The sequence below is a fragment of the Leptinotarsa decemlineata genome, unplaced genomic scaffold (assembly GCF_025532065.1).
Source record: "Leptinotarsa decemlineata unplaced genomic scaffold, Ldec_3_MD MMD2_P_RNA_scaffold_4, whole genome shotgun sequence".
Lineage (NCBI taxonomy): Eukaryota > Metazoa > Arthropoda > Insecta > Coleoptera > Chrysomelidae > Leptinotarsa > Leptinotarsa decemlineata.
In genome coordinates this window covers 5,747,181-5,819,269 of record NW_027412531.1, presented here as the reverse complement: position 1 = coordinate 5,819,269, position 72,089 = coordinate 5,747,181, and the positions used below count along the sequence as shown (strand labels likewise).

The following is a 72,089-nucleotide window of genomic DNA, read 5'->3' as shown; positions in this document are numbered from 1 at the left end:
TCTTGAATTTCAAAATCAAATCAAAATCTGGATCATTTTTATCTAAAATTATTCTCTGAATACGAAAAGTGATATGAGTAAGCCGAGTAACAGCTCTTTTATACCTGGAATCGGAATTGGGACCCTCAAAATCATTAATCAGTGTCTGCAATGAATTCAAAGTCGACTCAATTTCAATTTTTTCTTCATTGAAATCATAATCAGGATTCGAAAAAGTTCCTGATTGTAACTCTTTTATTAACAAACGACTCAATATTTTTCGTTTTTCATCTTGTTTCCGGCTGAAATAACTCCACGTGTTTTTAATTCATAATTCAATTAATTCAAGAGTGAATGACTTGCCTTAAAGTTAGACTCCATTTTGAATTACCTACGTTTGAATTTTCTAATTGAAATATAAAACTTATTTACTACAAACTATTCGATTTGGCGATGCCGCAAAATAACTTCTGAAATAAAAATAAATCTAGATTTGTCAGAAACCCGGCAAAAACTGAAGTCAGGTTATCGCAAATATACCTATCGGCGATAGCCCCAAAAAACACCAAACAATAAAAACGTTCTCGCTAGAAATGACTACCAGAAATTTCACCGCACGATATCATAATTTAATTTATTTCGTAGTAAAATTCCAAAGATTGATATTTTGTTCAATCTGTGACCAATTTAATAATTATCAAAGACCTTATTAATTTCCTACCATTACTTATTAGAAACCAAACACCAAGAAAATGTAATGAAAAATAATAATGAAAGTGTTAATTTGAATTTTTTTCTGAAAATGAGGAAGAAAAAACGGAGCCCCACGTTGGGCGCCATTTATATGTAACAGTAAACTATTGATAAGTCAATAATCCGCTGTACATTTATTTGCAAACGGCAGCTTTTGGCCGGAGAGCACTATGGGTTCGTTAAAAGATTATTTTCATCAAATTCAAATCAACATTGAAGTGGACGCCACCCAACTTTGTTGAATCACAGGTAGTAACCATTTATAAAGCTGGGAAATTAAATGTGGATAATTGATGGGAACGTATTTTTGTGGAGTTTGGTTGTTAAGTAATAGCATGAATAGTAAACAACTGAAATAAATACAAGTATATTAAAATTATATGAAACAAAAGGCTTCTGTGATATGGAAATCGAAGATATTTTTGTGGAAGACTGAGAACTCAATTTTGCAAGATTATATCACATCATAATTGAAAAATGCTTACCCATAGTACTATGCGTCAGCTCACAACATTATAGCATCATAATCATGATTTCTCATAGAGATTTATATGTAGCACTTCCCCTATATTTTTTTATTTTATCTTATTATTTTATTGGTCCACTTCACATAACAGTAAAATGGAGGTAGAACACTATCTAGCTGGACACCACCAAGGACGTTTTTCCCATAATTGAAGAAGAGGGAAAGATCAGAAAGTTCTGTACTTATAGCCTCTAGCCAAGTTGGACGTAATAGCATATGCGACAGCAAAGTGATTAGATTCACTCTTTTCAACATAAACTACTTATTCGCCTGATGTCATCCTACAACCCTAAAATTGAATTTTAGTTAAAGCAAACCTAACATAAAAATATATCCAGAGTATTCTCTAATTTCTGGGGCTTCTCAAAGACTTACCTCTGAAGAGGGTAGGCAATGGTGTATCTATCAAAAACCGGGAGCCTCGTGGTTTAATTAAGCAAAAAACTGGAATTTCTAGGGCTAGTTTACAAAATAGTCAGAATATTATTCTACACAACTCAGGAAGGGCAGTTATGAACTTCAACAGGAAGAAGAATTCAAATCCAAAAACTGTGCCCCTTCACAACCACCTTGGCACAGCTGCCTTCACAGGAAAAAATATCGAACTGAAGCCTTATCCTTCAAAAGAATCGTGCCTGGTTTACCCAATCGAATTGAATACACTTCCGTTATCGGACAAATGGAAGGTGAGATATTTAAAATTCCGCATTAATTGAGAGCTGGCAACTAACCATACACAAAAGTGTTCGAATGGTGTCCTGTATGAGCGGACTTCTCTTGGATTCATTTCGAAAATTATAGAAAATTAAAGTAAGACAAACTAAACGCTACACTATGACCGTATAGATTTGTTGCATCTCAATATGTAATGAATGTGGAAGGTTCATTGGGATTATAATTTGGTCAAAATTTATTATTTGCTATATGTTTCCTTTCACAACACTGACTAATTCCACCTCGTATACCTTTTTGAGAGAAATGAATCATATCAATGTCAGTTAGTAATTCCAATTCAATATTCGTATACTTCAACATAGCATCCCAAGATGATTCAGGTGCAGTGTGATAATGTGCCGGATCTAAGTTATAAATCTCTAAACTTGTGGTGTGAAAGTTTTCAAAAATATCACATAATAGCAATACATTCGACTTCAAATACAAATCAGAGTATTCACCCAAATTCTGACAGTCGAATAAATTCCACACATTTCTAGTCCTATCATAATTATTTTCTGATATATGGTCGAGCTTTCGAGAATGTTTATTCCCTTTATCAAGACATCTACAATAAATTGATAACATTGAATCAAAATCGTAAAACAATAGATAAAAAGTACTTACTAACTTGAGGTTATAGTAAAAAGTCGAAAATTTCACTGAAAAACACAAACTTAATCCTTTTCATTATGTAGAAAAGTGTCACACATTAAATTTTTATGGTTTAAAGAAAAAATATATATAAAACTTATTCAGAAGTAACATTTAGAGGATTTGAAATTTTAAATTTTATTTTAACGGCCATGCATGGCACTTACTAGTGGCGTGGTAGCAACTAGAAAGAAAGGAAACAGGAAACATTTGCAAATTGATAATTGACATTATGACATTTGAAGTTTAAAATTCAAAAATTGACAGTATAACCAAAACAGGATTACCAAAAGGCACACCAACAACAATGTTGACACTAGCAGTTTCAAAAAGTATCTGAAATATGGATACAGTGCTGCCAAGTACTCATAAAAGAAGTGAATAACAAGACTCAGCACTGCTTCCAAACTCACACACCATCTGTTACTTTGGGAACCTGGAGGAATCAGTTCCAATTTCAAGATGTAATTATAAATATTACTGAGGTTGTTAATCTCAGTCTTTTTGTTCATGTTGTTTGTATTCCTTTTGATAAAGAACATTTCTTTAAACAGCCGTTTCTGTAAGTTACTTTCAATACACAATACTCTAACTTCGGTGTAATTCATTGTGTGTTTTGCGTTGATGACATGTTCAACCAATGCACAGGTAGCACTTCCTTGAGTGCTATGTCCGATTAAAAAACTCCTTTATCTATATCAAGACACTCGATTACCTTCGTATTTATAGATATATATATATATATATATATATATATATATATATATATATATATATATATATATATATATATATATATATATATATATATTTTTCTTTTGTTTGTGGGATGACATCAACTTTCTTTTTATTCCTATACAATTCTTTTATGAATAAATGACAATCATAACCACTTAAATTGTGGAAAATAATAGGTACAAAATTAGGGATTTTGAAATTCAAATTACATTTTGAATGAGCGGCATGTGATCTTTTCTTTCCTGTGACATGACAATGATCTCTAACTTTGACTTCACCATCAATAAATGGTTTATTACATATACCACAAGTTCTGACTGCAGCAAATTGTTCCTCTTCTTCGAGGGTTTGTGCATTCATTGCTATAGGGTATCTGAGGTGATTTTCATATATCTTTTTCGAATCATCTTCAATGCTACTCACAAATTTCTGAGCTGCATCTACTCCCCTACATGTAACAAATTTTGACAAATCATAATTATATGAACATTTTATCAAATAAGCAAATGAATATGGAACATATTTGAATGTTTTAATCGTGGATGAACTTTCGGGATTTGGCTCATTCACGTGAATCGGTTCAAGTACAGCATATACTACAAATGGCCCCCTCATTTGTCTCTCAAAATTTTCAAACATTAATTTATTTTCCGCAACCATCATACCATATTCATCGATCTTGAAGTTGGTGGTTGGTGTTGTAGTACTAACGAGATTACAATAATTCATCTTATGACGTAAAAGCAATCTCTCGCTGGAAAAATATATCAAACATCCATCACAAAAATATTTTTTGTGTTCATGAGCTGATAGTTGACTAGAAACTAATCTTGAAAGATCTTTGATCCAACAATAGTGACTATTACCGGAGTCATCAGTTATAAGTAACAAATTGACATGTCTTCGGAGTCTTCTCTGTGAGTATCGCAATGGACCCATCACATCATACTTTATTTTACCCTTGTCAAATTCACTCTCTAAACTTCAAACATTAATTGAAATATCATTCCTATCTTCGAATTTTTCATTACTCTTATTATCAACTTTAACCGAAAAATCCATACCTGTGACATCGAAAACATTGGAAAAATGTGGATATTACGTTACTTTGGACACTCTACCATTTGCAGGATATAATGCTGATGTTATAGCCCAAGCAAAACAGTGTTGATCTTCGTTACGAACATTCACGACAGCTTTCCTCCATTCAATGCATTCGGGCAGCTTCACAATGAACGTCCTCCCAGTGGACTGTATTTATTAATGTTGACCTCGAGAAACATTATTTTTTCACAAGTCCAACCTAAATTACACAAAAATAAATATTACTATTCAATCTCATTGAACTTTACAAAAAATAAATACCTGAGTCACGTTCCTGGAATTCAGTCTTTTGAGCCACAATTACATCACGGAATCGATCAAAAACGGCATTCAGATCAGAAGATTGGTCCCCTATTTTATTTTAGGAATTAAATGACTTCGTGTCCCTCCAATCTCGAGTCTGAAGAATATAATTCCCAAAAACTTTCATATTCACCTTGATGCTTTTATGGATCCTGATGACCGATTCCAGTAATTCAATGACCTTCTGCTTAATCTCATTGAAAAATGACATGACACAAAAAATCTCATATGAAAAAAAAAATCTGAACGTTCCATGCACCAGACACTTCAAGGTCACATCTCCTTGATGTGAGGCAATTGAAACGTCATAGTGCTGGGGGGAGGCCCAGAAACGGCTGTAATCTGATACTTATGAAAGATACAATGTTGAAAATTTGGAGATTCTGGCATATACCGATGCAGATTGGGGTGGTGACCAACTGGACAAAAAAAGCATCAACAGCTGTGCTGTATTTTATAATGAAAATTCAGTGTCGTGGTTCTCAAAAAAAACAAAATGTTGTGGAACAGTCAAGTTATGAGGCTGAATACTTGGCCAGTGCAGCAGCTACTTCAGAACTACTGTATTTGCAAGATATTTGTGCAGACTTCGGGATGAAAAACATAAAAACTGTTTTAATGATAGACAATCAGAGTGCTTTACATTCAAACCAAAGTTTTGAGACTAGTAAAAGATCAAAACATATCGATATTAAAGCTCACTTAATAAAAGATATCGTGGCAAAAGGATTAATAACTATGTCATATATCAGTACAAATGATAATGTTGCAGATATTTTTACAAGAAGAAGAAGACAATGAAGAAAAGTTCATTTATTTTAGAAAAATGTTAAACATAGACAATACTTGAAAAGATTTTTGAAAATAAACCATTGCATTTAAATTTTTTTTGAGTATTTGAATTGAAGGGGATGTTGAACTTAATAAAATCTGTTATTTTGTTTTCTGTGTTCTGTGCCAAAGAACTGGCAACAATGTTTTACTTTCCTGTGCTGTCAAAATATGAGAATGAAAAAAGGCGCTTATGCGTTCATCAATTTATGTACAAAAAGCATGTTTTTCAATCTGCCCCAGTTTTCTTCCTAAAGTATAGTAATTAAAATAATAATTCAAGAACCCAAAATTTATTCCAAATATTGTAAGTAGGATTGAACAGTTATCAGCGGTTTAAAACAATTATACACAGATAATTCTCAGATAATTCACACAGATAAATATAACGCACAATTTCCCATATTCCTATCAGTTTCATGATATTCGTCTCAAATTGTTTCAAGTATCATACAAAAGCAAACTTGAGTAGACACCTAATTCTCAGAAATTCAAACAAATAATTTAAGAATTACGTGAGAAAAATCCCAAACTTGCTTCAATTTCCTGATATTCTTATCAAATTTGTTTCAATTATCGCTAAACACATAAACTGGAGTGGGAACACATATTTCTCAAATTATGCACACAAGTAATCCACAAATTGCGAAATTTCACTTCAAAGTTGTGATATTCGCCTCAAATTCATTTCTAATATCGTAGAAACGTTCTTTTAGAATAGAATTATTTATTTCAGTTCGGACTTCCATTGTCTAATAATATAGATTAATTTGACAACCGAGTTATCACCCGAAGACGATTGTGGATACTAATAATCGAAACGTCGTAACATAACATGGTTTGAAATCTTTTAATTTTTATAATAATATTTTTAATTTTCAGCTTTTATTAATATTTCAATTTTTATTTGTTTGGTTGTTGCTTGTATGATATTTCTTTGTGATTGCAGTTTTTTTGTTCAATAAAATTGTTATTTTCGGTTAATCTTTTTATTTTGTTCAGGGTTGTCAAATCAATTTATATTATTAGACAATGGAAGTCCGAACTGATGAAATATGTTTTTTTTCCGTTAACCAGCTATCGCACTCCTACGAACGACAACCCTCAGAAGGTCGAAACTTGTGCGAGCTAAAAACTAATAAGGTCTTACTTTTCAACGTGTGATTCCTAACACGAGTTGGAAGATAGCAAGTGAAAATCGAGCATTCAGCCTGGAGCTTGAACCATCGACTCACACATCGGCCGATTGACTGAGTGAACAAAGCACCCACGTCGAACCGCTCGGCTACCAACCCGGCTATGTCTCACATAATATACACAATTACCCAAAATATAACAAAATATTCAAAATTCCCATCATTTTTATCATAATCTTCTCAAATGTGTTTCAGTTATTATGAAAAAACATATAATCACTTTATTCTTAAATTATCCACACAAATAAACCAAGAATTACTAAATTGTACTTTAAAGTTGTGATATTCACCTCAAATTCACGTCACGTCGACTATCGAATAGTACACAACGGATGAACACCTGGAAAAACAACACAACTCATATATATATATATATATATATATATATATATATATATATATATATATATATATATATATATATATATATATATATATATATATATGTATATGTATATATATATATATATATATATATATATATATATATATATATATATGAAAAATATTAAATAAATAAATAAAATAATAATAATAAATAAAATAAATAAAAATATTAAATATCCCGAATTTTCATCGATTTTGTAATAGTATCAAATTTGTTTCAAAAACTTTGAAACACAAAAACAAAACAAGAATCATCTGTTCCCTTGGGTGGGGCTACCTATCGGGCGCGTCCCCAGGTGGCGGACGGGAACGGTCAGGGGACTGGAGGTCCTATCCGGGAAGCCATTGTGGCCTAACGGACGGGGTTGACGGACTCCTGGTCAGTGGCAGAAATAAGTAGTTAGATGATATGGCTGTCCTGAAGAAGAAGTCGATGAGGTTAAGCTACGCGTTTACCTCACTGACTATTAGGGCAACAATAAAAGAAACAGAGGGTACCTCTGAAAACCCTACGTCCTTGGAAGTTGAACCACCTGAAGTGGATATTGACCCCAAGGCCACCATGGGTCCCGAAAAGGAAGTCGAAGCATCTGACCGATGACATTCGATGACCTGACGGAGGAGGCACCCAAAAACAGCGAGGCCACCTCCCCCTTAGCAGGGGAGCAGATGGACCTCTAAAGGTAACTTTGTATCCAACAACTGTCTCATGGGCAAGGACGTTGGAAAAAAAGTAAAAATAATACAATGCAACCTCCAACACAAAAAGGCGGCAACGGCAATACTATGTCGCCACCTTGATGTATTGGAGGAGGCAATAGCTTTGATCCAGGGGCCCTGGATAATAAAGACCAAAATTACTGGTTTCAGTAGTTTAACTGGTCAAATTTTCAGCTTACCAAGCAACCAGCAACCTAGGACGGCTGCCTACGTTCCTAGGAAACACAGAGCGTTTCCGATGGCACAATTCAGCACCTCAGATCTCACTGCGGTCAAAGTTAAATGTCCAGTTGGGAAAGGCAAATATATGGCGTTGATAATCGCATCGGTGTACCTCCCTTCAGATGCAGTCACCCTACCACCGACCAGAGAAATGGAGGTACTAGTGGACCACTGCCTCAACCAGAGAGTGGAGCTCATATTGGGTTGCGACTCAAACTCTCACCACGTGAGCTGGGGCAGCAAGGATATCAACGCCCGAGATAAGTCACTATTTGAATATATAATACAATCTTGAAAAGAGGCACGGAGCCAACATTTATTAATGCCCGTAGCCAAACGTTAATAGATATCACGCTCACGACAGCCGAAATATCAAACAAAATCCAAGACTGGCAAGTCTCGGACCATATCTCTATGTCAGACCACCGCTGGCTGACCTATACGGTAAGCCAGGATCTCAGGATTACAGTAAAATCCCGTGACCCGAAGAGGACGGATGTAGCTCTCTACAATCGACTCTCAAGAGGAGCTCTGCGGGAAACAGAGGTCCTGACTCCTGGCAACAATGAAGAACTGGAAAGGTACACAGTATCTATCCACAACAAAATAGACACTGCCTATAAGGAATCCTGTCCAATGAGGATGGTTCAAACGCATGGCACAACCAACACATGGTGGTGCCCTAAATTGGAACACCTCAAGAGGACAGCGAGAACGACCTTCAACAAGGCAAAGCGTACAAGAAGAGGACTAGGTTATATATCAAGCCAACCTCAGAGAGTTCAAAAAAGTCTGCAGACGAATACAAAGAGAAGCCTGGAGAGCCTATTGTGAGGCAGTCGAAGACTTTCCACTAGCTTCAAGGCTACAGAAGGCACTCTCAAATGACCACCATAAGACTATCGGCATCCTGACGAGGAAAAATGGCGACAAAGCCGCCAACCTCCAGGAGAGTGCTGAGATTCTTATGTAAACTCACTTCCCAGGTTCTGTCTTTCCTGGAACGGCGAACTGGACGGATATACCAATAACACCCTCACCTTAACAAAAATGGATTCTACACAATTGCATACGCAGATGACATAGTTTTCTTGCAGACCGGCAAATTTGTAAACACACTGTGCGATAGAGCGCAGGATGGGCTCAAATTGATAGAAACATGGTGTAAGGACACTCACTGTCGATCAACCCCAAGAGGACTGAGATGGTCTTTTTCACCAGGAAAAGAAGTTTAACGGGCTTAAAACCTCCCGAAATCTTCAAAAGCCAACTAAACTTCTCTGAAGAGGTGAAATCACTTTCAAGAATAATTTTTTTTTTTTTTTATATTAATAGCGATTTATCTGGAAGTATACCCCAATTTGAACTGTACTTTAGTTTAATCACATTGGTATACGATATGTTAGAGTTTCTCAATCTACTAGACGATAAAGAGGAGATAGAGACGGAGGAATATGAGCACTTTCAGGAGTATTTTGGAAGAGAGGGGAATGACTCATGCAATGGTATGTTAGCAATTATTCACTTCAATATCAGAAGTATCAACAAAAATTTCGATGAACTGCTAGTCTATTTAGAAAAAACTCATAATCATATAGATGTCATAATATTGTCAGAGACGTGGAATGTAGAGACCTTAAACGATTATACTATATCGGGATATTCGATATACTACAATAATTCCAAAGAAAACCAAAACGATGGTGTTATTGTGTATGTTAGGGAATACATTGACTCAATCGTGTCAGCAATAAATTTAACGGAAACGAACTTGCTCATATTGACTCTAACCACGCATAACCTCAGCATAGGGATAACAGCGTCTTATAGATTACCGTCAATCGACACTTTCACTTATCTGGAAGACTTACAAAACCATTTCTCAACCACTAAAAAAAACGATATAGATATTTTTGTAGGTGATATTAATATAAATTTATTAGATGGTCTCTCAAACAATGTTCATACATACGTAAATGTATTGTGTGAACACGGGTATTTCTCTCTTATCAATAAACCAACGAGGGTTAGTCAGGAATCTAAAAGCATTGTTGATCATATATTTTTAAGGACAAGAATATCAAACATTGAGGCACATCCCGTCATTTTTCAATCGGATATCACTGATCATTACCCAATTTACCTGGGGCTTACCAAGACTGATTGTGTAAACCTTAATCATGAAAAAAAAAACAAAACAGCAGAATAAAAAAATTAATTACTTCATTTTAAACAATCAATTGAATGAAGAAAACTGGAGTGGTATTCTAACCAACACTGATACTCAGTTAGCATATAACAATTTTCTACATAAACTTGAATCATATATTGAAGTCTCAGCATATAATTGCAATGTAACTAAGAATCGTGACCATAAATTAAAACCTTGGATAACCAACGGCTTAATCACTTCAATCCGGAAAAGAGATTCACTTAAGAAAAAATTATTACATAAGCCATCAGTGCAAAGTTGTAATGAATACAAAGCTTATAGAAATAAACTAAACAAATTGATCAAACAAACAAAGAACGATTATTATAACGGAAAACTGAATTCCAGTAAAGAAAACTGCAAAAAAACTTGGGAAATAATAAATGAAATAACAAACAGAAATAGAAATAAATCTTCTCTCTTCAACTATAGTATTAAAAATAAAGACGGTGAACGGATAACTGAGCTAAACAAAAAAATAAATGCAGTCAATGAGTACTTTGTGAACATAGGATCAGAAATGGCTCGACGAATAAAAAAAATGGAATCGCTACCCCCTACTTTTTTGAAAGATAAATATATACAATCCACCATGTTTCTCAAGCCGGTAACAAAAAACGAACTTATTGAGGTAATATATAAACTTAAATTAAATTGTTCACCTGGATTAGATGGCATCTCCTCGAGTACTATAAAAAAGATACATCTGCATCTGCTAACACCCCTAGTGCATATTATAAATTTAGTATACAAAAATGGCAAACTACCGTCCCAATGGAAAGAATCATTTGTAATTCCTATATTCAAAACCGGTGCACATGATGATCTTGGTAACTACAGGCCCATTTCCATAATAAATAACTTTGCAAAAATATTTGAAATAACTTTGAAAAAACGTATGATGGAATTTTTCCGTGAAAATCAAGTTATTACAGACAGGCAGTTCGGTTTTATCGAAAAATCAAATACTGAATGTGCAGTAATTGATCTAATGAGTAAAGTTGTGGGAGCCTTGGATCGATCAGAAAAGTGCTTAACCATTTTCCTCGATCTCGCCAAGGCCTTCGACACTGTATCTCATGCCAAGCTCTTAGACAAATTATATAACTACGGGATTCGTGGTCCAACGTTACTTTTAATAAAAGACTATCTCTCACACAGAATGCAAAAAGTAAAAATTGACAACCATTTGAGCAGCTCTAGAGAAGTCACAATAGGAGTTCCTCAGGGAACAGTATTAGGTCCATTACTTTTCCTTGTATATATTAACAGTATCAGTAAGATCAACAATTTTAACGAACATCTTATCTCGTATGCAGACGATACAGCTATTGTAATTGTAGGCGACTCTTGGGATAATGTGTTCCTTAAATCTGAAAAGGTTCTCCAAGACATACAAACATGGCTTAATTTCAATCTACTGACCTTAAACATAAAAAAGACAAAATATGTAACATTTACTTTATTACATAGAGATCAACCAGTTAATAATACAATCAGTATACATCAAAAGGACTGTAATACGAATGATTGTTCCTGCCCTAATATAGAAAGGACTCAAAATATAAAATACTTAGGTGTGATGGTGGATCAACATTTAAGATGGGAGGTACATGCCAATTACATGATCAGACGACTCAGGATACTGATGAGACAATTCTACGCCCTCCGTGATATTCTAGATAAAAAAAATTTATTAATGATTTATAACTCCCTTGCCGAATCGGTATTAAGATATTGTATCACCGTTTGGGGAGGAATGTTTGACAACGTTCTTAGCCGACTTCAAACAACCCAGAATACTGTCCTAAAAATATTATTCAAGAAACCTAAAATTTTCTCAACAGAAAAATTGTATCAAGAAAATGGATTAATGAATACCCGTAGTTTATATATTTATAACTGTCTCCTATGGATGCATTCAAATAAACATAACTTTACTTTCACTAAAATATATAACAATGAAATACAAAGGCAAACCAGATCGGTGGAAAATCTATTCATCAGCATCCCAAAGTTCAATAAAACTCATACACAAAGATGTATTTTTTATTTTGGTGCTAAATTTTTCAACGCGTTACCCATGGAAATCAAGGTTATAGATAAACCACATCTGTTCAAAAAAGCGGTAAAAAAATTGTATACGTGAAAACCCAAATATATTTTGCATTATCTGATCTCCCCACTCAATTCATAAGAAAGACTCCAGTCTCTATTTCCCTCACTCTCTCTCTCTTTCTCAACTCCATTTCTTTATGTAATTTTATTATTTTTCTCTATTTTCTTACTTTTTTTTTTATTTTTTAACATCTCAGTGAATAAGTATTAGTTTATTATTGTACTTAGTTGTACACCATCTATATTAAAAGTGATTTTACATGTATTATTTAGGTACTATTAATTTCTCGCTCGGCGAATCATAACTAGTGTGTAGTCCACTTCGAGGTGGGTTGACAAAGCAGCACAAGCATATCACATGCTTAGGTAATGTCGCCCCACTCGAAATGGAAATTTATTGTTTACAAATATTGTACTATATAATTGCACTGTACCCAATCTGAATTTATACATTATTTTAATTTTAATTTTTTTAATTTTAATTTTAATATTAAATACGAATTATATTAAATTATATTAAATACCTTGGTATTATACTCGACAAGAAGCTAACATGGAACTCTCATCTAAAGAGTAGAGCAAAAAGAGCATACGTGGCTTATGAGCAATGTCGGAGGACAGTGGGACGCGCATGGGGTCTTTCACCCCGTGTAGTCGCCTGGATCTACACTGCAATAATAAGACCTATGTTAACGTATGGAGCCATTGCATGGAGACCGAAAGTTCTACAAGCAACGGCCATCCAAAACTTATATCAAATACAGCGACTGGCTTGTTTAAACATCACAGGAGCCATGAGAACAACATCAACCGCGGCAATGGAATTAATCACGAGTCTGACCCCTCTGGATCTGTACGTTAAGGAGGTTGCGTTAATGGCCATGGTACGATTGCACACGGCTGGTGTAAACACACGCCACAAAAGAAATAACCAAGAAAAGAATTTCTGGCAAAAACATAACAATCTGCACTAATAGCAGACAAGCACTATTAGCCTTGAACAGACACCGTGTTACTTCAGGGCTAGCACTAGAGTGCCACCAAGATTTAGCCAAAGCCTCGGTAGACAATAACATTATCCTGAGGTGGGTTAAAGGGCACGACAGGAGTAAAGGTAATCGCATTGACGACTCTTTAGCCAAGGAAGCGGCTGGACTAAGAATTTTAGGACCAAGTGGCACCCACGGCCTGATGACTTCGACAATTGCGGAACTAGTCAACTGTTACACCCATGCTCAATCTTTAAAGAGATGGGATGAAATCAAAGGATGTAATCTTGCCAGGATCACCTTGGGCGACCCTAGGAAGCTGGCGATGACCAGGAAAAATCTACGCCTCACAGTAGGATTCCTAACTGACCACTGTCAGCTAAGGAAACACCTACATAATATGGGGCTAGTGGACACACCTCTATGCAGGATGTGTGAACAGGAAGATGAGACTGTCAGGCATGTCCTGTGCGAGTGCCCGGAGTTATCGTAAATAAGAGAGTGTGTGTTCGGCGAGTCTTGGCCTACACCTGCCGATATAAAGGAGATGTCTCCCAGCGACCTGTCCACCTTCCTGGAAAGGACAGGATGGACGACGACCTAGGAGGACAACTCCTCGGAAGGATGTACAATGAGTCACATGTGGCCCAAGTGCGTGGGCTTACACTCACCCTCCCTACTCTACAGACAGAATCATCTGTTTCCCACATAATTCCGAGAAATAATCCAAAAACTACAATTTTTTTAAAATTTCGTTCAATGTTGTTTTATTCACCTCAAATTCATTTGAAATGTACCGTTTGTCAAGAATAGGATAAAGGATGAAATTTTTGCGGCCTGCGCGTAACGAAGAGCTAGAAAGCATTCGGAGAAACGAAGATGCTTATACTTGCGAATAAAGTTGTCTCTGCTATAGATGTACATTCTCCTGAATAAACTGTAAGACCAATGTATTGCGATCTTCTTCGATATTGCCAGAGCATATGATTCGGAACAGCAACATACAATACTGAAAACGCTGCAAAAATGGTCATTCCGTGCAAACTCTCTAGCATTTGTAAACAATTTTTTGAAACGCAAGTTTCGAGTACGAGCTAACGGAATCCTCTCTACCACGAAAATTCAGGAAAACGGAGTACCTTGAGGTTCTCCTTTGAGCACAACACTTTTTCTTGTATCGATCAACAGCATAATAGAAGAGTGCACCACACCGCTCAAGGCAAGGCTACATGCAGACGATCTCGTAGTCTTCGGCAGAGGAAAAAAACCCAAAACGAAATATAACTAACTACAACGTTTCCTTGTTAAGCTCCAATACTGGTCCTCCTCCACAGGACTTCAGATATCAGAAGACAAGACCAAGTGCATCCGGTTCTGCTAGAGATAAAGGAAACCTACCCCAATTACAACTCTTCGGCAAGATTATCCAATGCGTGGAGAATATAAAATTTCTAGGAATGATTTTAGACCACCGACTAAACTGGAAACCACATATTCAACACCTTAAAACCTCCTGTCAGAAAGTTGCGGTGCCGATTCAAAGACCTTAATGCAAATCTACAGGTCATTATTAAGATCCAAACTAAAGTACGGGCAATCATATATAACTCGGCAAAGAAGACAGTTCTAAAACAACTGGATACCATTCAGAATAATGCCATCAGAATTGAAACTGGAGCCTTCTGCACTAGTCCGGTAAACAGCATCCGTTGTGAAGTAGGTGAACCATCATTATCTTTTCGGAGACAACTCCTGACTCTTACATATGCAGCTTCTGTCAACTCAAATCCAGAAAACTCAGTGTACCACAACGTCGTCGCAAACAGATCCAAAAACACTTTTGCTAGAAAGAAAAGAGCTGATCTTCCATTATATGAGAGATATAACCGCTACCTATCCAGTTTACGTCTTTCACTTCCAAATATTTTGAATACTTCAAATATATCAAACCCTCCCCCCTGGACAATTCCTCAAATACACCTAAACATAAGTCTCACCCAGTATAACAAAAATGAAACCAATCATCAGATAATTAAGACAGAATTTCATCAACTAATAAACCAATATGAGGACTTTTGTTTGATATACACGGGCGCATTGAAAACCGAAAAGGGAGTTGGAGCAGCTTTCATAAGTTCTGATTACAGGGCCTCCTTCAAATTACCCAAAGAGTAATTCACAGGAGAATTATATGCTATATTGAAAGCATTAAATTTCGCTGAAGTGAGGAATCTAACAAAATGCCTCATTGTGACATGCACTAAAGGCATTTGAAGAACTGTATACCAACCACCCTATCATACTCCTCATGAAAATAGCTATACACTCTCTTACAAAATGAAGAATCACAAATTCATTTTATGTGGATTCCATCGCATATAGGAATAGCAGGAAATGAGATGGCGGACAAACTAGTAAAAGAAGCTATTACCAACCCGATTACAACAACAGAACTTCAAGTTGCGTACCGAGATCTGAAACCCTTTTACAAACATATCCTCACCAACTGTTGGCAATCCCAATGGAATGAATCATCCTCAAAATTATCTAGCATCATGACATCAGTTCTAACATGGAAGAACACACCTGATAACAGGCGAAAACAAGTAACCCTGTCACGACTTCGACTGGGTCATACACGCGCTACTCATGGATATCTTCTGACGGGCGAACAGCAACCTAAATGTACAATGTGTAATTCTATTTTAAGTGTTGAACATATGTTAACCCAATGCGTTCTATATCATAATGGTAGACTCAACTTCAATATTACCCGTTCACTCAAAGACATATTAGGAGAAAATTGTAATACTGACAATCTCTCAGCTTTTCTCAAACACATTAATATGTTACAAAATATAGCACTAGCATAATCTGTATCACTGAACCTACGCTAATAACCCTACGTGGTTGAAGCGTCTTTTTAATAAATAAAAAAAAGTCTTCACTAGTAGTCCATCTCATTATTGAATTCAAAATAATTTTGGGCAAGACAGGAAATGAGAGCTATAAATTATGGGATTTAATGAGTTTAATTATGGGATTAGTATTATTTTGAGTTATAAAATTATGAATAATGGTTATGCCATCAATCAGAGAAATGTTTGGAATAAATAAATGAAACTCTCTTTGAATTAGAAGGTTGCTTGTATTTTACTTTCAAATATGTATATTTTTCATACTCAAATTAAACGCAAAATACGGCGAAAAATTTCTAAGAACGCAACAAATAAAATAATACCAAGCAAAAAATTCAAATAAAAAAATATGTTATCTTAATCTTCGGAGGATGAATCTTCGCTAAGGTCTGAACTGATGTAATCTGGTTCTGTGTCACTGTCTTCTTGCAAGTTGATTATCATGTCGTCTACCATGAAATCTAATATTGTTTCCTTTTCCATGAAAAAGTGTTCAAAACTTTGAGCCTGCTTACATAGTTTTTTCCACTCAGTTTCAGAAAACGTACTAAAAAATTCATCGCATAATCTTTCCACGGTCTTTAAGCTAAAATCTACATTTCTTTGTGCAATATATTGCTTCAAAGACGCCCACACTAACTCTATAGGATTTAATTCAGGGTGGTATGGAGGAAGTCTTAGAACGGTATGGCCGTGGGTGCTCATAATTTCATCAATTTTATACATGTTATATCGCGGTTTATGAATTTCAATTAGATTATACAAATCAATTTTCAACATATCTTCTGTGAAAGGCATGTTTCGTTGCCTAAGCTATTCCATCATTTCAATCTTTCTATTACATAAAGTAGGAGACTTATTTACCTGCACATTGTGATAGGGAGCATTGTCTATCACTAAGACACTCTTTGGTGGTAAATTAGGAATAAGCATCTCCTGTAGCCATTTTATATAATTCGTGAAGTTCACCTCGTTATGATAATCACCTGACTTCGTATTTGATGTCTGCCGCATACACTATTATTAGTCTTTGCCTTTTGATACTGGTTTATGTAAACATTCACTAGTGTTGTCATTCCAGGTTTTCATGTGGGTATGCGAGGAATGAATATAGGTTTCGTCCATGAAAATTACGGCTGGCTTTTCTTCTCGAAATTTTTTCATACTTCGCAAAAAATTTGTTCTTAACTGAATGATATCTGGCTTTTCCATTATTAATTTTCGATTATTTTTCGTTTTCCGCCAACGAAATCCCAAGTCATACATAACTTTTCTTGAGCTTTCGTAGGAACCAGCATAGTTATTTTCGGATTCAAATTTATGATGTATGCGCCGAAGAGTTTGAACCTTTTTATCGACAGTATAATAATTAATAATGAATTTTCGAACTAATCCTTCATCAAAATCATCTAAGATAGTTTTAGCTGCGGCTTTCTTTCTTTTTATATTTGTGTGTCAAGAAAGCAGCGGCTACTCCATTCTCAATCGATTTCACTTCCTTTGAAATTTTTTGTATGCTGCTTAAACTTACGCCAGTTGCCATAGCAACTTTTTCTTGAACGTTTTTGAAGTCCTTTATAGGTTTATCTTCTGCCGCTTCTCGTTGCATGAAAAAATTTACATTGGCTATAACTTTCGTCGTTTGACTTGTCAGCACTTTACGATTTAGGTGTGATTTAAACTCCATCCTGGTTGAGTCACAATTGTACCCTTCATGCATCATTTCTGCTCGGACTGTACACTCGGTTAACCCACGATGCTCACTTCACAATAGACAAATTCGACTGACTGGGCTGTTTATCCGGTCAATCTAGACATTGGAAGGTACATAAATTTACAACAAACTGCAAATGCATATAATTGTTCAAAACATAGTTTAAAATAAGATTTTAAAATTCCGAATGATTGCGATGCCTGGAAAAAAAATTATTCGAGATCAAAGGTCAAAAATCTCGAAAAAAATTGGTTTTTCGCGGTTTTCAGGAAAACGGTAAGTTTTATCATAAAATAACTTGAGATAAAAATAGTATACAATAAAATTCTCTACAAAAAATGTATTGTTACTTTTTTTCTTAGAGCCACGGTTTCTGAGATACGACGAGTCAAAAAGTTGTAATCGTTATTATATGCACACGTTTCCACGCCACCTATGAGGTAGTGTACTTAGCGCGTTTTTTTCAACGTGGTTTCCCCAGTAGGCCTATTCCACATGTCTGTTGTGATTCTCTCAAATTGAAAACTAGCATAATAAAATATATTAGGAAGGGTTGGAAATTATAAAAGCGATTGAAATTAAAAAAATGTAAAAATTTATTCACCTGAGTCATAACCTTCAAATAATTCTTCTTGTCATTCTTCTGCTTGGTCTTCTTCTTCTTCTTGATCTTATTCTTCTTCTTGATGTTCATCCTTGGTGTAGGTAATCTGAGTCAAGAGTTATGTATCGCATGTTTCCTCGTTGATATCAAATGAATCCTCCACTATTGGTGATTCAGCATCAGAACATGACTGGCCATGACAATGTGAACATGCCGGATAACACAACAGTTCAACTTTTTCACAACCACATTTAGCGCTGCATCCCTTTTTACAGTTGCAAAAAATTGTGTTCAGCAGTTTTTTCGGCGCAGGAGGGAGTAAAGTCTGAATAGGTTCTAATGCATTGTCGACCAACTTCCAACCCCAGTCTTTTGGGTCTAGCTGATAACTAAGCCAGCATACTTGAACTTGGTGATATACCCGGAAAAGATTTTGATGAGCAGCAGATGGGGTTGGAGGAAGACAAGCTAATTGCACCTGTTTCTTATTTTTAGTTTGAATTGAAGGAGTTATTTTTTTTCCCAAAAACACCAAAAAACGATACTTATCTGAGCAGGAGGTTTGTTTCGGAGCTTTGTACATAGAAAAAAGAGACTGAATCCCGTTGGTGATAATTTCTTGGTAAGTCGAATTACTTTTTCTGAAAACTACACTAAAATTGTTTTTCAAACATTTTAAAGACTGTTGCTTTACCCCTCCTGTAAAATGCAGACGTCGTATCACACCCAGTTATTGCGAGTAAAAATAGTACATGATTTTGACTCTTTGCAAAAGTAAATACACTTTTTGACGAATATATTTCGGTTTGACTTTGAGCTTTTCCTGGCTTTGGAAAAAAAAATAGTTTTTCAGGTGGAGTTCGAGCAGTAAGAAGTACGAGTAAGTCTACATCTTCACCAACAGCAATAGTTGTATTTGTCAAATTAAATTGCTCTGTATCTGTTTCAATAATCAGTACGTCGACATTAGCCTGTTTAACCAATATATTTTCGCCATTAAACCTATCCTTCAACATTGAAATGAACCGAAAATTGTTTGTGAGTATTTGCAAGAAATTTCTATTGACTAATAGGAACTGTCATAAGTTCATCAAATAGAATATCGGAAGATGAAGATGTTGAAGAAGTTCGACGACGTTGTTTTGCAGCTTTAATATATATGACTCGTCGTATCTCAGAAACGGTTGCTCTAAGAAAAAAAAGTATTGGTACATTTTTTGTAGAGAATTTCATGATCTACAATTTTAAATTCAGGTTATTTTACTTATCGTTTTCCTGAAAATCGCGAAAAAAAAAAAATTCGAGATTTTTGACCTTTGACCCCGAATATATTTTTTTTCAGGCATCGCAATCATTCGGAATTTTAAAATGTTATTCTTAAGTCTGTTTTGAACAATTACACGCTTCTGCAGCTTGTTGTAAATTTGTCTACCTTCACTCTTATATTTTAGACTGATTTGACCAGATTATGTGGGCGTTTCCACTCCTGTCTTTTGCGCACAGCTAAGGCGGTCTCAAATTAAGATTTTGAAACTTTTTTCTAGTCTCCACAAACTGTAGAAACTCACGAGAGTAGAATTGTACAATTCTCAGATTTGCCCCAAATATACACAGAATATCGAAATTCACACAGATAACTCAAATATAAAAAATCATGTTTCGTAATATTCGCTCAAATTCATTTGAAATATTGTCGAAGCGCAAACTAGGGTAAAAATATGTATTCCTTATATATATTCACACAATAATCTTCACAAATATCACAAATAAGGTATTCACAAAGATTACTCATATGTATATGGAGAAAAAATTGTATAAACATACAATTCACCACAATAACTTGACAAAATCAATTTCTTTTTGTTTATGTTATTCTCAAATTCGCTTCAATACGTAAACTAGAGCAGAAAAACGTATTTCTCAAATTCTTTACACAAAAGAAAATAATTAGATGTATGGCTGGTGTAGCTCGTGGAACCTCTTGTAGAAACACATTCAAACAACTCTCAATTCTAACAGTCCCTTCACTTTATATTCTTATGAGTATCATCAATGTCAAAAAAGAAGGAAATAACCTGAGTAGAAGATGTGATTCACACAAATACAATACGAGAAATAGTGAGAGCACCCACCAGCCATACTCAATATTGAGCATTGGTCAAGATTCTCACATATACCAAGAAATCAGGTGCTATAACCGACTTATGAATATATTCCTGCACTTAGACTCAGCGAGTGCAAATGTGTTGAAGAATAATCTGACTCGTTATCTAATAAAACAATCATTTTACTCCATTGAAGAGTTTTTAGACGCTACATTGTAGAGAATTTCAATTTAATCTAATCTAATTGTATGTATATTTTTTATATTTCAAATTGTATATTTCTGAATTTTCTTTATTGCCTTGTGACTAGTCCGATAAGTTTTTTGCAAGTATATATGTATTATTTTGTATGTATATGTAAATTCTTCAGTGATGAACAAATAAATTCTAAATTCTAATTGAATAAAAAATTACGAAATTTTTCCAAAATCGTCGTACTCGACGATTGAATGAAATTGTACATGTAGCTGTACAATTGTACATTGAACTTATACACGGAATATCGTACTTCTCACGTAATTCACAAAGATAACGCAAAATTTAATCAAGATCGTGATATCAGTCTCGAAGTCGTTCTAAATATTGTAGTGACACAAATACCCTGAATGAAACTAACCAAAATTTTCATCAGATACGTGTTATTTTTCTCAAATTCGTTCCAAATGTTGTAGAAACACATGAACTAGAATAGAAACTCAAACGTATATCTCAGATAATTCATACGAATAACCCGAAAAATACGAAATTTCAAATATTCTCAAATACGTTTCAAAAATTGTAGGAACACAAACAAAAAAGAATCGCCTATTTCTCACATAATTCGCACAAATAACCCAAATATAACGAAATTTCTCAAAAGTCACATCATTTCCGTAGTATTTTTATTACACGCTTTAGATAAATAGATAGATACTTTATTCATGTTGTTATACAAAAGTGTTTATACATACGTCACATAAAACAGTTACAACAGAAAGTAAAAATGTGAAAATTACAGCGAATAATTAAGTTATTTAAAATCCATTACAATCAACACCATTTGTCAGACAATATAAACATATTCAAACACAAATATGTATAGCTTTGTATACTTCATAAATACAAAAAAATACAATACAAAAATTCAGTTACTTGATTACAAATGGGGTATCGGATATGAAAAGTAATTGAAATACTCTTCAAAGGAGTAGAAACATTCCTCGATCAGAATACTCTTTACTTTCTTTTTGAAGTTGCTCAAACTCAACGTTTCGTTTTTCAGAATCTTAGGAAGAGCGTTAAAGAATTTTATCGATAGATACAGAGATGATTGTTTGATCTTAGTTGTTCTAGGCTTTGGCAGTCTTATATCACTTTTTCCTCTTGTGAAATATTCATGTACCTGCTCATATTTGACGGTATCACCACGAATATTTTTATTTTTTATATAAATCAAACATTCATATATGAAACAAAAGGGAAGTGTAAGTATCTTAAATTTTTTAAATAGTGGTTTGCAATGATCATTATAATCAAGCCCTGCCATAATTCTTAGAACTCTTTTCTGCAGGACAAAAATTTTGGCTGTATGACTTGATGCACCCCAAACAACTATAGTATACGTCATTGCTGCGTGAAATACTGAAAAGTAAGATACCCTGATGAATTCTTCAGTTAGCTTGCCCTTCAATTGTCTAATAATAAAAGTTGCCGTCGATAACCGTTTGGATAAATGGCTTATGTGTGACAAAAAATTTAAACTGACGTCTAGATGCACTCCTAATAACTTAATATCATTATTAGCTATCGTATTGTTCAGTGTGAAAGAGATTCTTTGTGTTTTGTCCAGATTTAATGTCAGATAGTTGCTTTTGTTCCATATTTTCAGTAATTCTTCAGATTCCATTATATTTTGTTCGACAATACATTTGTCCCTGTTACAATGTATGATGGAGACATCGTCAGCATAACTAGTTACATGTATATTAGTTGGTTTGGACAAATTGAACATCATATCATTAACATAGATTATAAAAAGTAGAGGACCTAAAACAGAGTCCTGCGGAACTCCATGTTTCATTACAACAAAATCCGAGATATTGTCTTGCCACTTGACTCTTGATTTCCTATCCATAAGATAGGATTTAAATAATTCCAGTTCGTTTCCCCGCACTCCATAGTACTCCATTTTATTTATCAAAATTTTATGATTTACAGTATCAAATGCGCGGGAAAGGTCATAGAGATTTGCCATACAACATTGTTGATTCTCGAATGAGTCTAATATTTTTTCATAGGCTTCGCACAAAGCAGTAATTGTCGATCTGTTTGACCTATAACCGTGTTGGAATTTTGTTAGCAAGCTATTTGTTTCAAAATAATTTGTAAGTCTGTTTTTTAAAATAATTTCAAAAATTTTTGCTAATATTGGAATTATTGAGACTGGTCTATAGCTGCTTGTGTCCTCAAAGTATCCCTTTTTATGTGTCCCTCCCTTTTTATGTATAGGTGTTATTTGAGCAAGTTTGAAATTTTCTGGAAATAAACCCTGTTCTATACAGGAATTCATCAGGTTTGTCAGTGGCTCGATCAGAAAATCCCTTATCAGATTTAATAATATGCTGTTCAAATTGAACACATCCATTGCTGGTGATTTTTTGAGGTTACTAATAATATCTCTAGTTTCACTGACAGTAACAGGAAATAGGAAAAAAGATTTTTGTGTGGATGGGGCAAACTTCAAGAAATTTTGAAAATCTTGATCATTTACACCAACGTAATCTGTTAAGAGTTCTTCAATAATATTAACAAAATATTCTGAAAATTCATCCGAAGTCACGTCCGATTTGTAGTTGCTAGTCCTTTTAGTCGCTCTGTTGGCATTTATTATATTCCAGGCAGCCTTCTGTTTATTTTTAGATTGATTGATATACTCCGAATTACTTTCAAGTTTAGACTGTTTTATTTTATTTTTATATATGCATTTCAGTTTTCTGTATGCTTCCAAATCTTCTTTATTTTGAGTCGAGTTTGCAATGACTTGTGTTGCCGCTAAAGAGTTTTGTAATTGAACCAGTTCTGAATCAAATTTAAAATTTATTTTTTTAAATTTTTGTTTCTTTACTGTTTTTTCCTTGAAGCATGATTCATAGCAATATGATAGAAAATGTGTAAGATAATTAGCCTTTGAGTTCGCACAAGTCAAATTGTAATACTCTTCGTTATTAAAGTAGTTAACGCTATTCACAAACTCCTGTTTATTGTTTTCTGTCATAGGTCTGCATATAATGTATTCATCTTTTATTTTTCCTATATCAAAATTAAAAAATATACCTCGATGATCAGATAAATGTGGTTCTACAACTTGTACATTGTATGTTTCCTTAATATTGGTAAAAATATTATCTATTTTTGAACTGCTCTTCGGAGTAACTCTGGTATCTTCATTTACTTTCTCTGTTAGGTTATGGGACGACATAGTATTTCTACAATTGTTTGAGTGACAGTCATTTATATTGAAGTCGATATTGTAATCCCCCACAACAATTATTTGTTTATTTATAGAAATATTTCCCAATACTTCATCTATCGCGTTCAAATATGCATTCACCCCAAGACCTAAACTAGATCTATATGTACAAATCACTACCGTCTTCTCTGTAACTAATTCGATACCCGCAAATTCAGCAGTTTGTTCCAAACAATATTTAGACATATCTAAAGGTTTTATTTTCAAGTTGGAGTTTTTTCTCCCTAATATACATACTCCACCATGCCCAACTGTTTCTCTACAATAATAAGACAATAATTCATAATTTGGAATATTAACATTTTTTAACTCACCTTCCTTTAACCATATTTCAGTGAATAGTATAATGTCAACCTCATATTTTGTTAAGAAATATTCTATTTGTGTTATTTTATTACCAATACTTTGGATGTTTATATAAAACATCTTTACGTCAGATTTATTACCTTTCATATCCAATTTTCCCATATATGATGTATTCGATACATTAGAAATGTTGGTTAGTGACTCATTATTGTAGTTAGTTGTGATAGACGAGGGTATAAAAAATTTTGTTTATTCGTCTCCACCTGACTTTCTTGAAGTTCCTCAGCTAATGGTTTAATTTGGTACGTAACAAGAGTTGCTTCGCGTTCATCTTTGTTTGATGGTTTAGAGTCACCGTTATTGTCGGCTACTCCTAAATTTGACATAAACTTCCAGATGGCTCTGCATACAAACTGTTTTCCTTTTCCTGTTAAGCTTTGTCCGTTTTGATTATAATTGGATTCCCTCAGAAAGTTGTTGCATTCAAAGATACATGTACTATGTAAATTCAAATTAAATAATTCTTTTTTCAGTTTTAAATTACTTTGATATATAGCATAATTGTTTGTTTGAATGTCATAGCGGTAAAGTTCAGTAATTATAATAGGATTTGTGTGAGTCATCTTCAATATGAATTCTTTCAAGTTCATGTTTTTTTTCATCAGGCCACAATATCACTATATCTTCTTTGTTAAAATCTTTTGTGTTATCTAGAGCAGTATCAACGAGATCGTCTAGGGCGCAATTTGGTTTCAGAATTGACTGTATGAAATAGTTATCATTTCTATCTAGTGATCTTAAAATTTTTTCTATATTTCTGCCATTACGTCCTGCTACAATCATTATCCTCTTTTTATTTGGAATGTTCGTTAATACAGTTTTGTTTATTGGAAAACTACCTTTCAGCTCCTCATAAAAATTTGTTCCAGTCTGTGGTTCATACTGAGTTGCAGAATTAATTTTTACTACTACGTTAGTGATGTCTCCATTTTTACCTACGCCACTGGATGGAAATATCTCATCAGAATTATTTGTTGCTGTTGTTTTATCAATGCCTAGGTGAATAGTTTGTGTACTTATGGTCTTTTTCTGACATATTTTATCTTCATTTTTTTGTAATTTCTTTATTTGGCTTTTTAATTCCTCAATCATTTTCTTCTGATGTTCTATCAAATCATTTAATTCCGCCTCAACTCTGATTGCTTCTTGCGTAAAGTGTTCATTTTCTAATTTCAGTTTTTGAATATGTTTACTTTTTTGTACTGTTTCATCTGTTAGTTCTTGGATGGTTGTTTCAAGTGAGCTAGTTTCCTCTTTAGATTCATTGATTTTTTCATCTTCATAACAGATAATTTTATTTCCCCCTAGGAATCTAAAGTTTTTCTTTCCTATATTAGATACACAGCTTTTATGATATATACCGAGACACCTTGTACAAGTTTGGTACAAAAATGGTTTCTTACAACATTTAAAACTGCAATTGTTATTGCACTGCATGTTGTTTTCACTTCACTTCACTTCACCTGTATGTATGTATGTATGTTTGTTTTTATGTATGTTATTTTGAGAATTATAAGTGTTAGCGAAATTTTGTACTACAGATGAAATATTTAAATATTTACAATTATCCGTGATTCAGTACAGAAAAAAGTTTTGAAGGAAACGGAACATACATTTTTAAATCTAATTCGATTATTTGAAAGCAAACCAGAATATGGATTTCAACAATGAAAACTTTATCGTAAATTGTACACCTGAAAAATTCAGTTACTCAAATATTTCAAAAAATCGAAAAATTAGAATTAAGGTACTTGACATACACATCAAATCAAAAGATTGATTTGAAAAATAAAATTATTCACTGAAAAAATATTTTTAGTTCATTAATATTTTGAATGGAACTTCAAATCAAAACATCAACACTGAATTGTTTTTTGAAATTATTACTGCAAATTTTCTCTTTACTTCGAAACAAATTTTACAACTGTCCACTCTCTGTTGGAGACTTACTGCATCTCAGTATAACTATAGAATTTGAGACCTCAAACTTTATTATGTTGTTTGAGAGAAATTTTACATTCGTGCGCCGTCTGTTAAAGATTTATAATACTTTTGGCAATAAATAGGACTAAAAAGTGAAAAATAAATATAGTGTAAGAAAACTAAAAAACACGCTTTTAAAGAACATCGAACTAAAAAGTTAAAAATATTTTTTTAAATAAACTCAAAACAATAACGAACGAAAAATACTAGTATTATTGTGAAAAAAGCGTGGGCGCTTTGTGCCATATTTTGTATATCGTATTTTTCGTTCGTTATTATTGTAAGCTTATTTGAGAACATTATTTTTAACTTTTCAGTTCGATGTTCTTTAAAAGCGTGTTTTTCAGTTTTTTAAACTATGTTTATTTACAAATGTGTTTGACTTATTCTGGAAACACATAAATCAGAAGAAACACGTATTTTTCAAATTATTCACACAAATAAACCAAAAATTACGACATTTTCCTTCAAATACATTCCAAGTAATGTGAGAAAATTTATTAGAATGGAATTGAACATTTCTCACCTATTCATACACAGATTGGTACGTCTCACATGATTTATACAATTAACCGTGTTAGGAATCACACGTTAAAAGGTAAGACCTCGTTAGTCCTCAGCTCGCACAAGTTTCTCAACTCCTGAGAGTTGTCGTTCGTATGAGGGCGACAGCTGATGAACGGAAAAATAGATTTTTTAAACAGATTTAAACCCAAAAATAACAAAATTTACAAAATATACATCATCATTTTCGTATTATTCTTAAATTTGTTTCAGTCATTGTGTAAACAAAAAAACTAGACCAGAATCACGTATTTATCAAATTATTTACACAATAAAATCGAAATTTTCGTTCAAGTTTTTGTTATTCACCTCAAATTCAATTCAAGTATTGTACTGTAGAATTATGCAGTTATTAGCTATTCAATACAATCATACACAGAGGTACTTCTCACAAAATTCACACAGATAACTCAAATATATCGAAATTTTTTCATATTATTATCAATCACAGAATATCCAAGAGTTATGCGTTTCTACTCTAGTAGAAAACTGAGAATTATAACATATAACTCAAAAGTTACGATATTTGCTAATATTATTATTTTATGTTCTTCTCCAATTCATTACAAACATTGTAGCAAAACATTAACTATAGTGGAAATATGTATTTTTCAAATTATTCACGAAAATAAAACAAAAAGTACGGAATTTCCCAACAAATTTCTGATATTCACCTCAAATTCATCTCAAATTGAGTAGAATCGTTGTACCAGAGAAAAACTCTTGATTTCCCAGTTATTCAACACAATTATACACAGAATATATTACTTCTCCAATAACTCGCACAGATAAATTCAATATGAAAAAAATCCACAATATAGTAAATGAAAGACGTAAAATTTCACTTGCATGGATCACTGTCATCCTCACTGTTGGTATGAAGTAATTTTATGTCGGGGAAGAACAAAGTTGCTGCAACAAATATGCTTCCCGTTCCAATCTTACTCGGGAGGAGCTGTATCAACTCGACGTAAAGATCCGAAAAATGATGCATCTCTATAGGAGTTTGCATTCCAAGTAGTCCGTTGCACGGTTGTACTTCCCCCGACAACAGGAAGGTCGTGGACTTTTGAGTTTGGAGTGTTCACATGACAAAATGGTGCTTGATACAGCCTGTAAAGTTGTCAAGAGTTCTGATCTCCTTCTCTGCATGGTCCGTGACCATGAGAGAGCAGGAATTGGAGCATTTCTCTTTAGGGCAGCTGCCCCAACAGCTGATGAACTCGATATAGTTTTCGACATTGAACGAGGTGACCACAACTTTGTCACCGAGTTGGACACCGGTCAGCAAAAAGCTTAGATGAAAGCCGCACAGATCACCTTTCTTCTGCGGAGACACAAGGATAAGCCAATGGCATGGGGTCTTCTTCAATAACATCGAAGACCTTGGCTTATCAAAGCGCCTTGCCTTTCGCTTTCCTCAGATCGAGTGGGCTGAAGTCAGAAACTGAAGAATTCAGCATGGCTTGCCAGGATGGTGTCTTCAACACCTTAGTCTACCGCAGTCGCGTGATGGGGATAGAGGTTCCTGACACGAGGTGTAGGGCCTGTCGCGAGGCGCCGGAGACCCTAATGCACTTGCTATCAGCATGTCCAGCATATGCGGTCTCGGCCTATATCCATCGACATAACGCGGCCCTAAGAGTGCTATATTAACATCTACGGCACTCTTACGGTATTGACGAGACACCGGTGTTGCCCTACACTCCGGGGGATATTGAATCCGTTGTGGGGAACAAGAAGTGCCGAATTTATTAGAACTATTCGTTTCTCACCCGGGCTGGCTGTCCTTGTTCATCTTTCACTGCCTGAACCACTGTACATGCTTGTTTCGGCGAGTGCATTGGCTTGGGATGTGGGGGTTGAGCAAACCGGCCATCGGATGCCTGCTTCCACGTAGCCCCGCTGGATACGGGAATGACAGAATCACTTGTGGTTCTGTTATTCCCTAACTGAATGGCATCCCAACGATGGCTTAATCCTAAGGTGTATGTATCCGTGCCGAGAGGATGAATGACACTGAGCCTATCAGCTGTCTCTACGGAACCTTCGAGATACCGGGCGCTCTCTCGTCGTAGCATCGCCTTGTCACGGTAATGCCGTGATTGACCTACTTTCCCTAGCTACTCGTGGGACCTTTATGGACAGCGTAAACTTGAAAAATTCTTTCTGACGCTAAGTCTATAGAGGAGATGGATGTCGAGCTCACGACTCCAACAAACCTTCCTGTAAACTTGTATCAGAAGCGAGTCTACAGAGGAGGTGGATGTCGAGTTTTCGACTCCAACTGATATACCTGTAAAATTTAATCCAGGAGCGAGTCTACAGAGGAGATAGATGTTGAGTTTACGACTCCAACTGACCTCCCTGTAAATTCAATTCAGGAGCTAGTCTACAGAGGAGATGGATGTCGAGTTTACGACTCCAACGGACCTCCCTGTAAATTTAGTTCAGGAGCGAGTCTACAGATGAGATGGATGTCGAGTTTACGCCTCCAACGGACCTCCCTGTAAATTTAGTTCAGGAGCGAGTCTACAGAGGAGATGGATGTCAAGTTCACGACTCCAACTGACCTCCCTGTAAATTTAGTTCAGGAGCGAGTCTACAGAGGAGATGGATGTCGAGTTTACGACTCCAACTGACCTCCCTGTAAATTTAGTTCAGGAGCGAGTCTACAGAGGAGATGGATGTCGAGTTTACGACTCCAACGCACCTCTCTGTGAATTTAGTTCAGGAGCGAGTCTACAGAGGAGATGGATGTCGAGTTTACGCCTCCAACGGACCTCTCTGTAAATTTAGTTCAGGAGCGAGTCTACAGAGGAGATGGATGTCGAGTTTACAACTCCAACGGACCTCCCTGTAAATTTAATTCAGGAGCTAGTCTACAGAGAAGATGTATGTCGAGTTCACGACTCCAACTGACCTCCCTGTAAATTCAGTTCAGGAGCGAGTCTACAGAGGAGATAGATGTCGAGTTATCGACTCCAACTAACCTCCCTGTGAATTTAGTTCAGGAGCGAGAGCTGCGGCGTACGCAGAATCTGTCTCAGGTGGGGGAACTAACCACTCACCATATAAACTAATCGGCTTCGTTTAGAAGCTGGGTTTGTTTGGTCGAGTGTGAATAGGTGTTAGCCACAATAAACCCTTGCGGGTTGCAATGTAGGGTCGAATAGACCCACTCACTTTGGACCTAATCTTACCTAACCTAATCCCCACCCGAAGGCTCATACAAGCTAATAAGCCTGGTGTAGTCCTTCCCGACCACCAGAGCAAAACGATATTTGTCATGAAGTTTTCAGCTCCTGGCGAGACTAATATCGTCCGAAAAGAGAAGGATAAACGGATAAAATATCGAGATTTTCTCTTCGAACTCCGCAGACTCTATCCAGACCACTCTGTCAAGATGGTTGTTCTGATTATTGGAGTCCTTGGTGGAATGATGCCCTCTCTACTCAACAATCTTAAAATCATACCGGCTTGCCGCACTGAGGCAGAAATCTTAGCCACACAGATGCAGAAGGCTGTCATTCTTGGCTCACTGCGCTTGCTCAGGGCACATGATTCTTGGACCCAATGATTTATTAGTTGATAATGCTGGCGCGCCCTCCCGAATGTATCGGGGCTTCGGGTGATAGGGCCTGACCAGCGCACACTTCGGTGGGAAAAAAAAATATTTCCATAAACATGATTTTGTAATATATTAATGTAATATATTAAATGAATGTATGGTGAATATAACAGTCAACCCACACAAGGATATATCTTTGTGCGTGGGATATATATATATATATATATATATATATATATATATATATATATATATATATATATATATATATATATATATGTATATATAGACAAAGAAGATTTTATCGAGTGTGTATGATATACAAATAAAAAAAAGATATATATATATATATATATATATATATATATATATATATATATATATTGAAACTTCCTCTCGAAGATGATCACTTGGTGATCGAAACACGTGTCGAGGTGTTAAAAATAACGATTTGGTGTTGGGTAAAATCTCCAGTAATATTCATTACTACACCAAAGGTTCCAAACAGTGCATCATAAGTACTTTTTCATAATAAAATAATGAACGGCTTGTAGTTACAGAAATATTGCTGCATATCAATCTTTGTAATGCATTTGAATCAGTTTAAACAACTGCTGCATGAATATTTCCCACATATTAGCACATATGGAATTTATATACAGTGAGCAGCCGAAAGGTATGAAAACAATAGCAAAATAATTATCATATAAAATTTTAATTTACAATCTACTAAAATATATTCAAAACAGTTTTTTCAATATAGAAACATTATCACATTCTTCTTCAGCTCACATCGTTCAGGGAGATCCTACTGCTCGTTGTAATCTCTGATATTTTCCAATTGCATCTTGAACCATGGCAGCAGCTGCAGAAATTTTGTCAGGAGTCATTAGCGACCGTACAGATTCCTTGTCTAAGCCAGAAAATCCAGAAAACGATATCACGCAGATTGGGGTCAAATAACATAATGCTGTGGTGAAAATTCCTCCGACCAACAAAAGAGCGGCTCCTCCAATAAGAAATAGTCCAAACTTAGCCAGCGCTTTGAGGATGAATTGGAGAGCGCTCTGGAACAAAATGAAGGAACTGTCAGTATAGATACCACTAATATTGGTCATTGGAACTATTTTAAAGAAATACAGATTAGCACATCGATAAATTAAAATGTCAGTGTTCACTGAAAAGAAATTTTAGAGAAAAAACGTGAAACGACCATTTTTCACATTCGGTGGCATTTCATTTTCGATTTTCAATATTTGAATAATATTTTAAAAAATAATTGGACCACACGACTGAAGTGAAACTTCTTCAGCTCCATCTATATGTCTTTTTTATAATTGTGTGTTTTTTTGTATAATTCAATATCCATATAAAAATATTTGTTTCGAGTATATTTCGTGTAATTCAATGTTTATACGAAAGTAGTTGTTTCGAGAAGGCTTTTCTTTCAGATTGTGTCCAAGAGTTACTACTTCTTTGTATGATCTACATATGTTTGTATAGGCTTACTGTTTTAACATCGATTGCTTTCTTTCTTTGAAAGAATGAATATCATAGATTTATACATATCTACATCAAGAAGTCTTTGATAAGACACCATATTCATATACTTTTTCAAAATAAAATAATGAACGGCTTCTAATTATAAAAATATAGTGAATATCAATTTTTGTATTGCAGCTGTCGCACTCCTACGAACGGCAACCCTCAGAAGTCGAAACGTGTGAGATCTCGAGGCAGGCGGTCCTCGATTGAAGCACAAAATTGTGAATAACCAAGAAAACTACTTAATAAAAATAACTGCGTAAACGCAAGCGAAACCTAAGTGGAACCACCTATTGGTGTGACACCCAAGTCAACTTACCAAGTTTTTATGTCAGTGTTGGTAGTTTGACCAATCAACCGACAACTGCGGTAGCAGAAATTTGGAAAGCTAACCTGAAATGCTTTTGGACATATTTTTTTCTGAATATAAAAATCTGGCTTGATTAAATTTAATTTTGTGTCCTGTTTCAATAGAATGTTGAACTAGTGCACATTAATTTTTGTTTAATCTTATATCACTTTTGTGTGGAGTTATTCTGCTTGAAAATGTTGTTCCAATATAATTTTAAATCACAATTATATAATAATATACCATAAATGGTATATCAGGTGTAGAGTCTTTCAACTGTGTTTTAATATTTCCAATAACTTCAATATTTTTTGTAGAAATTTTTATATTCTTCTCATTGTGAAAAACTTTAATATAATAATTTTGGAAGATAATTTTACAATATTAGGAAAAAAATATTTCATTCTGCCATCTATCTGACTACAAGCATTATCAATTGTACTTTCTGTCTTACTGACAGAAGTAAAAATGATTTTGTTGAGTAATTTTTCTGGAAAATAATTTTCTATTAGAATATTTTTCAATTACAGTACATTTTTTTGTTTTAGTGAGGGATAAACTAGTTTTTCAATTCTGTTTTTTAGACAGAGAATTAGATTTATTTTCGTCGATTTTTTATGGAAACAATTATAATTAATATAACTCCCTGAACTTGTTGGTTTATTATACATATTATAACATATAACATATGTTATTAATGAATTGTCATCTCTGCGAATTACTTTTGCATCTAAGAAAGGAATAGTATTATTTTCTTCCAGTTCTATAGTGAACTGCAATTTGGGGTTATAACTGTTTACTTTTTCAGATATTTCTTGTGATGTATCCTTTGAGATAACACAAATGACATCATCAACAAATTATTTAAGAAACGGAACTTTGAAACTGAGTTGGGGAAGTACTTCATCAAAGAGATCATCCAAAACGTATTGTGCAAGTACTGGTGAAATTGTTGCACCTATTGGTGTACCTAAGATCTGTTTATAATAATTTCCTTCCAATGAAAAGTAACTTGAATTGAAAATTAATTTAGTTATTTCAAGAAATTTGTATTGGGTAATTTGACACTTTTTTTCTATATCATTCCATCTTTTTAGTATTACTTTTTCAACCAGTTCTATGGGTATGTTGCTGAAAAGAGATACCACATCAAGACTTATTGAATTATATCCTGTTGGTATAGATTTTTCATTGATGAAAGAAGTGAATTCAAACGAATCTTTAGTATAATATTCATTATCCAAGTTATATGTTTTAGTAAGAATTTCTGTTATTGAGTTATAATTCATGAATTTCATATTGATCGAAAATTCTTATCCCAGAAAACTTCTCAATAAAATAATTTTCAATACTGGCAGTAATGCAAATTCCGATGTAATCAACAGAAATTTAAGTAATAATAGTTCTCCTATTAATTTCTCTACCTACCTCTAAATCTATACCTAATCTTGGTAATGTATCTTCAAATATCATAAAAGTTTTTCATAATGAACAAAATGTCAAAATACGCCAAAAAATATGAAAACTATAAAGAATTTGAATACTTAATTGAAAGTTGAAACGGATACTATAAAAAAGTCAAATGTGATTTATAACATTCCTTGTAACAATTGTAACTTGGATTATATAGGAACAACATCTAGAATTGTTGAAGAAAGAATTTCATAAAAGTGATATAAAGCTTAATAAGAAAGTATGTACATTAACACAACATTCTATAGAAACAGGACATAAACCAAATCAAAGTTTCACATACAGAAACAAATATTTCCAAACGCGTTTTTTTGAAATGGTTGAAATTAATAAGTCTTCCGATTGCATGAATAAGAAAACTGACATTGATAATCTCAGCAGTATATATAGTAACTTACTGGAACTACACCAGAAAACATAATAATATTTTTTGGGAAAGAAAGTTTTTGGCTTTCTACTACTCCATCTGATACAAAAAAAATATATATAACCCCTTCAATTCAAATAAGATTCCTCTTGGCTGGGATTAAATCAAATAGGTGAATGAATGTCATTACGATGTCATCGATGACATAAGCAGATCAAGCTTATTCCGTGACATTCAAAATCGTAATTCATGAATGAAGTGTGTGTATTTTCTATAATGTTATCCAATTTGGTACTGAAGAGCCTTAGGGCAAGTGTCTTAAGGCGAAACATCGGTGTATACCAGTGAGGGTGACAGTGTTCTATGTGAGTACAATTTATTACCATTCATTCAAAGTAGAACTCATGTGAATGATATCTGATTCTTATTCCACAACAAATGTTTGAAATACAAACTGAGTAGAGAAAAGTATCTTCTGTATAATTCAGTGTTCATATAGAAGTATTTGTTTCGAAAGAATTATTTTCTTTCGTGTAATTCAATGTTTATATGAAAGTAGCTGTTTCAGGAGGAATTTCTTTCAGTTTGTATCTGAAAGTTACTTCTTTGCATGATCTACACATTCATGTATAGTTTCAAATTGATTACTTCCTTCCTTTCTTTGGAAGATTCTCTCATCTCTTTTTTTTTGTATCAGATGGAGTAGTAGAAAGCCAAAAACTTTCTTTCCCAAAAAATTAATCACTCCTAAAAAATATAACCCCTTCAATTCACATAATAATACTAATAAAAATTGTAACAATCAACTCTCTATTTAGAGTCAAAGATTGTCAAATCACCATGCCCATTGAAAAATGAGATTTATGTGGAGGTATGACATTTGTCAAACCAAAAAAATCCTATGCATGTTTAACTTTCTTTCATCAATTTATATATTCAATTAATTGTTTTTCACTCATTTTTACTCTAAGTATTATTTGTAAGGTTATTCAGTGGCAAAAAAATCCACAACTCAATAAATTATAGGCCCTGAAGAAGTTTCCCATTAGAAGCGAAAGCGTGGCTAAGTCGATAAATTAACATTTTTGAATAGATTTTTCAAAATTTATTTCACTATGGTTGATTATAAAACCGAGACAATAGGTTTATAGTATAAGAAATAAGATACATATATTTTTTAATGAAACTTAGAAAGAGAACTGCATCGATTGTTGTTCCATGTCTTGTGACTCATTTCGGTTATTATTAATTTGTCGTTCTAATTTGTCTTGTTGAAAGTTCACCATAAGTTGTCCATCATCGGAAGCGAATTTAACATTGGAATTTGCAAAAATTAGTGACAACGTATGATAGTTTTCTCCTAATTCTTCAGAGCCTACTCAACCATACATGTGTGCTCATACCTCTTGTCCCTACAGTATCATACGAACCGTAAGTATCTCTATTTCTATCTTCACTAAGTTTTACCTCCCTCTCAACTTACGTTCGCCTTGCGCGATCATACTTTTCGTAACCCTCTCGTCACGAATTCACCAGTCAAGCGCGCGTAAAGACGGTTTACTTCAAAAATACACTGAATTGATGTTGACATCATTTTAAAATTCAAAACTGAGGTCTATTGTTTCACGAATGAACAATCTAACCTAGCATTCATTTAGGTATTGTTTACACTTTGTCGTAGGTGAGATCAGTAGTTGATTAAAAATAGCAAATGAACGATTAAAAAATTAAAAAAGTATATATTTGATGAAAAGGAAGATATTCCAATAGTAGTTTGAAAAGATTGGCTCAGGATTTCTCATGGTATTAGACGAACCGTTCTAATTTAAAAAATATCTTGTACCGAAAAAATATACGATATCGTCACTATGAAACTTATTAAAATAAATAATGGATAGATATATTTATTTATTTGATCATGTTATGTATAAAATACATTTATGACAAGTCATAAAAACAAATAGATGCAAGGTACAAAGTTTTCTATGAAATGAAATAAATAGTAAAAATTTATAACAAGTTTACATTATAAGATATTAACAAATTAAGTGTGGAGGTTCGGCGAGCATCTTCCTTGCGTCAAAAGTGTGTCTACGCACATGTTCGAAATATTCTGAAGTGGAATAAAAACAGTTTTTTTATACAGTGCTTTTCAGATAAAAGTATCCACCTTTAATAACTTTTGTAATACTGGTATTTAGGAAAAATCCAAAAACACGTCAATTTATGTTGGAAGGGGCAAGCATTATGGCTTATTTAAACTTACTGGAAAAGCCACCCCCTCACCCCTAGCATCATCCCTTTTTTTTCAATTACTTCTCATATTTTTTATGTAAAATTTGGATACTCCACTTTGAGCTGATTTCAAAAATGTATAATACTTGTAGGTTAAAGTGGTTAGTTTATGAGATAAACAATTTTTCTTTTAATAGCACAAATTTTACTTATTTTTTACTTTCATCTTATTTGCCTGTACTAAAATGGGTTGTACAACAGTTCAAACTCTTTAATCTGTTTATCTGTGCTATTTATTCTACTTCAAAAATCCAAACAACAAAAAACTCTACTTTTTATTAAAGTTTGACATTGTCAACTAGAATTTGTAGTCACTATTGATAGTGTACTTTGATACATTATTTATTTTGTTTCGCTGATGCTAGAATATTTAACGAATTACATGACGGAAGACATGCAACTCATAAGTATGTAATTCAACTGATGGAGAAATTAACCACAACAGGGTCTGTTTGCAATAAAGTGCATAAGCGAGAGGGACTCGTAAATAACGAAGCAATCCAAGTGGCAATTTTAGGGTAAGTCAGCTTAGAGGCTCAACAACCCCAATCGTTTTCAACAATAAGTAGAGCGATCGGTGTTACATCTTCTACAGTTTTCCGAGTTCTACATAAATTCAACTACCACCCATACAAAGTTAAGTTGGTGCACGAGTTGAATGAAGATGATTTTGATCGTCGTCTAGAGTTTTGCGAATCAATGACGCAATTTATCAATAACAACCCACAATTGTTAAACAATATTTGCTTTTCTGATGAATGCTCATTTTCATTAAATGGCTTAGTAAATAGGCATAATTGTAGATATTGGGCTGAAAGTGATCCACATATTATGCGTGAATTCCGTACACAACATCCCCAAAAGTTAAACGTTTGGTGTGGTATCCTAGGTGACCACATTGTCGGCCTTTCTTCTTCAACGGAAATTTAAATGGTGAATCATATCTTGAGTTACTCAGGGAAGGGGTTGACCCACGTATTACAACAATAATAGAAAATGATGATAACCTTTCCGAAGATTTACTGGTATTTCAACAAGACGGAGCTCCCCCACACTATGCTATGCCTGTCCGACAATTTTTAAACTAAACATTCCCCGCTCGTTGGATAGGTAGAAGAGGGCAGATGATGGAGTGGCCACCTAGGTCACCGGATTTAACACCCCTAAACTTCTTTTTCTGGGTTTATGCTACCCAACCAGAATCTCTGGATGATTTACGAGAGAGGATAGAAAATGAATGTCGACAATAAAATCCAGCCGTATTAAGCAATGTCAGAGAGGCATTTCAAAATAGATTATACCATTGTATGGAAGTGAATGGTACTCATTTTGAACACTTATTGTAACTTCATAATAAATAGCACAGTTAAAAAGATTAAAGAGTTTGAACTGTTGTATAACCCATTTTATTACAGGCAAATAAGGTGAAAGTAAAAAATAAGTAAAATTTGTGCTATTAAAAGAAAAATTGTATATCTCATAAACTAACCACTTTAACCTACAAGTATTATACATTTTTGAAATCAGCTCAAAGAGGAGTATCCAAATTTTACATAAAAAATATGAGAAGTAATTAAAAAAAAAGGATGATGCTAGGGGTGAGGGGGTGGCTTTTACAGTAAGTTTAAATCTGTTTGAAAATCTGTTTTCATAATTTCATGAGTGATGAATGATTCACGGCAAAAATCCCTAAAACCGATTCCAACAAGAACCTTCCCGGACTCAAGTCCCTCAACTATGCCATTGACAACACTCATACATAGTAGCATCGGTGGTAGAGCAGTTTTCACGAAAACCAAATTGATAACTGCAAAAAAATTTGTTGATTTCGAAATATCTGGTGAGTCTTTTCTTAATTAATTTTTCAATTATTTTTAAAAGATACTTATAATAGAAATAGGTCTGTAGTTATCGACAATCTCTTTGTTACCTTTCTTGTGGAGAGGTATCACTTTTGAATATTTGAAGATGTTAGGAGAATTACCTGATTTAAAGATTAGATTTAACAAATTGGTAAATGGGACAAAAATAATATACTGAGTTTCCTCAATAATTCGACTATTTATTCCATTGATATCCGAACAAGCTGAATTTTTCAAAGATATAATGATTTTTTGTACTTCATCACATGTAACAAGAGTTAAAAAGAATGAAGAGCCAGGAGAGAGAAAATGGGGAATGTTCCTCCTGAAGAAAATCAAGTAGGGGAGACCGGGGAAAGATGAAGTTCGGGGCAGCACGGGAAGTAAGCTTGTGTGCGAGAATAGTAATCGTGTTCGGAGCGGCGACAGCGCCATTTGCACGAACTTCACTCTCCGCTAGTGTGTCCAAGCAGAGCGAGCAGATTAGAACTCGTTTTTGCGTTGCAGAGAGAAAAAAGTGATATTACAAGTGTTTTTACGCGATATTTGATTCGAAAACTGATGTACAGACATGTAAGTACCTGTGTTATTGTATTATTTCAATCCCGAGCTTATTATAGTAGTCCAAAACATTAAATTCAAACCAGATTTTTTCGCCGGTAAAGTTTGAGGTTAGAATTGCGTCATCTTTTTTACCTACGTGTGGATCGGGGCAAGATGATCGGGGAATAATGGGATACTATCCCGTTTTGCCCCGTCCTTGTGATTAAAATAACATTTTCTATGTACTGATAATCAAGTGACTGAAAAATGTGAAAAACAAATAAAGAAACCTGGAAAAAAGACTGCAAAGAAGATAAAAAAGAAAACTGACAAGGAAAACCTGCAGAAAAAGCGTCAAACCAAAAGGTGCAAAAAAGAAACTGAATCGGAAGAGAGTTCATCCCAAGAAGAGGATGATGACTGTGCTTGCATCTATTGTGGGTACTTATATTCAGATTCAACCGAAGGTTGGGTCATCTGCGGCGTGTGCCACGGTTGGGCGCATAATTCATGTGCCGGAGTAGATGAGGAAGATGAAGAAGCACACATTTGTGAACGCTGTCTACCCGATTAAAAAGCGTACTCGTTTCGCCCCACAACGTTTTCCATCTTACCCCAGTAGTGGGGCAAAACGGGAAATTTGTCTGGTTTATTTTTTCATTATTTGCCAAAAAAAGTTCTGTGATTTAGCACGCTATAACGTTTAATTATAAGAGAAAAATGTATAATGGTTACCTCTTTTGTTAAAGAATGTTATTAAAGAGTTTAATTTTCCTTGTATAACGAGTTTTTGTCTTAGCTATCTCATCTTGCCCCAGTCTCCCCTAGTTTTCATAAAAGAGCTCTAAAACAACGCATTTTAAACTTATCATTTCAACCTTTTTCTTTAAAAAATTATTTAAATACTTTAAAAAAAAGAATGAAATAATGCATTTAAAGGGATTCGTTTCTATTTCACCATTGGGCAACATCGGTTATAGCTAATAAAGGACAATGAACCTGTTACGTGTATGAGACAAACAAAGATGACATATTTCAGAGGCGTGCTGTTCTGTTCACTTATGTTCCGAGTTCCGAGACATTTTGTGACATATGAAATTTTGTGCACCTAACCTATCTTCCTCTATATAAATAAATAACAAAACAACTGTTGTTTATGTGTCTTGTGGAGGTGATATCGAACTATAATTTATATTTTGCCTTAATTGTTGATTTATAAAGATAATTTTTCTTTTTTAAAGTCCACCAATACAGAGATAGGCAGATTAGGTAGGGTTTTTACGACATTGGCGGCTATACATGAGAAAAAATTATTAAAGTCATTTTCAGTTAATTTATCTGAGAAACACCTTTGTTTAGTCTTTCTGTGAAAATTCACAATGTTCCAGCTAGCCTTAGATTTGTTTTCAACTTCAATAATATATGAATAATTTGCTGATTTTTTTGCATATCAGAGTTGCATATTGTAGACTTTTTTGAATTTTTTAAAGTTACTTGTATCTTCAGGTGCCTTGGTACTGTATATTATCACGATGTTTTCTCAATTCGTCATTGAACCAAGACACAGGATTCACATTGAACCTCGATTCCATTTGTTTCATTGGAAATATATCATCAATAAGATCATTATGAATTTTCACCAACAGAGTAGACAAAACCTCAGTATCTATGCTTGAAATAAAAATAGTCCAGTCGAATTCAAGCAAAGACGAACGCATTTCGTTGATACCTCTGCTCGTAATAGTCCTAGTCCAAATTGGTTTTTGGGGTTCTTTATGACTTTCGTCTAACTCACATCGGTCTCGACGCGGCATTGGTGGATTTCGAATTGTCTGTGAACAACGCTTTCCGCGCAGCCACAACCAGGACAGAGTGTCCTCTGCGAAGCTATAATGAGTTTCCTCCCAGGATAAAGAACCTTATCCGGGAGAGAAATCGACTCCTCAGACGAGTTTATCAGCGGACTCTCTACCCTGGAGACAAGGCTGCGGCTAGCAGGATGGCCAACCAAGTCAAACAGGCCATCATTGACTATAGAAACGAGAGGTGGAGTGAGTATTTGGAATCTCTCCAACCTGGGGATGATGAGCTATGGCGAGTCACCCGCAGGCTTGAGAAGAGGAAAACCGCTCCCTCGTTCTTCACTGACAGCGCGGTATCTGTGTCCGCGCAGTATCTGCGCGGAGTAGCAGAAACTGCGCTTTTGCAGACACAATGGAGAATCAGTTCCAGCTTAACGTTGATCCGGAGGATGAACTGAGGGGGTACATTAGGGCCTCCAAACCCAATAAGGCTCCGGAAATTGATTCAATCAACAATAGGTTGAATATTACTTGAGTTTTTTCCAACACTAAATCGTTATTTTTACACCTCGACACGTGTTTCGATCACCAAGTGATCATCTTCAAGAGGAAGATAAAACTTCCTCTTCAAGGTGATCACTTGGTGATCGAAACACGTGTCGAGGTGTAAAAATAACGATTTGGTGTTGAAGAGGAAGTTTTATTTTCCTCATCATCTTCAAGAGAAAGTTTTATCTTCCTCTTGAAGATGATCACTTGGTGATCGAAACACGTGTCGAGGTGTAAAAATAACGATTTGGTGTTGGAAAAAACTCAAGTAATATTCATTTCTACACCAAAGGTTCCAAACAGTATATCACAACAATAGGTTGTTGAAGCAGCTCCCAGAGAACTTTATCAGATATCTATTGGATATAATAAACAGCTCAATCGCCCTCAGATACTTCCCCAGAAGATGGAAGCATGCCGTAGTTGTCATGATTCCGAAACAGGGCCAGAACCCGCTGTTTCCCCAGAATCATCGTCCGATTAGTCTGCTTTGCTCAAAGGCTAAGCTGGCTTAACGTATTGTGCTGCAAGGGCTAACCGAAGAAGTTGAAGACCGAAATGTTCTGCCTGATGAACAATTCAGCTTCAGGAGGGCACACTCCACCGAGCTGCACGCCTTGAGACTGGTCGAAAACTTCATCTCAGAGCTTAATAATAGGAAGACAGTCCATCTTGTCCTACTAGACAGCCAGCTACGAGAACTGGCAACAACAAAAAAAAACAAAAAACAAAACAAAAAAATGGAAAGAGTAATACATTATACACTTGATATCAATCAGCATTCCAATAACAACAAAAAAAGAATATACATATGGATAAACTATTGAGTATTTGAGTTTGTTTACCAAATAGTTCAATTTTCAATTTTTGCCTGAAAATAACTATGTTTGAATGTTTTAAATGAGGGGGAAGTTTATTGTAAACGTTGCATATCTGATACGTAAATGACCGTTTGAAAAATTCATGAGTGTGTAACGGAGGAGTTAATAACCCTTTATGCCTTACATTCAAGTTGTGTACATCAGTCCGAAAAGTAATTTTATTATATAGATAGGTCTGAATCTTATTTCAGATAACCTTATGATAGAAACACGCTGAGTGTAATGACCTTCGGTTTTCCATATTGAGCCAACAAGTTTCTGACAGCTTTGATGAGATTATGTTCCTTCTACGTACCCCATGAATAAGGCGAAGGCAGGAGTTTTGAATCTTTTGGAGTATTTTTTTATTCCTAATTGTGCAGCATGGTCCATAGAGTACATCTGCATAGTTCAAAGATGAAAGAATGAGACTGTCACATAAAGTAATTTTTGGTAAACTGATGTAAAGATGATGGTAAACGACCAGATGGCATGTCTCTCATACCATGGAAATACGGTAAACCTGTGGTATGGGACTTTACTTGCGTTGACACGGTCGCGGCTTCCCATCTAGCCGAAAGTTCCAAGTCTGCTGGAACTGCAGCATTGTCTGGCGAGAAATTGAAAAGAAAAAAATACCAAAATCTTGGAAACAACTATCTGTTTCATCCAGTAGCGGTTGAAACTTTTGGTGTGTATGGCCCGGAGTCTCTGTTATTCGTTCATGAACTCGGAAGGAGAACAGGCCAAGCAACGAAAGATCACCGTTCTACCTCTTTTTTGATAGAAAGAATTAGTATTGCTATTCAACGTGGCAATGCTGCTTCAGTACTTGGAACTATTCCTCCTTCACATAATTTTGATGAAATCATGCATTGCCCTAATTTCAGTACGGAACTGAAACCTCTTCGAAACAAGCCAAAATATGTGGATATTTATCAGTCTCCTATCAAGGTTAATTCACAAGTGATTGATCCACCTCCTTCTTTTTCAGTGCGGTCAGTGGACTAAGGCATCCTTGGCCCCAAAAAATGAGTTGCATTCCTCGTAGAATTGGTACCATTTCAGTGGAAGCGCTTCTTGAAGCAAGAGCCGAATCGATCCCTCTACGAAACCCTTTTTTACTTGGAAGGATCGATCGCAGCATGAGAAATGGTTCTTATGGAGATTCTGTGAAACGTGTTCTTCCTTACGAATCAGTAGATAGTCCTGAAAATCTAGAGAAGAAAATTGGATTGGATAATTTAGGAAACACTTGTTACATGAATAGCATTTTACAAGTGTTGTTCATGACGAAGAATTTCAAGAACGAAGTTTTAATGATGAACGAGAACGGGAATGTTTCCTGCTTATTCATCAAACTCAAACAACTGTTCATGCAGCTGCAGTTTCGTAAGAAGGTATCATCTTTCCCTCCAACCGATTTCCTGGAGTCTTTGAAGTCCACTAGATACTCGTTAGGACAACAAGAGGATTGCTCCGAATTCTTGGGGTTCTTGTTGAATACTCTTCGTGAGCAAAACAATAGCAAAATCAATACTCCCAGCCGCTCTGGACTGAATGATTCCGTACAACCCATCTCGTCTTGTGTTTGTAAATCTTTTGCTGGAAAAATCCTCACTTGTTTACTTTGTGGTAAATGTTCAAGAAGTACTGAAAACTTATGTGAATTTCTGGAACTTCATCTAGCTTTTCCTAATACGACTAATTACCAGTCCGTGCAAAGCTTATTGTTAAATCATCTGAAAATGGAATTTTTAACAGGTGATGATCGACTGTATTGTCAAACATGCGCCAAACTAACTGATTGTTATAAGGAAACAAGTATAGCTGAGGCACCAGTCAATCTAATAATAACACTGATGATTTTCAAACAAGACTCAACCTCTAACGGAAGCAAGAAACTCTTTGGAAGGTTCGAAATAGATGAACACAACCTAGCAGACCACTGTTATAATATTCATGCAGTCATTGTTCACTGTGGTTCTGGCGTTGAATGTGGTCATTATTACGCCTTGGTCAAAGAAGAACCGGACTGGTTTAAGTTTGACGATAGTCGTGTCACGAAGTGTTCTGGCGATGCATTGAATTTATTGGAGCCTCTGGAGACACCCTACATTTTGTTTTATGAGAGTGAGGACATTGTTAGATCAAGATCTTCAGATGATGTGGTGCTGTAGGTTTTTCCGGGTTTTCCTGCAGCTGAAAAAGCAAATGCGCCACTGGAATCAATGAAGTCGCCCCGGAGCGCCAATAAATTTTTATTGTTGTATTTATTTTATTTTTATCGTTGTATTTATTTTATTTTTATCGTTGTTTTAACACATTGTAATAATTAGTAATAATAATAATCGTCTTTAATTTTTGTGTTTTCAGGGGGAAATTTTCGATTTCCGTAAATCAGCTTGAGTGAAAGGTAAGCTTTCTGGATTAATTTGTTCACATGGGAATCAAATCGGAGATCACTATCTATAGTCACCCCAAGATTTTTTGCTTTCTTCACAATTTCCAATACATTAGAACCTATACTAATATTGAGTTGTTGTTTTACAACATCTCTGTGATTTTTTGGACCAAATATTATTAATTTCGACTTAGATGTATTATTCATCAAGCACATATTTTCAGCAAAGGATGAAAATGTATCTAGATCATGACTGATCCGCCTATTAGCATCATTTACTCTGTGTGGTTCAAAAGAATAATAGATTTGGGTGTCATCGGCATAAAGATGTACACTGCAATACTGAAGGCATTTACTAATTGACTGGTGTAAATCGTAAATAGGAGAGGGCCAAGAATTGATCCCTGTGGAACGCCTGTTTTTAAATTCAAAGGCGTGGAATGTACTCCATCAAGAACAACTTCCTGGCGTCTATTGTATAGATAGTTTCGAAAAAAAAAGAACTGAATCATCTGACAAGCCAATGTAGTGTAAGACCGAGAATAACAGCTCATGATTGATGGTGTCAAATGCCCTGCTGACGGTACATTGATTTCGATCACTTGCATTGAAAATATCATCGGTTCCTTTTAGTAGAGCTGTAGTACAGCTGTGACCAACCTTAAAACCCGACTGTACTGTTGGTAGCAATTTATTAGCAATGAAGATGACTATCAACGACTTTCGCCTGTGCAGAAAAAAAGTATTGACCTGCATGGTCAGAAAACAATGGATCAAATATACCTGCTTGTGAACTACGTAAACAGTTAGTGGGACATGAAAATTTCGGTATGTCGACAGACGTAATCTTAGTGGATAGAGCCAAGCAAAATTAGTGCTCATAGCGGATCCTTCGTTATATGTGCTCATAAAAAACTGTAGCCAAAGACGTTTGGGATACGTTGAAAAGCCTACGCTGACACGGGTCTTTCGCGAAAAATTGAGAAATCTAATTTCGTTACGTTTGTTCACCCAAAAATACCTTTCAGGTTTTGTTCTTAACTATTCAGCAGAGAGTGTCTTTGAGACTCAGTGGAATCAATGATATTTGAAAAATTAGCTATTTCTACATTTACTGATTATTTTTTTAATATCTTACCATTACTTGGAGTACAACGGTGACTCGGGATAGTACCTAAACAATTCATTGTAAAAATACTCCTCTTTACAAATTATGTGATATTTCAATAGAACACTGAAAATTTCAGAGTTGTAGATGAACTTAGTCAAATTGAATGTGAATTTTTGAATCCCATACAAGGTAGTGAAAAAATATGACATCAACTCGATCAGCAACTGATGATAAATTTGTCCAATCTACTTCACTTGAATTTTGTAAACAATAATACTGCCACATATAATAATCAAATATTTTTATAATAAAAATATTTCTGAATATTATAATGGACTATTTCGAAAATATATTTGATGATGCATTTATTTCATTTTCAATCTGATTTTTCATAAATATTTCGTCAAATAACATCACATTCATTGGAGAATATTATACATTATGGTATTCTTTTGAAAATTGTATAAGTAAAATATCTTGCACAATGAAATAGTATTGGATAATTGAGTTCTCCGACAATCCTGAAATTTTCAAACAACAAATTAGATAATTATGAAAGACTCTGTGAAGATACTTATAAATAGAAAACAATATGAACAGTATACCAGCAAAGTCACCCAGAAAAAAAATCATCTAGGGGTAGTTTTACTTTCTACTCATAATTTTGCAGAATGGTAAAGTGCTGATATGGTTTCTCTAGGAGGGGACCAATTTTTTCTCCAAATCATGCCATACCAGAATACACGAACTTGAAAAAATGAAGTTCTCAATTGTTTTATTTCCATTGAAACTATACCTATTTCTCAGGTAAGGTAAAAAAAGTCATAAAAGTAATAATGATTTCCAGATGTGCGATCTCCCATTCTTTATGGAGGAGTCAATGTTTCTTACTGTTTTTGGGTGTATAACTTCACACAATCTTGAAAATAAACATAGATGAATCAATAGAAAATCTGTTGAAATATAATGTGCAAACTGAATAATTGACTCCGATGCGTACTTTGTAGTTTTTATAAATTTTGACTCCAAATTGAATAATCAATTAGAAAAATGGAATTTCACTACTCAGGTTTCTTTAGATGGTTGACGTTTCGGAAAAGAATCCTTTCCATTCTGAAAACTCAAAACTTGTTTTGTGAATAACACCTCAAGTGAGTTTTTGGGTTTTGAAAATGGAAAGAAAATATTTTCGAACACTTGAACCATTCAAACCAGTCTTTATCAAAGTGGGCGATAACACCCCCTTGTGAGCGCTGGAGGCCTATAGGGGGGCAGTAAAGGGTAGAGAGAATATTGGGGGGTGTTAAAGCGGTAGTTGTCAAACTGTACAATAAACGGCGGTGAGCTTCAATGCGAAGCGAGAAGTTTTTAGTCTCCATTCTCGAAAGTACTAGGCCCGCCCGCTGCCTCATATAAAAGCGCGCGCGCCATCCAGCCAGTAATGTCATTCGACGATATTACGAAAACAAGTAAATTTAGTTGGGGACTAGCTAGGTAAAGTGCTGTACGTGAGGTGGTGGATACTGTGAGTGGTGTCATTAGCAAATTGTCAATACTCAATTATTCACTTCGGCATTTTTGAAGACAAAAAAGAAGAAACAGCAGTATAGCGCGAAATATATAGAATATGGATTTATTGACAATCCCACAAATTCATCTTCGCCTATGTGCCTTCTTTGTCAAAAAACATTTCAATAATAAATCGGCTTTATTGATAATACAAAAAAAACAATACAAAAATATATTTGAAAATGAAAATAGTTTACAGGAGATTCTGGTACTCCTTGGCGAAGTCTAGCTCAAAGCTACTCTAACTCAACCAACAAGCACCACTCCATAACGCACGCAAACATACAAAAATAAAAGCAATTAACAGTTGATGGTACCACGAAATGGGAACCGTAAATAAAATAATAATTTGTGATTACCTTCTAAAGATAGTTGATAAATAATTTAATTGAATTGATATGTTGTCTAAAAAGTAAAAGTTGACATTACTGAATATCATAGATATAATTTTTATATTTGTATTTGAATTTCCTGATATTGAATCTCTTCAATTGCTCAGGCAATGAATTATAGAGTTTTACAGCACCAAAAAGAAATGATCTCTGAAACTGTGCAGTGCGATGTTGTGGCATAGTTAATTTGTTTTTATGTCTGATGTTTCTTGAGTGAATATTTTCACGCAGAATTAGTTTTTGTATTAAAAGAGGAGAATGGGGAAGGGTGATCAATTTATGGACAAAACAACCCAAATGATGAATCATACGGTTTTTCATATTGAGCCAGCGGGAGTTTTTAAAGGCTTCAGAAATTGAATCATACTTACGAAGTCCATAAATTAGGCGGCAACAAGAATTTTGTACTTTTTATATTCTTTTTTATCTGAATCATATAAGTATGGCCCATATATGAAGGCACAGTAGTTGAAATGGCTCAGCACCAAACTATCACAGAGCATTCTTTTTAGAGGTTGGCTCAAAATAAAACGATTACATTATAACAGTTTCAATGACATATAAGTTTTTTTCATTAAATTTTTAACATGACTAGTGTCAAGGATCACCCCTAAGTTTTTAGCTGTATTGACAGGAGTCAAGATAGTATGACCTAGTTCTAAATGAAAATTGTTTTCTGCAAATTTACGATTCTTTTGTGATCCAAAATCATTGTTTTATTAAGATTAATTTTCAAGTCATGTTCACTTGATAGCCCATTGATCAAATCAAGATCAGTGTTGAAGAGATTTTGTGCCCCCGCACACTCATCGATTTTAAAGTGCAGGTATAATTGTATGTCATCAGCATACGCCTGTATTTTACATTTCTTGATGGACGAGATAATGTCAGTAGTATTAATGATGAACAATAAAGGTCCCAAAATGGAACCCTGTGGTACTCCTGATAGAATATCAAGAGGGAAGGAGTGATGACCATCAACAACAACTTTTTGAGATCGACCAAATAAATAAGACCAGCTGAGAAATAAGGCAGCACTATCAAAACCATAATATTTTTGAATGAAACGATGAAACCCTCAAGGCTACAAGATCATTTGAATAAAATGCATTCGGATAAAACAGACAAAAGTGTGACTTATTTTCAAGAACTAGAAAAGAAACACTCAGCTCAGCCAACTGTGTCAAAACTTTTTTCAGCGGCTTCTAAGCAAGACGGCGACGGACTTCGAGCTTCCTACAAGATCTCCTTGCTAATTGCTCAAACAGGTAAACCTCACACTATTGGAGAGGATTTAATTTTACCGGCAATAAAAGAAGTAATAACAAACCAGCGGCAGATATTATCCGAAAAATTATTTTGAGAAATAGTTCCATGAAAAACGAATTGATGAGATGACAGAAAACATTCAAGTCATTGTGCAATTATCTGAAGACTTCTAAATTCTCAATTCAGTTAGATGAGACCACTTTACCAACTAATAAAGCATTCTTGTTGTCATACGTGAGGATTATTGAAAAATGGAAAATATATCAAGAACTACTATGTACCTGAAATTTAGAGACGGATACAAAAGGAGAAGCCATATATACACTGGAAAAATTTTGTGAACAATATTATATCAGCTGCTACGGATGGCGCTCCGGCTCTGACAGGACGTCACAAAGGCTTCATAGAGTACTTGAAAAATAAAATTCCAGATGTGCTCGCTGTACATTGCGTCATTCATAGGCAACATTTGGTTGCGAAAAATTTGAGTGAGCGCCTCTCTCAATCACTGCGATATATCATCAAAGCAATCAATAAAATCTGAAACAGCTTTTTAAATGACAGATTATTCAATCAGATTTGTGTTGCTAATGATAAAGATTTCAACCAATTGCTATTTCACACTGGAATGCGTTGGTTATCAAGAGGTAACTGTCTGACTCGATTTTACAATCTATTTGACTCTGTGATAGAGTTCTTGGAAAACAAAGACAAAGAATTGCACGACAACCTCATCCCTTCAAAGAATGGTATTGCGTACTTGACATACCTGTATAAATTATTCAATGATGTCAAACTCCAACTTCAAGGTGACGACTTGAATATGAATAAAACAAAAAATGTCATTGCTGCTTTTGCAGCCAAATTGCTCTTATACAAGATCAATATCGGTAGACGTGAATTTCGCAATTTCCCTAATTTGTCAGCAGTATCCTTCAACAACGACTCGCTTGTTTACTACTAACATTTGGAGAACCTCCACAGTGATTTCGCAAAACGATTCCAGGATATTTTAAAATTGGAAATACCGTACTGGGTGTTGGATCCTTTTTCAAATGTCAACACAGCAGGATCACCCCAGCTGGAAGAAGAACTCATAGAACTGATAACGAACGAGGAAATAAAGCATTCCCATCATCGTATTTGTGTGAACGTAGATTTAGTGCTGTGGCAACGTTGCTAACTAAAAAGAGAAATAGGTTGCAGATTACCGATCGCGGTGACTTACGGCTATTTTTGAGTAAATTCGAGCCTGATATTAACAAACTTGTTAAAAATCATCAATTCATCCTCCACATTGGATTAGTTTCAAAATTCAAATTGAAATATTCGTTTTAATAACATGAATAAAAGTTTTCCTAATATTACAAAATGGTGTTTTACACTACCCTCATCAGAAAGTCTTATTTTCACATGACATACATAACTTAATTATTGAAATAATGACGGCGATTGTGATTCTTAAGATGTAGTGAAGTAAAAAAAAATTGGGAGCGTTAGAAAATAATTGATTCTCGAAGTGGGCGGTAAAAAAAATAAGTTTGAGAACCTCTAATCCAAACAAAGCTAAGTTTGAAACTTTTAATGTTTGCATTAATAATCCAATTTGTAGTCAAAATGTATGAACACAAGTAATTGTTTCATTTGACTCTTCAATGGTTTAAATTACACAGTAACTTTTCAGGGTGAACTTAAGGTTATGCATACAAAAAAGTTAATTATCGGAAAGAACTCTTTTAAATACGTCCAAATTTAACAAAATGTGCACCATTATTTAGAGAATTCCAAGATTTTTCAAACGATGTATGACTCGCCCCCTATTCCCTATTGGAATTTCAAGGGTTGCTCACCCCTCTGGAAAAAACCTGTCCCCTTCCCAATAAAAATCGACCTGTCTGCGCGTTTTTTTGGATTTGCAAGATTGGTACCCAAAACCTCCATGAATATTTCGAATGGCATATTCGGGGATCAGATCATGTGACCATATTTCTCCAATGAGTGCCTGAATGAAAAAATCTAGAGAAATATCGTCTGAAATGATTTTTCGAATTTGTTGAAAATATAGTGATTGATACCATAAACAATTATACCCTTAGATTTTTCACTTTGAGAATACTTCAAATGATCAAGACATTTATTGGACACATAAAAACATCAAGAATATTGTTATAGGAATCTTCACAAGAATCGTCAATTGGAATTTGCAAAGGAATTGTAAACTAATATGAATAATATGTAAAAAACTCCACATGAGTTTACTGCTATGAATTTACTTATTTTTCGCTTGTTTTGACCAGCACTGAAAAAAATAGTTATTGATTTTACAACTTTTCCATATTTTTCCCAAGAATGAAAACCTACTCATTTCATTCTAAATGGAAACATATCAAGTATATTTCAGCTGATAACAACCAAAACTGTTTTTCATCCATCACAAGAGAAGATATATTTTCGATAATAGGTTTTTTTAACCCATAACCGAATTACACAGACCTCTTGATTTACTTAATATGAAAAAGTTGGGATATATATAAATTCTGACATTCTCAAAAGAGTTGAATCCTGGATTCATAGTTAGATTCTGCCCATGGTAAATTATATTAGGAATTTCAAACTAAAATTTGAACAGATTTTTTTCAGTCAGTGTTGTCTTTCAACCAACCAATGAAGAACAGTAAACCTTCGAATTGAAAAACTATTTATGCTAATTATTATGAAAAAACAAGACTCATATTCCTAGAAGTCGATTCATAATTATATTTACCTACTACAACTACTCGAGGACAATGACACTTGGCAGAACCTTCTTATTATTGAGTTTCAAAACAATAAAATTGATCCTTTACATTCCAAAGATTACTGGATTATTGTAAAGTACCATTATTCAAACAGGCTCAGAATTCACAACTGACCTGACCATTCAAATTAAAATAGTTCTAGTCAGATAATTCAGATTTCAGATGAGTTCAGTTGTCCTGGTGTAATCAATTCCACTAACAATAATCTTCTATAATCCGAAATTCACAGTTTACTATTAAGTTGGATAGGAAAACAACTTACCTGTGTTGCAGGTATCACTGAAGACATATAACCAGAAGGCTGTTCGAGGTAAATAGGATGTTTTGCAAGAGATTTTTCGTAATACCCCTCATAACCTCTATATCCGTCATAATAAGGATACGTCTGATGAGGTATATATGGAATCGGGGGTTGTTCTGGCGTTTTGTACAATGGTTGCTGTAGTTCTGGTGGTATTTGGGTAGATGTTGAAGAAACTACCTCATTCTCTGTTGAAATTTGGCTGATCGTCGCCAGTAGAATCAAGATGTTTAAGAACCTGTCCATCTTATGAAGTATGCAATGAGTATATACTCTGAAAAAATCGATTTATCTTAATTATCATTCGTATGACATAATAGAACATCAGTATAATACAAGATCAAAGAGCAATAAATGCTTTCAAATTGCTAAGTGTAGAAATGCAACAATACTGCATATGTATTGGTTGTAAAATTTACAATATAATTCCACGAGAAATTAAAGAGTAGAGAACAACAGCATTTAAAAAAACATTACACAATTCTATATTAGATAATCGTGAAAAATTTTAAAATGTGCTCACATTGAAATAAATCAGTTCAACAGATAATTTAATTCACCCTCATTCATAATAAAATACTATTAGAGTTACATTTCTTTATTTCAATTAATTTTTTCATGAAAAATGTCTATTAACAGTTAACATAATCTTTATTTTCCACTAACTCAGACACTTAGCAGACTGTGTTGAAATATTATGCATGTACTAACAATTTTTTAATATTTATAGACATTCATTTGATATTGTACATTTGTTAATAAATTTGAATATGAATTTGAAAAATCTAAGAAAAAAGTTGACAAAAAATATATGTGGTTTTTAAATGCACTCTGTTTCCTAATAGTAGGGTGACATATGCTCATTATAAATGCAAAACGCTAGAGTGCTGAAACAAAATTTTGTTATGATTTGCCACTGCTGTACGGGCAGATTTATAATACTTTACCGGGCCCCTCCCATTTTTATAACAGGTATCAAACAAAATATTTTATGAACGCCAACTGCAGTGGCGTGCTGGGTATTTATTCAAAAATACTTGTTTTGAAACCAATAACTATGTTTATTCATTTATATACAGGGCTATTCAAATTCGTTTCTGTACATGGGGATCTCGTAAACGATAAGAGATAGAGTGTCGGTGAAATTGTGGCAAAGTTGCGTATTTTAAAGACCTATTCAATGATGTGAAAAAATCGAATATATCTCTTTTGGTTCTGGAGATATACAGGAAAAACCAAAAAATCACAAATTATGTTTTTGCCTATATCTTCTTTATTCGCAGACATATTGAAAATCTGTATACATTTTGCTTTTGGAACTTGATGTGGGCTATCAGAATATGTCCATGAATCTTTTATACAGGGTGTTATCTGACTTGGGCCACCCCCATCTTTGAATTGTTGAAAACAGACCTGTATTTTTCATTGTAGTTTTTGTATCGTCGATACTACTATACTTTAAATTATATTTTATACTGGGATATATCTTATTATATTGCCATGACATGTGTATATTTGTTATTTACATCTTTTGAAAGGAACTATACATACTATTTTCCTTACAAACCTTGGTAAATTTTATTTTCTATTGTTATATTTCATCTATCAGATATGTGAACATAGTTTTACTATGTTCTGGGTATTTTTTCTGGGTATTTGTGTTTTTCAATCGTTTCTTTTCTTTTATTCTTTGAAGTGCTATATATACCAGATTTTTTACCAAGCTTTGTCAATGAAGTATATGTTATTTTTTATTTTTTATTCCACGACCATTTCATTTATGTAAAATTATGTTCAACGAGAACTGAATATCTGTACCATCATCCTTTTATGCTTGATCTCTGATGGCAAGCATGTTCAAAATGAATAAAAAAGAAAAATATATAATATATAATATATATATATATATATATATATATATATATATATATATATAAATATATATATATATATATATATATATATATATATATATATATATATATATATATGTGTGTGTGTGTGTGTGTATGGGAATGAAGAATTTAAAGTTTTAAATAATAATACAATCCTTATTAAATATTTTACGGGTTAAGATATCAAAGTCGGAAAATATTTAAGTAATATTTTCAAAACTTTTTGATAAGAAACGCTAGTATTGCATGACCTGACGTCAAGAGGGCACTATCAACTATCTTGTGATATCTCATTTCATAGATATTTCAATTCTCCATCCATTCTTTTTTATTTATAGAAATCCGATTAGTCGTTTCTGAGTAATCAATAGTCTACTTCACATGTACCATTTTTTCTTGAAAATATGAAAATTTTTATATAGTCTCCAATAATTACGATCAAGGTGTCATTCGATTCGTATTGTCACGTAGAAAGTTTAAGGAAAAGTTCAAAAAGCGCTGAAAAATATTACGAATGTTATATGTTATGTTTTTTTTTAATATCTCAAAAATATTCGAAATTTTTCAATTTAAAAACAAGATCCAAAAAGATTATCAAAATTGCTAAATAAAATGTTTGACTCCCGGGACTGTACCTCTATTATTTATGATCTGATTATTCATGATTATGCTATCTGACACAGCAAAAAAAAATTATTTTAACATATTGAATATGAAAATTGAGGAATAAAATTGAGGAATACATCAATGAACAATAATCCATCGTTGAGAAAATGTTATTCCAATTTTTCCATTAATTACGTATTATTTAATTAATAATTTTTCATTAACTGAAAGTTAACATGGAAAACCTGATAATTAACAAACTGAAACCCTAGAATTTTTTTTACTTCGTGAAGTTATTCTCTATAGTCTAATGAATAGATCGCCTTCGCAAAACTTACAAAATTTTTATTTTCCACTTTTTTATTAACAATTGAACATTAAAAATTAAAAAAAAAGAATGTAAAACTTTGTTTTCTCAATCTTTATTGTTTCGATGTCTAACGATGTCTACTTGAATATTTTTTTTTATTTTTGACTTGTTCAAAAATTGTTATGAACTAATACATTGTTCATGGGTAAACCTAAAATTTATTTTTCGTAATTAACTCATCAATGAGGATTATGATTTTTAGGGAAAATAGGGTTCCCTAAAAAATTCATTTGTTGTTAAAAAATGCGTTTATTTTTTAAAAACCGTTTTTTGCGACCAAGTATTGAAATTAAGGAATCATAAATTCCTTCATTCCTTCATCATAAAAAAATGTTTTTTATTTGTTGATTTGAAAAACAATTTGTTTTTTGGAAAAGAAAGTTTTTGGCCTTCTACTACTCCATCTCGATACAAAAAATGAGGGAATCTTCCAAAGAAAGGAATGAAGTAATCAATTTGAAAATAAATAACTCTATACGTGGATGTGTAGATCATGCAAAGAAGTAACTTTCAGACACAAACTGAAAGAAAGTCCTCCTGAAACAGCTACTTTCATATAAACATTGAATTACAGGAAAGAAAAAATTCTTTCGAAACAAATACTTCTATATGATCACTGAATTAATTATACAGAAGATACTTTTCTTTACTCAGTTTGTATATCAAACATTAGTTGTGGAATAAGATCAGATATCATCCACATGAGTTCTACTTTAAATGAATGGTAACAAATTGTACTCACATGGAACACTGTCATCCTCACAGGTATACATCGATGTTTCGCCGTAATTTTGTAAATGAAATAAATATTTTCATTAATTTTTTTAATACTCAATTGAATAATAAAATTAGCCATGTATATTTTTTTTTCTATTTTTTTATAACTTTCAATATTATTATACCTTGAAACTTGCCTTTTTCATCCACTCTTCTGTTTTTTAATTCATAAAAGCTCTTAAACTATTGCATATATGATAATAATGCTACAAGTATTTTTTGTTTATTATCAATTCATTAACAATTTCAGCTTTTCATTAAAGCTCTATTAGTCATTTAATTATTGACCATTGTTTATAAAAAAAATTTTTCCTAGTCTTCTCAATGCACAACTATTTTTATTTTATTTTCATCTTTCATTATTGGCTGACACAAAGTAGGATTTTTTCATTAACTATATAGTTTACAATTGTAATGAAATATAGTCAAATAGATCTTATAAAATTATAATAAGGAATTATATTAGGACAATCAAAAATTGAATGGATATCATTTTTAAATTCATTTAATCATATTATGTACAGTTTACAAATGTTTGACTACACTTTTGCAATATTTTGGATCGTTTTTGTGCCGGCGGCTCATCATCTATAATTTCTGCTATATTTTCTTGTCCCGATGTTTCTTGAACTGCCTCATTGTCGTCTTCCAGTATTGGTTGGCAGTATTCTTCAACACCCATTGGATAATCTTGTACCAAATTGACCGTATAAGGCCAACATGATTTGTTCTTCGGCAACTTCAATGTCTTTAAAAGATGCATCGGGATTGTAGAAAATGTCCACGTATTGCACCAGCTGATCATTTTTATTTATTATATCTAACAATGTTTTCCCCTGCTTTAAATAGCGCTCGTTTTATCTCATCCTGTAAAAGCATGCGCAAACAGAATAATATTTTTCAAGTGTTGATTATGATGATTTTCGTAAATAACATCTAGCTGTTTCGTTGAAGCTCACGTTTCCCACATTGTAATATTTGATTTTTCCGGTGTCAATGCTATCATTAAAGCGACAAGGTCAACGTCGGTCCCAATTGCAAGATTTTTTTTAATCTGGATTTTTTTCTGCAAGGTATATTGCAGTTCGAATGATGAGTGTATCAGCATCTCCTTTTGCTTGTTTAAACGCATCTTTTAGCAACAAATAATTTTTTTAAAGAACCGTTTTTTTTCTGAGAATCAAAATTTCCATCAATAAGTATATAACGAAAAAAACATTTTTAGATTTACTCGTAAACAATGTATTTGTTTGTAACAAATTTCTAATCAGTAAACAGTAAAAAACAGTAAAAAATAAAAATAATATTTAGCTTTCGAGTAGTAGCTTTGAGAAGTAGCTTTTAACCGTTAGACATCGAAACAATCAAGATTTAAAAAAAAACAATTTACTTTTTTTCAATTTTTAATTGTTAACAAAAAAGGGGAAAATCAAAATTTTGTCATTTTTGCAACGACAATCCATTCATTAGCCTATTGTAAATAACTTCACAAAGTGAAAAGATTCTAGGGTTTTAGTTTATTTATCAGGGTTTTTATGTTAACTTTCAGTTTATAAGAAATTATTAATTAACGAATGCATAATTATTGGAAAAATTGTGTGACTGCAGATTATTGTTCAATGATGTCCCGACTCCGGGAGTCGGAACTTTTTTTTAGCAAGTTCGATGATCTTTTTATAAAATTCGAAATTTTCGAGTATTTTTCGAGAAATTCAAAAAACAACAGACCTCATTTTTTTTACTAATTTGTTTATAACTTCTGTAATTTTTTAGCGCCTTTTCGAACTTTTCCTTAAATTTTCTATGTGACAGTACGAATTGAATGACACCTTGATCGTCGTAATTTTATAACAAAATGGTACATTTGAACTAAACTACAACTTATATATTCATTTCAATCATCTATAAACAAACGATAAATATCATAATTTCAAAAAAAAATATATTCAAAACCCAACCCAGGTAATTCCAATAAATGTGAAAAATGTTTACTATTTACTTTCTGATAATGATGAAATTTGTTAACAAATTAATTATGGAATGTTTCTTGGTTAATTTCATTAGGAGCACTTCTTATTCCAACCATGAGCTCTAGAATAGCCTGCGGTTGTGTAACGTATACTTTAAATTTCACAAATCTTCACAAAATATCTAAGGGTGTCACATCAGGTGATTACCTGATTAGCGCTAGATTAGCGAGTGATTCTGAGGTTTGGAAAATTGACATCTATCCATTTTAGAATCAGCCTATCGTAATAAAAAGGTACCTATCTGAAACGTTACACCTAATATAACGTCTCTAGATGTTTTTAAGGGGAGATGTGACATCTAATGCTCTCATCCTATCGTTAATACTCTAATGGAAATGTATTCGCAAATAACGAGAGATTCAAAATCGTCGATTTAACATTCAAGAATAAGAGAAAAAATGAAATTATGAAATCCCACAACCATCTTTAGGAAGAAAAACTGCGCCTGTTGATGAAAATTACATACTTGTAATTATTTTATTTAAAGAAAGAAATGCGCCAACCCTTGACAAAATAATGGGAGTCTTGAAAGAAGCCAAAGTTTATCTCCGATGATAGGCAAAAAAAATGAGGAACAATTCGAAGAAATTAAATTTCGGCTGAGGAAAACAAAATAGAATATGACTTTTGATCGAAAATGACGAAATTATTTGCCGAAAGAAGAATTATCTCAGGCCGATGAGAGAGTTTCGACGTGAGAATAGAAATATTCATAATCTGGAAGAAACTTAGCTTAACGAAGAATATACCTCTGGAAAGATGTTTCAAGACAAAAACATTACAAGTTTACGTCAAGCATTTTCAGAGGGCTGGTATACCGGAGATTATAGGCGCTTCGTGGAAGAAGAACAATATATTTATTTAAATAAGTAACCCTAATATATAATATTATATAAAACATATTACTAACATTATAGAAATTGAAAATTATTATAAAAAAACTTAAAATGTAGATATAGTTCAAAATTGAAAATAAAAATTTCTAGTTTGAAAAATAACTACATATGCTATTAAAAATACATTGCCATATAAGTGCAGCTCCAATACAATAATAAATAGAAAAAAACAACATATATAAAATGTAGATATAGTTCAAAATTGAAAATGAAAATAAAAATTTCTAGTTTGAAAAATATCGACATATGCTATTAAAAATACATTGCAATATAAGTGCAGCTCCAGTACAATGACAAATAGAAGAAAACAACATACAAATACTAGCATTATGGATGGATTTCAATAACTGTTTATTAAAAATACCTAATGATGACCTAGGTTTAATTACATTTGGTAATTTATGGTATGTATCAAACCCTTTGAAAAATAAAGAATTCATAGCACTTTCCCTATTTGTTATGCATAAATGCAAATCAGTATGATTTCTTGTGGCATATTTGTTCACTTCAAAATTCAGACTAAGAAATTCAGAAAAATATGAAGGATTTCATATATAAATATAAATTTCATATATAAATGTCATAGTTAAGTAATACAACCGTAAAGAAACTGGTAGCCACCGCAAAGTTTGTAACATGATTCCGATTTCAGTGAATCTATTCACTTTTAGAACAATTCGCATACCGCGATTTTGAAGTTTTTGTAATTGAGATGTTTGATTTAGATCAAACAAGAAACTAATGGAAGCACAGTAATCACAATGTGGTTGGATAATCGCATTGTATACAGTATTTTCAGACTTAGTGGATAATTTACCAGAAATTCTTGCAAAGAAATATAGGTTTTTAGATATTTTTTACATATATAATCGAGATGATTGCCAAAAAGTAATAAATTTTCTAACTGAAATCCAAGATATTTGATACATGACACAATTTCAATGTACCTATTCATTATCGATTTGTAGATTTACCTCATTTAAATCAAGGTTGTTCCATTTATATTTTGTTGTCTTAATCATTCCTTTAGTTTTCATTTTATTCAGTTTTAATTTATTTGCCATGAGGTACTCATTTACATCCTTTAATGCAGCATACATTTCATCAATACTTTTATCTAAGCTTGTATTGGAAAACGAAAGGGACTGATTCATACCCACACTGGAATTGTTGTTTATTGATGTTTGAATCAAAGAATTTTGGAGATGTGTTATTTTGAGGAAATGATATACCTCATTTCACCTAACTCTGTGATTGCGATGAATAATGCAATTTAACATTCCAGAACAGCGAATATCATCAAGTGGCTTCGAGTTTGATGATTTATTATTCTGCGTTTGCCCTCTCATCATTGCGAACTTAATTCCATTGAATTATTTTGGGCTCAAATAAAGGGTTTCGTTGCAAGTATAAACACGACATTTAATATGCATTCAATATGATATAAAGAAAGGAGATAACATATGGAAATCAGATCATTCAGTTGAGGAAATTGTAGAACATTTAATCATAACATTCAACAAAGATTCATCGGATTTGTAACAATAATAATTGTATATAAATAAGTATAATTAAATACCAGAACGCTCGCCATTGTAGGTAATAAAATGAAACATTATAAAACATTTTGTTTACGAACATTTTTCTATATAAAAATAGGGTAAACCTGGTATTACTCTCTACTATTCGGAAACAGAGTACTTATATTACTGTTACTTATATTATTTACAATAATGTTTGAACATATAAAAACTTTTTATGGATATATAATTTCTTTAGCTATTTTCTATAGACTTTTCCAATATCATGTGTTTGATCTAATTGAAATACTACTATTATTATTATTATCTAACGTGAAGTGGGCGATCGGATAACTGATCTTTATTCTGGTTACGTTCTCATTGCCGAGAATAAATTGAAACACTATTTTGGTAAAAAAAAAAAAAAAAATATTTTTCATATGTCCAATCTTCAAAAATAATGAAAAACAAATTAAACCTCCAATTGAACAAGCAACACTTGACTTGTTTGTGTAATACAGGACCGGTTCTAGTCAAGAGCAGATACAAAAAAAACTCTAGGGGCTAGTACTTTCCCAAAATTGAAACAAAATTGCCAAAAAACCGAGATAGTTTTTTTCTGAATGTCTGGATGATTGGAATGAATTAACGATTCACTGAATTTGAGAATCTCATATTTACGTTTTACTTGTTGAAAGTTTTTCATTTTCAACCTTTTCAATATGAGCGTAATTATCAACAAATTGAATTGATCTTTTTCGATTATCTTTTGAAAAGTTGTAAATCTGAAAATATAATCACTTTTAAAGGTGAAAGTTTACAAATATTCCTTTGTTCTGTTTCTACATTATCATGAGAATTTTATTATGATGTATTGGTGTACATGTGACCGAAGAATTTCTAATCGCAATGTTTATGTTTAAGATAAATATTTTCAAAATAAAAATAGAAATATATTGAACATTAATTGCTAACTTCACTGAAACGAACGATACGCTAAACTGAATAAAAAATGTTCACTTGTTTAATAATAATATTAAATGAAACAACTCACCACTTGAAATAATTGTCAGGAACCAAAAATGCAAAATCAACTATAAAAGAACACTTCTACCTGTGATGTACACTTCTTCTAGTTACTTTATATGCTCATCAGGGCAGGTACTGACTATTCTCCCACCTTTATCATTTGCAATTAACCTACCAAGAAATATTTTTACGAGCCCTAACTCTAGGCACAGGAAATTCAACAACTGATAAAAACCATTTCGAGGAAAAGAATTTTCTGTTAGTTATCATATTGATACTACCAACTAGAGTTATTTAAATATTATTCTCAAAGTTACATAAATAGTATTATAGTGAAAGATCAAACATATTTGAAATTTTTCAAAATTAGCAGTCATGTAGGTATTACGATCGGAAATAGACTAGTGATAATCTTCAAATGAGTCACGTATGAAAATAATTTTCAACCTTTGTTTAAAAGTGGTTGACAATGGTTCATCGTGAATTTCACTAGATCAGACTCCAATGTTTAATATAATTCAAAATATGATTTGAAATCTATGAAAGAAAAGAGTGAAAAGAAATTAAAATAAAATAAAAATAAGCAAAAAATCAAAATTTAACAACTGAAAAAGAAATATAAAATTAAAAAAGATTTCAAACCAAGTTACTTCTCGACGTTTCGATTGTTAGTATCCACAATCGTTTTCAGATGATGACAGGACTATTCCTCCCAGATATAGCAATTTGAAGATCAATCGCACGTTTTCATCCCACTAAGTTCTTACCAGATAATCATGGGTTGTCACTCTAGAATAATTAACATCTAGAATCTATTGTTCTGTTTTTCACTTGGTTTTTCACTTCGAATAAGTATATTCACCTGTATTTGCCTTTCACTAGTTAATGAAATGACTGTATTCGCTCTTTTCGGGTAATTTTTTAGTGGCAATCGAAATAAATGTATTAGTAAGTTTCAAAAAAATGTTTCTCACAAATCTTTGAAATTTTCTTCAGCATTTCATAGACCATTTTTTTTAAGAACAGAAAAATTATAGGAACTTTCTACGTTGATCAAAAAGTGTAAATTTTGAGTATCGGATATAACTGTAGGTTATTGTACCTGCCGTTTCCTCGCTATCCAGAAAAGGCTGAAATTCCTACTAGTCCGGTCAAATTAGACTAAAAAATAAGAGTGAAGGTACATAAATTTACAACAAGCTGCAAATGCATGAAATTGTGCAAAACATAGTCAAAAATATTATTTTGAAATTCCGAATGATTGCGATGCCTGGAAAAAATTTATTCGAGGTCAAAGGTCAAAAATCTCGAAAAAAATTGGTTTTTCGCAACTTTCAGGAAAACAGTAAGTTTCATCATAAAATAACTTTCAATGAAAATTGTAAATCATAGAATTCTCTACAAAAAAGTATCGATACTTTTTTCTTAGAGCCACCGTTTCTGAGATACGACGAGTCAAAAAGTTGTAAAAGTTGTAATCATCATTATATGCATAAGCTCATTTAAAGTGCGTTAAAGAAATGCTCCCTTATTTTCACGCATCTGAACATTTTGCTACTTCTGCACACCTTTACTTGCAGGATAATATGCAACAATTAAAAAATTTAATACATCCCGAAGTGTACGAAAAATTTAGTGAAGGTGTTTTTACTGTCAAACGGTCAGACAAATCATGTTGTCGAACTCCAATGGACATGGTTATCGAGAAGTCTATGATGAAAGCTGTGAAGACCGATGGAGGTATTGCTCGAGGGAGACGTACGAAAGAGAGTGTTATAAGTAAATGGGTTTATAGTATGCATGCAATGAATACAGTATGTGTATAAAAGTTCACGAAGAAAAAGTACCTGTTGACCCTGTATTATTGTTCCAGCGCATGAGCATTACTGCAGCATTTCAAGATGAAATTGAGAAATATTTTGAATATGAATTGGCTCCCTACCCTTTATCGTTATTTGATGACCTCGGAATGCGTAAAACACAAAAGTCTGCCATTTACGATTGTTTCCAACAGGTCAATATTGAAATTAACAATACTGATACGATATACATCATTAACGTTGGATACTTACTACAGCGTGTTGTGTGGGATAGTGAAGAAACATTTAGCATTATTTTAAATAAATACGTTCAGTATGTACGTATACATTTTGGTGCCAGAATTACGGTCGTATTTGATGGCTATGATGATTACACGAGAAATATCAAAGCTGCAGAACAACGTCGTCGAACTTTAGCAACATTTTCATCTTCCCATATTCTATTTGATGAACTTATGACAGGTCCTACCAGTCAACAGAAATTTTTTGCAAATACTCACAACATTTCAATGTTGAAGAATAAGTTTATGGGCGAAAATATATTGGTTAAACAGGCTGATAACGATGCTGACGTACTGATATTTGAACACCTATAGAGCAATTTAATTTGACAAATACAACTATTGATGTTGGTGAAGATGTAGACTTACTCGTACTTCTTACTGCTCGAACTCCACCTGAAAAAACTATTTTCTTTCTAAAGCCAGCAAAAGCTCAAAGTCAAACCGAAATATATTCTTCAAAAAGTTTATCTAGCAAAGAGTCAAAATCATGTACTATGTCTACATGCAATAACTGGCTGTGATATGACGTCTGCATTTTACAGGAGAATTAAAGCAACATTCTTCAAAATGTTTGAAAAGCAAGATTTTGTTCAATGTGCTGAAGTTTTCAAAAAAAGTAATTCGACTCAACAAGAAATTATCACCAACGGGATTCAGTTTCATCTTTCTATGTACAAAGCTCCGAAAAAAAACACCTACTTAGATAAGTATAAAGATTGAATTTACAAAATATCGAGCATATGATACTTTTTGTGAGACGTCTGTAGACGGATAACACAGTTCTAAACAACTATTTTATATATATTATAGAAATACTTCATAAATCGTCATATATACATATATAAATTTTGTTTAGTTTTCAAATAAGTACTTTCTCAGTTTATAAACATATACAGGGCGTTCCAACGAAAATTTGAACTCCTCCTGTGAGTCAGAAACGGACGTGTAATGAAAAATTTCAAAGAACACGTCAATTTTCATTTCTAGGGGGACTAATTCTGATATGGAAATCATACCCGAAACTTTATCCCCCTGCGATAGGCAACTACCCATTTTTTCAATGGCATGGAGGGTCGAGTAATACATCCTTTGAAGAAAGAATTCACGATTATACAGTCTTACACACTACCGTCGAAAAATCTCAGGGTACGTTTGAATATGATGCTGTCGAAATAACCGCTCACAACTCCAAAATCCGCGTAAACTGTTTTTACAGACCACCATCTTCCAACATTCTGTAATTCATATATAATATGGAACTATTTCTTGATTCAAACCTCTTGTATCGTTTGTGGTGATTTTAATTTCAACTTCTATAAGAATTCCACTGATGGAAATGCAAGTTATCTGCGTAATTTATTTGCCTCATACGGATTGAATCAATGTATTTTCGATTACACAAGAATACAAGGCAATAGCATGTCTACGGTGAACAATATTTTTTCCTCTACATCCAACATCTCTAATTCCACCGTCAGTCACATATATTTCTCGGATCATGCACTCCAATATATAGTTTTACCAATCACCGCTCCTACTGTAAAGATAACCAATTATTCTCTCAAAAGATCCTTCTGTGATCAAAACATTCATTTTTTGAATGCTTTATTGGCTCGTGAGGATTGACTATCTATATACTCCAGCAACTGTAATGCTGATGAAAAATTCTCTATTTTTTATGACTCATTTCTCAACCTATTCGATAAAGCCTTTCCTCAGGAATTACATCAAACCAATACACCTCAAAAATCTAATAACAATAAACCTTGGATAACTAAGGAGATCGTTAATGAAGAAAAATTACTCAGAGATATTTTCCACATCAGTAAAATCCGATCTGATGAAATCATTAACCAACAATATAAATTACATTTGAAACAGCATCGACAAAAGATAGAAACTTCAAAGAAGTCTTACTTCAGCCACAAATTTCTTGAAGCCACTAATAAATCTAAGGTTGCCTGGACTATAATCAAACAGAATTCCGCATTCGATAAAAAAGCCAATTCTTGCCAAAATATGTTATTGATGAAAATGAATTATCTGTAAAGGAGGGTGTTGATATCTCCCAAATATTCAGCGATTATTTCTTGAATTCTGTCCAAAAATTAGTCAAAGAAACATCTCCTATTTCAGTAAATAACTGTGACATAAACTCCAACTCACTTTTTTTATATCCTCTGGATGAAACAGAACTACTCGAGATAGTGAAGTCGATATCTTTTAAGACTTCCAGTGGCGTGAATGAAGTACCTTACAACCTCTTGTTCAAGGTGGTTGAAAATTTGATCAAACCCCTCTTATACCTCATTAATGTCTCCTTAGTCGAAGGCATATTCCCTACTCGACTCAAACATGCAATAATAGTGCCTATCCATAAGAAAAATTACAAGCACTCGGTTTACAATTACAGAGGAATTGCGTTACTGTCTGCATTTTCCAAAATATTCGAGAAAACTTATCAAAGAAGACTCCTCTCTTTTTGCAAGAAGTATAAAATCATCCCAGACTGTCAATATGGCTTCCAAACTGGCAAGTGCACTCAGGATGCCACGATGAATTTAGTCACTGAAGTCATTTCTAATCTCGATAGATTTGAAGAAACAATAAGTGTTCTATTCGACTTGTCACGAGCTTTCGACACTGTTGATCACGATTTACTTTTGAGCAAGCTGTTTTGTCTAGGAATTCGTGGCTCAATTAGTTGAGATCTTATCTGCATTCAGAATGCAAAGTATGAGGGTTAAACTGGAGGCTGGCACCTTCCACTCTAGAACCTGTGTCTTTCCCACCGGTGTTCTCCAGCATCCTAGGACCTATTCTCTTCCTTTTATTCGTACATGACCTCAACAACAGTAATCGTCAACATTGTATAGTGCAATTTGCCGATAATTCTTCGTTCACTCTGAAGTCTTCAGATTATGAGGGATTGTCGTGTCAGGCCAATCAAGCAGTTGCTAATATGTAAAAATATTGTTCTCAAAATGGTCTCATTTTGAACAACTAAACTAATGCAATCGTCTTTTCACTACATGAGAATGATCGCAGTGTTCTGGTCAAAATAAATGGCAAGTCAATACAACAAACCTCATCTGTGAAATTTTTAGGTTTGAACATTGATGCTCAACTCTCTTGGAACAAACACATTGATTATATTTTGAGTAAAATGTCGAAACATTGTTTTGTAATTCGTAATCTCCGTAATTTTGTTCCATTGAATATATTGAAGAGCTATTACTATGCTTATATTCAATCTTCATTCAGTTATTGTCAAATCAACTTTGGTAACTGTGCAAGAATAAACGAATTACTGTTAGCTCAAAAAAAAATAGTGAAAACAATGTGTTTCAAAAAATATGATGACTCATGTAGGGAGCTCTTTACCGATTTGGATATTTTAACTATTATTTCACTATATATATTCAACTGTGTTGTTTATGTCAAAACTCATCTCATTTGAATCAATAGATAAAATTTGACTCGCCACAGGATATACGTTAAGATCTAACTATAATTTTATTGTTCCCCACCATAAATTGACGAAAGCAGCAAACGGCCCTAATTATGCCCATCATGTTATACAATAAACTACCTTACTAGCCTTATGCATTGCTACGAGAGTAGTGAGCTCGCGCGAAGAGGGTACATGGCGAGATTGCATTCTCTGTGGTGTGAAACACATCCGGAGCATGCCGCCTTTTCCGCCCAAAATCTTAGGGATTACGTATCCTATCTTCGGCGGCAGGGCTATATAGCTCCTCCCCAGCCTGCTAACGAAGTGGTAGAAGTGGCAGTTCTACCACCCGTTGGCACGGCTGGAGAAGAGACTCGCACCATACCACTAATGGAGACGACAATCAGAACACGCAGGGCGCTCCACAGAATTAGGCCCCTGAAGCCACAAGAACTGGCTTGTTTGGATGCGGAGGTTCATAGTGTTCTAACAGAAGAGGCTGACATCTGGCAAATCAACACCGCCGTGTATAACGTCTTCCAATCGCTTTCCGAATCGGAAGGACGGAATTCCGTCGGCGAGACAACACGCGTCTCGTATCCAATGTGTGATGGACTACAGGGCGGCCAATAGGCCGCCCGCAGTGCGGCGAGTAGCCGCCAATCTACGACGTATCCATCACACTCTGGGCCAAGGCGTGCTGTTGACCACCAAACAGCACTGCCTTGATAGGATACGAATGCTAGTGGCTGCTAAGAAGTCACTAGTGAGGCGAGCCAGAAGTATCGCGGAAAATCTTAGGTTCCGCGAGAAACCTTCTCGCTTATTCCAAGAGCCTCCACGTGTTGTGGATAATCCGCCGACTGCTGATCAGGTGGAATCCTTCTAGAAGGATATCTATGAACACCCGCAGTCACTCAACTTAGACACTCCAGCCCTAGCGCAGTTCGAAGCTTTCAACAGAGAGCTTCGACAGCCTGAGCTCAATGAACTGCGCAACCCGATAACCCCGGATGACGTTCGAAGAGACCTTGTTGGTTCCAAGAACTTTGCTGCTCCAGGCCCAGATGGGTTGAACACTTATTGGTGGAAAAAACTACCCACCGCCATCTGGCCAGAGTTTTCAACTCATGGCTGGACGGAGGGCAGCCGATTCCGGATTGATTTGTTGAGGGGCGGACCGTTCTCATCCCCAAAAGCGGAGATTTGTCGATTCCTAAGAATTACAGACCGATAACATGCTTGAATTCGTGTTATAAGTTGTTTACAAGCATCTTATACACACGAATACTCACCGCAGTTGACCGAGTGTTCGAACGGATATATGAGCAGAGAGGGTCGAAGAGAGGAGTCGCTGGATGTAAAGAGAACTTGCTCATCGATAGATGTGTAACGCAGGACTCGATACAATATAAGTGTAATCTCTCTATGGCCTGGATCGATTACCGTAAGGCATTTGATACAATTTCGAATGGGCTCATCTTGCATTTGCTCAGATGCCTTGCGGTACCCGATAACATAGTGAGATGCATTGAACAACTGATACCACTTTGGCGAACTCGCTTCACCATAACATCTGGTCAAGCAAGAGTCCAAACAGGGTGGGTCACTTTCAGAAGGGGTGTATTTCAGGGTGATTCCCTCAGTCTCCTTCTCTTCTGCATCTCAGTATTGCCATTATCCGTTGCGCTCAGAAATACTCGAGGGTATAACTGTGGCACCCCCGGAAACCGGAGACACAAGGTCACCCATCTGTTTTATATGGATGATCTTAAACTTTATGCCTCTGGAGAGTGCTATATAACCATCTACGACACTCTTACGGTATTGACGAGACACCGGTGGTGCCCTACGCTCCGGGGGATATTGAATCCGTTGTGGGGAACGAGAATTGCCGAATTTATTGGAACTATTCATTCTCCACCCTCAGGCTCATACAAGCTTATAAGCCTGATGTGGTCCTTCTCGACCACCAGACCAAAACGATATTTGTCGTGGAGTTTTCAGCTCCTGATGAAACGAATATCGTCAGAAAAGAGGAGGAAAAACGGATAAAATATCGATATTTTCTCTTCGAACTCCGCAGATTCTATCCAGATCACTCTGTCAAGATGGTTATTCTGATTATTGGAGTCCTTGGTGGAATGATGTCCTCTCTACTCTCGAATCTTAATATCATACCGGCTTGCCGCACTGAGGCAGAAATCTTAGCCGCACAGATACAGAAGGCTGTCATTCTTGGCTCACTGCGCTTGCTCAGGGCACATGATTCTTGGGAAAAAATATAAAAATTAATGTTTAATCACATTCAAATTACAAAAAGAAATAACTAAAGTAATACATACAGTTGAATAAATATTGTAGAAACCACAGAAGCATCAGATGTTGCTTATATGTGGTGAAAGGGATATCCGGAGAAAAAAAAATGAATATATGATAAATATCAAAGTATGAGAATGAATTATATATAAAGGGGATTGTCATATGAAAATAAACTACTTAATATATAAAATTAAAAACACATTAGATAATATAAAATCCCAAATATAAGTATAAATATAAAAAGTTGTCAGTTTTGACATATAATATTATTTGAATATAAAATCATACAAACATAAAACTAAATTAACAGTTAAAATCACAATTGTGAAATACGCGTACTAGTAATGATATATAAAAACATGTTGAAATCGATTTGGATGTTGTTGAAAATGGTTGTGATATATATTTACAAAACGATAGTGCCCATATATACACATATATACCTACATATATGAGCACATATAAATTACAGAATTGTAAGTGGACAATATAACAAAGATACGTATGGTTTTTTTCCATCTACTCAAATAGACGTAGAAAATCAAGTCTCTGACTTTGAAGAATATGCTCTTTCAACTCTTTTTTGAAGCGATTGATATTTGAAATAGATTTTATATTTTCAGAAATTCGGTTGTAGAGTTTAAGCGCAAAGTAAGTAAATGATCTTTGTGTAACGACCCTGACCATTAGGGGTGTGTATACTGATCTCTTTAGCGGGTGCGATACTGATGTGGAGGAAGCGATGCCATATGTCTTTTTGTATGATATTTAGTGCTAGAGCATAAAAAATACAACTGTCGTATGTCTAACAGACGAGTTTCGATGTATAATTTATCAGAGGGATACCTACCATTTTTATAGAATATTAATTTAAGAAAACGTCTTTGCATGATTTCGATTTGAGAAATATGACTATTTAATGCTCCTCCCCAAACTACTATTCCATAGCGGATATGACTTTCCACAAGCGAGTAGTATAAAGTTATGAGATATTTTGGAGGTGGGAGTTCTTTAAGTTTCCTAAATGTGAATGGAATGTTCCCAATTTATTGACGGTATATTTAATATGTAGGTCCCATTTCAAATTGGTGTCTAGAATTATTCCTAGGTATTTTATTTTCTTTTCAGAAAAGATGTGGAAAGGAGTATCAGTTTTTATTGTTAATTGGTCGAACGGGGGTGCTCCAGCTGCATTACAACAGAATGGTAGGTAATGCGTTTTGTCAATATTCACCGTCAGTAGTTTCTTATCCAGCCAATATTTCATGTGGGAGAATTCTGATTCAACTGTTATTTTTAAGGAATTCCAGTTATCTGCTTTGTAAAAGATAGCGGTGTCATCTGCGAATCCGACTATGTTTCCGTTGCCTAATGCAAAAATTCGGTTAATATATATATTAAATAGTATTGGTCCCAGCACGGAACCTTGTGTTTTAATGAGCAGAAAAAGAAATGATAGCATCCGAAACGAACACTATAATTGTATTGAAAATTGAAATGAAGTAATTTATATAGGTCCTACCCAAAAAAATTATAGGCGCAATAAATATTCGAATTGGAGTCCATCCATTTCGAGACATTTCAAACTCGGTTTTTCATATTATTTATTGCCCTTAATACACTTATTTGCTGCATTATTGCGAAATAATTCAAAATCCTCAATCTCGAGTCTTCCACATTTTCTATCCCTCTGCCAGGTAAATCCTATTTTTCAATGTCCTCCATAAAAATAGTCCAAAATAGTAAGATCTGGTGATCTTGCAGACCATCTTAATGTCACATTATTTGTCTCGAAATGGAAGGACTCCAATTCGAACATTTATTGCAGAATTAACTTTTTTGGGTATATACATCACTTATTTCATTTCAATTTTCATTATAATTATAGTGTTCGTTTCGGATTTTATTATTGCTACCAATTTTTTCCGGCTCATCAAAACATTTTATAGTTTTAATCTTCCCCTTTGAAGATGATCACTTGGTGATTCAAACACGTGTCGAGGTGTTAAAAATAACGATTTGGTGTTGGTAAAAAACTCCAGTAATATTCATTAATACACCAAAGGTTCCAAACAGTGCATCATAAGAATAAACCATGTTGGAACACAGTGAAAAAGGATGACTGAATAATAATTGGTGAAGAAGTGACAGTGGCCAACTATCTACTTTTTATTCCACAACTAGATTCAACAAAAACTACCAGTGCAGAAAAAACTAACAGTGTCGTCCATTTCAAAACGTTTACTACTAATCAAATACATTCTACAAATCTAGAAGACCTGCGACAGAGAGGGAATGCCGATTTCTGACTCCGGACATTTTCAATAATGTAAGGAACGCTTTCGAAAGTAGACTATATTATTGTATGGAACTAGATGAAGGTCATTTTGAACACTTCATCCGTTGATTGTGTTGCCATTATATTATTAGTCTGGTTCACATGTACTTGATTTAGCGCTTTTTGGTGACATTTTTCAGCCCTGTCCAAAAATTACGACCAAGGTGTCATTCGATTCGTATTTTTGCCTAGAAAGTTTAAGGAACGGTCCGAAAACGCGCCGATAAAAATTATAAAAGTAATAAACAATTAAGTGAGAAAAAAATGGGGCTTTAGTTTTTCTTAATATCTCGGAAAATTTTCAAAATTTTGGAAATTTGAAAAAAGATTTGAAAAGATCAATGAATTTGTATAAAAAAATTTTTTGACTGCGGATTATTGTTCATTTATGTATCCCAACATTACATGAATTTTTTCATTCCTCAATATTTACATTTAATATGTTTAAATAATTTTTTTTGTTTTTATCTCAGAGAGACA

General features: G+C 33.9%; 1 protein-coding gene across 1 annotated transcript; it reads right to left on the bottom strand.

Annotated features, from left to right (window-relative positions):
- Nucleotides 1–31,478: 31,478 nt before the first annotated feature.
- On the bottom strand, nt 31,479–61,557 carry LOC111512139 (uncharacterized). The gene is made up of 3 exons (XM_023168239.2): nt 61,417–61,557; nt 52,230–52,542; nt 31,479–31,846 (listed from the first exon to the last, which is right to left on the bottom strand). Exons 2-3 carry the CDS (start codon nt 52,512–52,514, stop codon nt 31,577–31,579), a joined length of 555 nt encoding a protein of 184 aa, XP_023024007.1. The 5' UTR covers nt 52,515–52,542; nt 61,417–61,557; the 3' UTR covers nt 31,479–31,576.
- Nucleotides 61,558–72,089: the final 10,532 nt, after the last annotated feature.

Coding starts and splice junctions, on each gene's coding strand:
- LOC111512139 (XM_023168239.2), bottom strand. CDS start 52,514: ATGGACAGGTTCTTAAACATCTTGATTCTACTGGCGACGATCAGCCAA. Junction 31,847..52,229: donor CAGTGATACCTGCAACACAG/GTAAGTTGTTTT, acceptor ATTTTGTTCCAG/AGCGCTCTCCAATTCATCCT.